Below are 72089 nucleotides of genomic sequence, written 5' to 3'. Positions count from 1 at the left end.
TCTTCAGGAGGTCTTCCCTGTCAAATCTGATTTTTATTCATTTTGAAGGAATCCACAATTTTACTTTTCCTATGGGAATAAATACAAAACCCAATCCCCAGTGTAACACATTTCCTGCCTTGTTGCGAACTGCTCTGCCCCATGCTTGGGGGCCAAAATGTTGGGGACTACTTTATCAATGTTGGAACCCGCACTGCCAAAAGCCTTGGGGGCTAAGTTGTTAGAGCCCACACTGCCCCAAGCTGCTCCAGTTTGCGGGTTGGGGTTCAGCAAGAGAGAGAGTGAGGACAGAGTTGAAGAATGGAGACCAGACAGAGTGTGATTCAATCCCGTTTATTCTTCAGTCTCTCTTCTTCTCTCCAAGTCCCTAGTTCCCAGTCCCTAGTGCCTCCAAGTTCCTAGCACCAAGTCTCAAGTCCTAATCCCTGTTCCAGCTGTAATAAATCTCAAGTCCTAATCCCAGTTCTAAGTTGTTAGTCTCTTTCCCAGTTCCAAGTTCAAGTCTAAGTCTCAAGTACCTCTTCTGTCTGCCTCTCACCTTTTATATGTCTCACTTCTAAGTCACACCTTTAAGTCTTGTCTCTAATTCTCATACCTTTAAGTCTCACACATCCAAGGGCAGATCCTGGGTATCTAAAACAATATGTTATCAGAGTGTGCTCAGCTGCTGTAGGCTGTTGTAAACAAGTCTCTTATCAGGGTATATGGCTCAAGATGGCTGCAAGGATGATAGCCACCTTCTGTCGGCTCCCCACACTGCCTTCTGTTCTGAGGTTAGGAAATCCTTAATATAAACAGGCTGACTTAGTTCAACAGTTTTTTTTCCATAATACAATGCCTCTCAGCAGCAGTTGTCTTTTGTTAGCATTCAAAACTTTAGAGTTAATAAATTACTACATAATCTATCTCTGCGGGTCTTTATTACCCCTTTCTGTTTGTTAAGCACCTCTTTCAAAATATCTCTCCACAACTGCTTGTCCTGTATGACTGTCAGGTATACCTAAATAGGCTTTATATTGTAATATGTTAAAAGTTGCTTCATTTTACTGAAGATATATGCTGGAGCATTGTCAGTCTTAATTTGTATAGGTATTCCCGTAACTGCCATAACTTCTAATAAATGTGTAATTACCAAATCAACATTTTCAGAACTTAAAGCAGTTCCCTATGAAATACTATGGTATGTATCTAAAATATGTATCTACATACTTTAATTTTCCAAACTCTGCAAAATGAAACACATACATTTGCAAAATTTTATTTCTTTAGGTACCTTTAGGGTTACTCCCTACAGGTAATGGTGTTTGATTATATAAAGAATAAGTATGACATTTTCTTATAATTTCCTGGCTTGTTGCCAAGTGAAAGAAAAATCTCCTTTTAAAGCTTTGCTGTTAATATGGTTCTTCTTAGGAAATTCTGAAGTTTCTAGCACATGTATTAATAGTTGATCAATTTCACTATTACCTTGTGATAGAGGGCCTGGTAGACAACATGGGGTCTAATATGCGTTACATACAATGGATAATTTCTATTTCTGATTTGTTATACTTGAATAAACAGAAAAGTTAATTCTTAATAATTTAGAATCAGTTCAGCAGTTTCTATATGCAAAACAATTCCTTCTGCATCTTAAGAGTCAACACTATATTGAAAGAATTTAGAAAATCTAATAATACCATAAGAATTACATAAACTCTGATTTTTTAACCAAATCATAAGGACTTTGAATTATTTTACTTAATTTTTATGACTTATGACCTGCATTTCCTGATTTATTTGCAAAAGAATAAAATATAGAAGCTCCAGAAATTAAAATCTCTTTCACTATATTCACTGTACAAGGGATAATCTATTAGTTCTTTTTATAAATTGTAATCATATTTGTTGTTACTCTCTGCCAAAAATTTATTGCAAGCCCATTGTCAATGTTCATTTTTTTTATCCATAATGAGGCAATTTCAGCATTAGTAAAAGGAACCACAATCTTTGCTGGGTCTATTTCTTGATGAAGGGATGATTAATGAAGCCTCAATTCAGAAGCCTTTTCTATATAGGACTTTAATTTTTTTATTCTGTTTGTGTGCTAAAAATATCCACTTGAAGAAACTATTTTCTCACTACATAAGAACTCCTGCAGGAGAATGACTAGAAGGCAAGATAACTAAATTACAGGCCATTTTTGGAACATTACCATCTATATGGGCATCGTGTAGTTTCTTTTTTAATAGAGCAAATTCCTCTTCAGCCTCAGCTGATAATTTTCTTGGACTATTTAAGTCTTTATCATTTTATAAGGTTTGAAATTGTTGGGAGAGATTAATTGGTTAAGGATCACAATTGGATTAACTACTCAAGAGCTAAGTAATGTATTTCAAACCTTACAAAGTGATAAGGACTTAAATATTCCATCAAAATTATCATCTGAGGCTGAGAGAGAATTGTGTCTGGTAGAAAACAAACTACAGGGTACACATGTGGACCATTTAGATGAAAAGCTGGACTCTATTTTAATGATTTTGGCTTAAGTCATTCTCCCACAAGAATTCTTATGCAGAGAGATTATATCTTAGGCTGGATATTTTAGCACACAAACAGACAGAAAAAATTTAAAACTATGTAGAAAAGTTTCTGAATTGATTCTAAAAGGAAAAAAAAAATGAGACTTTGTCAATTAACAGGAATAGATCCAACAGAAATTGTGGTTCTTTTTTTGAAGTGAAATTTTTGGTTTCTTTAGAGACTGAGTTGTGCCATGTAATTTGGTTTTTTTTTGGGGGGGGGGGAGGAAGCAACTATCTTATGAGATGTTTTTGCTGAAGCAGACACATGAGAGGATGTTTTGCTGAGAACACACACGGTATTTTTCTAGAAGCTGCCTGAAAGGAGGCATGTAATGTTTTGCTAGAGCAGACACTTGAGAAAACATGTGATGTTTGAAAAGAGTATAAATATAACCCAACAGACAGTGGATGATGCTGTGTGGTATTGGTTTGCCTTGCCATTCTTTGCTGATCATTGTTTGTCATGACTTCATACAGAGAAATGCACCAAAGAAATTTTGGTGGTGTTCCAATAGCTGCTTTCTGCTTCTACAGACTCAGGCTAATGGACAGAGCCTAGTGGTTTCTTCTGGATTAAACTGACACTGCTGACTCATGAATGGTGTTTGCAAGTGGATCAAGCTACTGCTGCTAATTTGTGTGAACTGAACTACTGATATACTGACAATACAGATTGGATTCTCCCTAAGGAATTATTTTTAAACACGTCCACATCCTCCTTTGCCCTATTAGTCTTTTCTTTTCATTATTTCTGGTGGGTGGTGGGCTAGAAGAAAGGTTAAAGCATTTAAATACATGTATTAAAGTGGGTTTTAAAAAATATAAAATTACAGGTGGGATCCAACATGGCTTAGGCACTATAGGCAACTCTGCTTCTAACATACTAGAAAAATAGCAGGTTTTGATGGGTTAGCAATGTTGTTTAAGGAGGTTAGCAAAATAGCAGTTGCTGCCACTAGGCAGTCTCCTACCTTGTTCTCAGAGGGTTTTTTTTTTTATTTTGCTTCATAATTTTCATGTATACTATTTTGAAAAAGTTTAGGAGGAAGCTAACAATTCTTTTCTGTTAGAGAAGATTGCAGAGTTGGCTATGCACTTAAGAGTTTGCAGAGAAGCACTTGGAAAACAAAAAGAGCCAATGGAAGGAAAACAACAGGGTTCAGGCCTGATGCTTGAGACCTGAAATTTACTGCATGATAAAAGTGGAAAGCAAACCAAGCTGGAAGGTTTACTGGTGCCGTCCCACTCTACTCCACACATTTTCCTTGCTAGGTATCCAGAGCACCTCAATAAGACAAGAGCTAGGAAGAGCAGGAGGTAGTACAAACTCAATAGGTTCTGCCAAGTGTACCACCAGAGTATTTGCCTGGGGCTACACAGGCACCTTCACCTTTCCAGCATATGTGGCCATACTTATAATTAATTGACCTTGTATCCAATAGAAATGTTAGATCTAAAGCATGTAAAGGAGGCTATTGTGTTGTATGGCTTGCATTCTCCATTTTTTAAAGAAATGCTAAATAACTGGGCTATGCAGCATACAGTTACCCCAAGACTGAAAGAAACTGGTGTCAGCTGTACTAAAAGCTGCACAATTGTTATAATGGTTGTCACGGTGGAGGCATAAAGTCATAAACAAACAAACAATGTAATTTAGCAAGGGAGATAAATGTTACTAAAAACAAGATGCTTGATGAAGAGCATTATGCTGATTTACAAGAACAAATATAATCTGATGATAGCATAATTAAACTATGTCATGTTATGGTTTTAAGAGCTTGGGATATGACTGAGAAGCCTGGAAGAAAAATCCACCTCAAATACTAAGATAATACAGAGTTCTGCAAAAGCCTTTACAAAATTCTTAAAGAGGTTGGGTTCAGCTGTAAATAGAGTCATATGAGACCCTGAAATTTTTGTCAATAACCAAATAGTTATTTGGTTTACTAATATTAATTTATTAATATTAATTTATTAAATATTAATATTTATTAAATATTAATTTATTGATATTGATAAGCCAAATAACTATTTGGTTATTGATAAAAATTTGGGCATTTAAAAATGCAAATACTGAATATAAGAGAACAATCAGACTATTAAAAGTATGGGGAGCCCTGATAGATAAATGGATAAGGAAGACAACTAGCACTGGTGCTCAGGAGCATAAGATCAATATCATAGGGGAAATCGTAGCTAAAGGTTTCAGAAATAAAATTTCCTTGTGCTTTAATTTTGGTAAATTTGGTCATTTCCACATAAATTGCAAGATTAAAAGAGTCAGATCTCAAAATAGCAGGTACATTGGCTCTAGAGAATATGGTATTCATAGAAGAGAACAAGGAGGTTCTTATTGCTATGAGCTACAGAGGCTTCCAGGGTATTGTCCCCTCTGTGAAACGGATAAACATGGGTCTACGGGTTGACAGTCCAAAAGACAACCTCTTGCTATCAAAAAAAAAAAAAAAAAAAAAAAAATGAACCAAGAGACCTACAAGCTTGTGGCCTCACAGGAAACAATACAAGCTGTTTTCCTTTGGTCAGCCAGGTGGTATCAATGGGCAACAAAAAAAAAAAAAAAAAAAAAAAAAAAAAAAAGAATATTTCTTATCTTATATATGCCGCAGGGGAAAAAGCAGCTTTGGAGCTGGCCACATACAGCTCTCTTATATTAACTGAAAAAGTTAAATGTTACAAGTTAACCATTGGTGTTTATGGTCCTTTACCCTCAGGGATAATGGGAATAATCTTAGAAAAATGAATTAATAATTTATTGTACATCCAAGTACAGTAGATGAAGATAGTAAGAAAAAATAAAAATTATGTCATATGTTTTTAAAAGATGCAAATTTATGCAGGAGATAAAATTGCTTAAATGTTGTTTCCTTACATCAAGGGTAAGGCAACTCCAATAAGAAGGACAAGAGAGCTTTGGGGATTACTAAAAACGTGTCCTAGCAAACAATGGTTAATGATCTGAGACCCAGATTAATGGTACAAATAAATGGTTTTAACATAGAAGGTTTGATGGACACAGGAACTGATGTTACCACACTTTCACAAAATTCTTAAAATTCAGATTGACTGTTGTGGTAAATCTCCAACCCTAATAAGCCCATGCAAGGAAAATCCAACTCAGTTATATATTCTTAAACTGCACACCTATATTGGTCAGATATACCTCTACACCCCTTTCTTCCCCAGCTATGAAATCCCTTGTTACTTGCAGTTACTCCAGGCCATGTGCTTCTGCTCCATCTTCCTTCCAATTTCTCTTCCTCTGTCTTCCCCCATTCACCATCTCCTCCAACTCCTTCTCCTCTCCCTTTTCTTCCTGTCTTGCCTGGAAAACCAGGCCTCCTCATTTTCACCCAGTGGTTAGCTGTTTGTCATCTTTATCAGCCAATCAGATAATTAGGCTAACTACAATTGGCCACTACAAAAGATTTATACACAATTTATAGAAATTGGTAAATTATCACAACTAAGAAAAATTTTATGATTGATTACCTGTGTGGGACCAAAAAGGCAAACAGAAACATTGAGACTTTATATAGCTGACATACCCATTAACTTACGGGGAAGGGATCTTTTACAACAACAAGGCACTCAAATTAGTATTCATGCAATTACAGAAACAGCAAATGATAAAATTGGGATAATATGGGGAAGGTATTGATATGGTAACTAAAAACAGTCACAAGCTGTGCCCACTATCCAAAAACAAGATATCACAGGAATTGAGTTTCCAAATTTATAAAATGAGCCATTGCTAACATACCATCAGCCTTGCCCCTAAAATGATTATTAAACAGACCTAGATTGCAAGAGCACTGGCCCATAACAACAACAAAAAAAATTGTAGGTACTTAAACAACTGGTACAAGAACAGCTGGAATCTCAGCATATAAGAGTGTTCAAGCCCACAAAATTCCCCTATTATTGTTGTTAAAAATAAAATTAAAAAATGGAGGATGATAATGGATTTAAGAGTGATTAATAAGATAATTCAACCAACGGGTCCTTTACAGCAGAGAGTTCCTTTACCCTCTTGGTTAGCAAGATCATGGCCTATAATAATAATTGATTTTAAAAATTGCTTTCTTCACAATACCCTTGCATGAACAAAATAGAAAACAGTTTGCTTTCTCAATACCTACTCAAAACAATAGTGGTCCAATTTAAATATATATATATATATATATTAAAATGTACTTCCACAGAAAATGCTAAATAGTTCAACTTTATGTCAACATTTTATGTAACAACTTTAAAAATAATTCATAAGCAATTCCCTCAATCTATCATTTATCATTATATGGATGACATTTTGTTGGCTAATTCTGACAACAATGTTTTTTTTTAAAGTATGTTTAAGCCCTCCTTTATACAAATGATAAATGGGCCAAGAAAGAAATTAGAGAAACAACACTTTTTTACAATAACGATGAATAATATAAAATATCTTGATGTAACTTTAACCAAGCAAGTAAAAGAGTCTATATGACAAGATCCTCAAGTCCCTGAAGAAAGAAATTCTATAAGATATCAGAAGAAGGAAAGATCTCCCATGGTCATAGATAGCTAGGATTAACATAGTGAAAATGGCCACCTTACCAAAAACAATCTATATATTCAATGCAATCCCCATCAAAATTCCAACACAATTTTCTATAGACCTTGAAAGAGAAATACTCAACTTCATATGGAAAAACAAAAACCCAGGATAACCGAAACAATCCTAAACAATAAAATTCCAGACCTCAAGCTGTACTACAGTGCAAGAGTGATTAAAACAAACAAACAAAACAAAAATCTTTTGCATGGTATTGGTACAGAAACAGACATGTTGATCAATGGAGTTGAATTTATGACCCAGAAATAAACCCACATACATATGGACACTTGATTGCTTATAAAGAAGCCAAAGCCATACAATGGAAAAAAGAAAGTATCTTCAATAAATGCTGGTCTAACTGGACATTACATGTAGAAGAATGCAAACAGATTCATATTTTATCACCCTGCATAAAACTCAAGTCCAAGTGGATCAAGGATCTCAACATAAAACTGGATACATTAAATCTCATAGAAGACAAAGTGGGAAATACCCTTGAACACATTGGTACAGAAGACAATTTCCTGAACAGAATACCAATGGCTCAAGCTTTAAGATCAAGAATTGATAAATGGTACCTCATGAAACTGCAAAGCTTCTGTAATGCAAAGGACACTGTCAACAGAACAAAATGGCAGCCTACAGTTTGGAAAGGATTTTCACTAACCCTACATTGGACAAAAGGCTAATATCCAAAATGTACAAAGAACTCAAGAAGTTAGACACTAACAATCCAAATAACCCAATTTTAAAAAATGGGGTACAGAGCTAAAGAGAGAATTCTCAACAAAGGAATCTTGAAAGGCCAAAAAACACTTAAAGAAATGTTCAAACTCATTAGGCATCAGAAAAAATACAAATCAAAACAAATCTGAGATTCCATCTTACAGACATCAGAATGGCTAAAATCAAAAACTCAAGTGATGACACATACTGGTGAGGATGTGGGGCAAGGTGAACACTCCTCCATTGCTGGTGGGAATACAAACTTGTACAACCACTTTGGAAATCAACTTGGCAGTTTCTCAGACAACTGGAAATAGTTCAACTTTAAGACTCAGCTATTCCATTCCTGGGTATATACCCAAAAGATGCTCCAATATCCCACAAAGACACTTGTCTAACTATGTTCATAGCAGTTTTATTCGTGATAGCCAGAAACTAGAAACAACCAAGATGTCCCTCAGCTTTAAAATGCATAAAGAAACTGTGGTACAGCTACACAATGGAATACTATTCAGCTATTAAAAACAAAGACACCATGAATTTTGCAGGCAAATGAATAAAACTTGAAAATATCATCCTGAGTGAGGTAACCCAGTTCCAAAAGGACATGCATTGTATATACTGAGTTATACATGAATATTAGCCATAAAATATAGAATACCCATAATATACTCCACAGACCCAAAGAAGCTAAACAAGAAGGAAAGCACAAGTAAGGATGCTCAAATCTCACTTAGAAGGAGGAATAAATAAAATAGTCATAAGAGGCAGATGGAAGGAGAGGGGATGGGAGGGGAATGACAAGGTTTAGGAACAGGTGTGGGGAGGGACACGAGAGATGGCCATGAGAATCAATGGAGATCTGCAAGTGATGGGTTTGGGGAAGTGGGGACATGCCAGAGACCTGAAATAAGGGAGGAACTCAAGAATCAATGGGGATGACCCTAGCTATGACTCACAATATTGGGGATATGGAACCTGATGAGGCCACCTTCTGTAGCCAGGCAGGAACCCCAGTAGACTGATAGAGACACTAACCCACTCACAAAACTTTCAACCCAAATTTATCTTGTAGATAAGCTACACAGACATGGAGATGGAACAGAGACCAAGGGAATGGCCAACCGATTACCGGCCCAACTTGAGATCTATCCCATGGACAAGTATCAATCTTGACATTATTAATGATACTCTGTTATGCTTGCAGACAGGAGACTAGCATGGCTATCTTCTGAGAGGTTCTGAAAGGGTTAAAATTTTTCAAAATCTCCTAGCAGGCTGGGCAGAACCAAGAATGCAGGTCAGCTTGGTCGTGAGTTCTGTGTTTCAGGAACTTGGCTGACCACAAGGTAGATGGTTGATTACAAATAGGCTCTTTGAAAATAGTCTAGGGGCTGGTGAGGTGGCTCAGCCGTTAAGAGCACTGACTACTCTTCTGGAGGTCCTGAGTTCAAATCCCAGCAACCACATGGTGGCTCACAACTATCTGTAGTAGGATCCAATGCCCTCTTCTGGTGTGTCTAAAGAGAGTGACAGTATACACATATACACTAAATAAATAAATAAATAAATAAATCTTTTTTTAAAAAAGAAAGAAAGAAAATAGTCTATACAAAATGTTCCCCATGACTCTTCCTTGTAACCTGTCACAAACTGAATAATGGGCTGGGACTTTCCACAAGTACTCTCCAATAGCCTTCCTTTACTCCCCCTGGGTTGTGGTTTCCCCCCTGAGTTGTTGTTTTTGCCTTTAAATTTTCTCTGTCTCCAAAGCCCCGGGGTCAGACCCTACTGCCCCTGCATGGGTCGTGGGTCTTGACCTCAACATGTTGATTGAAATATACCTCTTGCTGATTGCATCAAGTTCAGTGTCTTGTGAGTTAATGGGTGGCCATGAATTCCTGAGGCTTGGGTGAGGTCTTCCCTTCGTGGGGGCCTTACAGTTCCATCCACCAGTTGACTCAGACAAATGGAGATACCCACAGCCAAACAGTGGATACAGTTTGGGGATTCTTATGGAAGAATAGGAGAAAGGCTCCCAAAAGGGATAGGAACTCTACAGAAAGAACAACAGAGTCAACTAACCTGGACTCTTAGGGCTCTCAGAGACTAAACCACCAACCAATGAACATACACGTGCTGGAAGTAACCCCCGCTCTCCCACACACACATTTGTAGTAGATATGCACCTTGGTCTTCATTTGGGTTCTGAACAACTGAAGCAGGAGCTATCCCAAAAGCTGTTGCCTGTGTGTAGGATACGTTCTTCTAGCTGGGATGCCTTGTCTGGCCTCAGTGGGAGAGAAGCACCTAGCCTCCCAGAGACTTGAAGTGGGAGGATATCCAAGGGGCCTCAACCAACTCAGAGGAAAAAAGGAGGGGGTATGGAGGAAGGACTGTCGAAGGTGATGATGGATGGGGGGCAGTCAGTGGGATATAAAGTGAATAAGTAAAAGAATAAAATAAAATAATTAAATTATAAAAATAACACTGAAACTTATGAAATAACATTCACAAGTATATCATTCTTAATAATAGTATATGAATAATACATATGAATGGGTCAGCTGTCTATCTATGGCATAGTAACTTTGTGTAACAGGGACAGAAAAAATAAAAGAGCTTGTGGATGGGAAAAAGAACTATGAGATTCTGAATTCTGGACATGACAAAACTGCTGCACATTTCACCTCACAGGATCTGTGATTTCTTGTATAAGATCTGCACAAGATAAAGCCAGTCACAATTCCATCATGGAAGAGAGAGGACCCTGAGGGCCTTCCACTCTGGGAGGAGTGATCAGAAGCTGATGGTATTGAAGGAAAGTCCCTGAACTTTGTCTATTAGTAGGTTGCTCATGCCCCAGCTGATAGTCATGCACATATGGACAGAACTAACTAGACTTGGGCCTATTATTAATTATAAAAAGATTATGGGATTTGTGAATTATAAATGTACAATTATGTATTAATATGAAGGTTGTGCAATCTGTAAATAATAAAATCTTAACTTTTTACTAAAAAAAAAAAACACAAAAAATTCTCCCATGCTGGGGGTTAGATTGTTCCATAGGGGGTGAAAAATACAAAGAGGAGATTCTCTTAATTATTTGGGTTATAAAATCAATCAACAAAAATTAGACCACAAAAAGTACACATCCATAGGGATCAACTGAAAACTCTTAATGATTTTCAAAAATTAGTGGGAGATATTAGCTGGCTGAAGTCTACAATGATATTAAATATGTATGAGTTAGATAATTTGTTTCAAACATTACAAGAAGATTCAAATTTACAGTCCAAAATGTCTAATAGCTAAGACAAACAAAAAAAGAGTTAATAAAACAAAAATTGCAAGAGTCATATGTAGATAAAATTAATCCTAAATTTAATTTATTCAGGTCATTTTACCTTTGACTCATTATACAAAGAAAAGACAGTATTATACAATAAATTTTCTTAGCTCATAAATAAAATAAAAAATTAAAGACATAAAAAAGATTAATTATAAAAGGTAAAATAAAATTAGATCAATTGTCAGAAACAAATCTAGCCAAAATTGAAGTTCCTCTTACATATGATAAGATTATGTCATTATGGGTGATCAACAAAAATTGACAAAGAGCTTGTAGCAAGTACTTGGGTAAAATTACTAATAAATATTCAAAAAGCAAATATATACAGCTTTTTTTTTAAACAAATTAAATTCTTCTACATATTGTAAAAAAAAAAACAATTCCAAAGGCACCAACATTTTATAGTGATACAAACAAAATGGGGATGACAGGTTGTAAGTCAGATAAAATCAGCAAGTTTATCAAAAGTCCATATACATCCATTCAAAAATCAAAATTGTATATAATCCTTATGGTTTTATTAGATTATCCTGAATCTCTTAACAAAATTACTAATTCTTTATATGCAAAAAGAGTTGTTTTGCATATAGAGATGACTAAATTTGTACCTGATAGCTCAAAAATAACTTTGTTATTTATACAATTGCAACAAGCCATCAGAAGTAAAAACCATCTATTATACATTACTCATGTTTGGCCTCATACATGTTTGCCCAGTCCATTAGCTCAAAAAAATGACTAATTACTAATTTAAAAAAATATGTTAAAAGCCTCCAATTTTCATGAAAAACATATTAATTTTAAAAAGTTTTTTTAAAAAGGTTTTAAAAAATTCTATCACTTGACGAGACCAAAAAAAATAGTAAAAATATCCTACATGTTCTTTATACAACCAAATCTATTAACTGCTGATAATAAACCCTGGGGTTTACCCAAAATTATGACTTTGGTAGATGGATGTTTTCCATTTTGCAGAATTTGGAAAACAAAAGTATATAGACCATACCATTGACACATACTTAGGGTTTCAATGGACAACTGCTCTAATGTTGAGGCCCGAGCTGCCTCACTTTGGGCGGCCAAAAATGTTGTGGCCCTCTCCACTCCACGCTTGGCGGCCACTGTTTCCCGACCGGAGTGGCATCGGGTCAGGGTCTAGCGAGGGGGCGGGGGGGGGGGGCGGGAAGAATGGGGAGAGACTCGAAGAATGGAGACAAGACAGAGGTTCTGATCAAGTCTCAAGTCTCATTTATTGAAGGGAAATCTGGGGTATTTATACACTTTTGCCATGTGCCTTGCAGGTGTTGATATGACGTAAGCCTTACAGGCATGGATACCACGTGCACCTTATAGGCATGTATGGCATGGATAGCACGTGGACAGCATGTGAACTGCATGCCTTGCAGGCGTGGCTACCACGTGCACCTTACAGGCATGTATGGCATGGAAAGCATGTGGATAGCACGTGAACTACATGCCTTGCAGCTGGGGGCAGTAAACAGCAAAACAAAATATGTGGGATATCAGAGTGTGCTTCAGCTGTTGTAGGCTGTTGAAAAACAAGTCTCACATCAGGGTATATGGCTCGAGATGGCTGCAAAGCTGATAGCCACTTTCTGCTAAAAGTCGGATCCAAACACTCTAAGTTCTGAAAAAGCTGTGTAATTACATGTTTATTGAAATAATGGCAATTATAGAGATACCTGCATAAATTATACCTGACAATGCTCCCACATATGTTTCCAATAAGATGAAGCAATTTTTTGCATATTACAATATAAACCAGATTACTGGAATATCACATAACACTACAGGACAAGCAGTTATAGAAAGAACCAATCTTACCTTAAAAAAAAAAAAAAAAAAACGCTTATTAAACAAAAAGAAAGAGTAAAAAAAAAAAAAACCCAGGGACAGACAAATAATGCCTTGTTAACTCTAAATTTTCTTAATGTTGATAAAAAAGGAACAACAGCAGCTGAGAGAGACTGGGTTATCAAAAACAAAACAACAACAACATCAAGAACTGAGGAACTACGCCAAACAATATACTATAAAGATGTGCTGACATTAGAATAGAAACCTGCACTAGTTTTAAGATGGGGACATGGTTATGTTTGTGTATCTAGAGGGAATGAAAAAAATATGGTTACCAACAAAACATAAAAATTAGATCTGACAAGGGAAAACCTCAGCTGAGTCATGAACATCTTCATAAAGCAAAGAGCCCAGAGGATTCACTCTCGCAGACTTTCTCAAGTACTAATTTCTCTAAAATATATATGCAAATCAACTTCAAAAGGGCTAGCCCAAATGATCGATCACACAGAGACTGAACAGACAACAAAGGGTCATGACAAACAACACAGAGACTTGACAGACAACACTCAGACTGGATAATGCAGAAACTGGGCAATAAATGCTACAGCTAGCTTTTTAACAACTAACCATTCCCAACCCCTCTAGCTCTAAACAAAAATCCATCACTCCAATTCAGCAAAAAGTAATTATATATAAAAGTACCATTGTCCTGATCCCTTAAGTTTGGGTGGATGGTTTTGGTCATTTAATGTGTTATGTTTATTATCTAGGATGATAGGTTGTTTTGTTTAATTATTGTTATTGATAGAAATTTAAGGTTGTTTTCTTATATACTGACAAAAATTTAAGGTTGCTTTACTTAATTATTGTATATTGATAGAAACTTAAGGTTGTTTTGCTTAATTATTGTATACTGGTAGAAATTTAAGGTTGTTTTGTTAGACTATTGTTTGACTATCATACATAAGCTATTTGTTTAAGGTGTTATGTAAAGTTGTAGTTTTATGGTTCTTATAATAATGTATTTCTACATTATATTATATATAATATGATACATTATATTATGTTGTTTCTATTGTGTATAGATTAATATTATTTTTTAAAAAGAGAATTTTTTTAAATAGAAAGGGGGATATGAAGTGAAATTTTCTGGTTCCACTGGAGATTCAGTTGTGTCATAATTTTTGGGGGATGGGAAACAATCTTAAGAGAGTATGTTTTTGCTGAAGCAGATACATGGGAAGATGTTTTGCTGAGAACACACACATGGTATTTTTCTGGAAGCTACCCGAAAAGGAGGCATGTAATGTTTTGTTAGAGCAGACACTTGAGAAAACATGTGATGTTTGAAAAGAGTATAAATATAACCCAACAGACAGTGAACAATGCTTCACCTTGCCACTCTTTCCTGGGCTTTGTTGGGCTTTGCTGATACTGGTCTTTGCTGTGTGGTATTGGTTTGCCTTGCCACTCTTTGCTGATCATTGTTTGTCATGACTTCGGAGAGAAATGCACCAAAGAACCTTTGGTGGTGGTGTTCCAGCCGATGCTTTCATGGCCTCAGGCCAATTGGCAGAACCTCATGGTTTCTTCTGGATCAAACTCCCATTGCTGATTTGTGAATAGTGTTTATGAGTGGATTGAGCTACTGCTGTTGATTCGTGTGAACTGAACTACTAATATCTTGATAATGAAGATTGGATTTACTCCAAAGAAATATTTGTAAACAGGTCCACATCTTCCTTTGCCCTTAACCTTTCCTTTCCATTACCTCTGGTGGGTGGTAGGCTAGAAGAAAGGTTATAACATTTAAGTACACTTATTAAAGTAGATTTTGAAAAAATGTTAAGCCTACACTTTTTACTAATGCTTTCTCTCATTATGAGCAGAAAATGAACACTGGCAAAAAAAAAGTTTGCAGTCATTTTTTGGGAGAAATTAGCAACAAATATCCCCCAAAGCAAGCAATTTCACTTTGTGAAAAGAACTAATTAAATTCTCCTTTATATTGCAAAAGGGACAGCAATTTCTGGCAACCCTACATTCTATACTGATGCAAAGAAATCAGAAAAAAAATAAGTAGAGTAGTTCAGAAGCCTTATGGTTCAATTCAAAAGTCAAAGTTATATTGATGTACATTTGAAACTTTTAGGTTCATGGTCCTGGTATTTGGGGGAGTCCCAAAACTAGGGAAAAGGGGAGAAATCCCAGGCAAATGAGGAGAGATCCCATTCTCAGGAATAGACATGTAAGAAAACTTAGGCTGTTGGTTGACCATATTGACCCATGACCTATACTGCCTCTGAGGTCAATGAAGATACCTGTGGTCCATGCTTTGGCCACGAGCCATATTAATATCTATGGTCTAAGCTGCTGTTGGAGAGCATGTTGAGGTCTGTTGTCCATGCTGCCAACAAAAGCCATGTGGATGTCTGTGGTTCAAGGTTTCACCAGAAACCATATAGAAGTCCATATCCCACAGAAGAACATATTGATGCCCATCACCTGTGTTATCACAGAAAGCCACTGTAGCACCATGAAAGGACAGCATGGTTTCCAGTCGGTGCTGCAAGGGATGGCATGTATTTTGCCACACTCCCAGAGACCAGGCTCCTGACATGAGGCCACAGATTGCCATCAATCCGCACCTTTCAGGCACATAAGACAATGCCCAGGTAGGCCCTCCACAGGTAGAGGGCGTAACCACAGGCCACAGAACCTCAAGACAGATCTCCCTATTAATGAGATATCTAAAGGCCAGAGGGCGTGGCCAATTAAACATTCCTTCCCAGACCCTCCTCCTTGCAAAAGGTATTTAACCTCAGGCCTGCCCTGAAAATAATGGGGTATAGTTTCTTCCATTTTCTGCCATGACAATAAACATTTTAAGACCATGGACTATCTTTCTCTTCTTTGGGAACCGCCATGGGGAACCATGGAGGTTTTCATACAGAGCAGCTATCTAATCTCCAGCTGACAACCTCTCTACATTCTCAGCCACAGTGGCCCAGCAACCCAAGTAAGCAAGCTGAGCAAGCTGTGACCCAGGCAAGCAAGAGTCTCATCCTCACAGAGAGAAGCTCTGGCTTCTCCCCCTCCCCACAGGACCTCAGACTGTGTTCCCTCACCCCAAACAGAGTTGAGTCCTGGGGCTTCTCATAGCCCGATGTATGCTCTGCGCCAGCATGGAGTGAACACAGTCGAATTCCTGTGCCTTTGTCCCTTTGAGCAGTGACCCTAGCCCACTGGAGGGGCAGACATGGGACCCACAATTCAACCCAACAATAGACCCATGCACACTACAACCCAACAGGCCATGTGGATGTTGGTGGTCTGTGCTCCTGTTTGAAACCATGGTAATGTTCATGAACTGGACTGCTACCAAGGATGTGCTGGTATCTATGGCCTATGGCCCAGAGGCCACATTGATATCTAGGGCCTGTACTAACACCAAGGTTCATGAAAGTGTCCATGGCCCATACTGGAACAGAGGTCCATGTTGATGTCTGTGGTCTGTACTGCCACCAAAGGCCATGTTGATGTCCATGGTCCAAGCTGTTGACAGAAACCACGCAAGGGTTGGGAACAGACCTGAGAGGACTAGGAAGTGTGTGCAATCAGGGTGCATTATGTGAAATTCCCAAATAATCAATAAAAATATTGTGTCGGAGAAAAAGAGAAAATCAACTTTATTGGGGCAAAATCTTCTGAGAAGTGTTTCCTCTCAGTCAGCACACAGAAGCCATGGTCTAGAAGGAGCTGAGGCCTCATCTCATGCTGGAAATTGAACGTGGTAGTTTAACAACCACCCAGGTAATACTGGTTTTAAAGGTTTGAATAGGGTCATGGAATATAGCTGAGGTGTGGCTTTGTTTAGCAGGGCTGGAGTCCCTCAAGGGAGGCAGGGAGAGGCCATTAGTGAAGGTACAGACTCAGTTGCAGTAAAAGGCCCAGGACTGAAGAGGTCATGGAGAGGAATCAAGGCTTGGCACTATGTGGCAGGGTCCGGGAACTTGAAGATAGCCCAGAAGAAGCTGACATAAGTGCAGTAGGAGACCCTAGCATTTTAGAGATAGTAGTACCAAGAGAACGGCCAAGGACAGTAACTGTGGAGTAGGCCTCAGTTTATGAGATAAACTGCATGTGCTTGCAGCTGGAAGTTCCCAAGAAGTAAAGCTAGCTGTCTAAACCCTTTGGAGCCTGGAAGATCATGAAAGGGTCCCAGATGTCAAGCATCAAACTTTGTACACTGTTGAATTTGGATACTGATTGTATTTGATTGTGACTATGCATGTCCTAGTTCTTCCCTCTTCGGGTTAAAAAGTATATAAGTTCTTTGTCTTTAGTTTTGTTCTTGTTTTGCCTTACAGGAGCCCACAGTTAGAGAGACTTTGGGTATTTCAGAGAAATTTTGGAATTTAAAGAGCCTCTGTAGTTTGAAAGAGACTAGGTATTATAAAAAGAATGGACATTTAAAGTGTTGAAATTGTTAAAGACTTTTAAAAGTTGGAATGTTTTACACTGTCATCTTAATATTAGCATGACACCATGGACAAACAAGAAGGGTTGTAACTTAGGAAGTGCTGTGTTGGTGTGTCAAATTGACAAGGGGTAGATTGTTATAATTTTCGTATCAACTAGAAACAAACTAGGGCTATCTAAGAAGAAATCATAATCCAGAAAATACCTCTGTATGACTGGCTTGTAGGCAAGTCTAGAGGTAATTTTGTTGAGTGACAATTGATATGGGAGTACTGCCCATTGTAAGTGGTGCTACCCCTGAATGATCCTGGGTTGTATAAGAAAGGAAGTTGAGTAAGAAATGGGGAGCAAGCCAGGAAGCCATGTTCCTCCATGTCCTCTGTATCAGTCCCTGCCCTGAGTTCCTCCTCTGACTGAGAGTGTAAGCAAAATAAACCCTTTATTTTCCAAATTGCTTTCAGTCAGTGTTTTATCATAGCAACAGAAAAGTAACTAAGCCACTAAATTTGAAGTCAGTTCGTAATTATCCATTAAGTAATATTCTAAGATTACTAAAACTAATGTGTTGAAATTAATTAAAATTGGCTGAGGGAAGCTGGGCAGTGGTGGCGCATGCCTTTAATCCCAGCACTTGGGAGGCAGAGGCAGGCGGATTTCTGAGTTCGAGGCCAGCCTGGTCTACAGAGTGAGTTCCAGGACAGCCAGGGCTATACAGAGAAACCCTGTCTTGGGGGAAAAAAAAAAAAAATTTGGCTGAGGGAAAAGTGGGGTGTTTTTATCATTTGGAATAGTTATAGTGGAAACATTTCAGTTAAAACTTCAGGTATTTAGAATTCAGCATTAAAATCACACAAGGTAGAGAATTGAGACTGCCTAAACAGAAATAAAAGAAGAAAATGAGTCATTGGTTTTAAAAACAAAACTCTTACCTTTCCTACCATTTTGCTTAAGGATCAGACTACAACAGATCTAACAAACAAACTAGAACCAACTTCCAGACTATGCTGATATATAACACAGCCATTTGATAACCTCAACAAAATGTCACATCCTCTTACTATCATGCACTGCTTATGAACAGGTTTCAGAGGATGATTTGTAAAGTATTAGGAATAAAATACAAGACCATTACTAGATTATGATCACTTATTTATAGGCTTAACACAAAGTCACTATGTTATTGGGAAAATCTGGATCTAAGCCTACGATTTTCATCAGAAACCAAACTGAGGTAGCAGAAATGTTCTAGTGTTTGGAAAAAGAGTATGAGTGGATAACAGGGAAACAGAATGCATGGATAAGGAAACAGAATGCATGGCATGTTATAGAAACAGTAGTCACATTTTTTAATAGATTGGTAGTGGGGGGGGTGTATGTTCAACACTACTATTTTCATTTGCAAGTAGACTGAAAAACATACAGACTTATATTTGACTTATATTTAATCAAAAATTTCTACCATCACATTATTCACATCCAGGTTTCCACAGGTCCGAAATCTTCCTATAGATCGAGGTGAGAACATTTCATTGAAAAACAAAAAGAAAACAAAAACTAAGCGTAGTCAGGTTGTCTTAGGCTTAAGAGTTTCTGGGTTTCGTCCTTGGAGGAGTTGAGGATCTTCCCAAGGCCTCGGACCTCGAATATTCTTCCAGTTTTCAAAAGTGGAGTCCTTTATTTTCTACAGAGCCACAAAGTTGAACATATTAGTTCAAAAGCCCAGAGGCTTTGACTGATATTATCACTAAGCGGTGAGCAAGTCAAGGAAAACCAACAGGCTCAAGGACAAGTTCAGCAAATAGACCAACTCCAAGCCAATATCTGGGACTTCCTGGGTTTAGAACTTTATTTGCTTGCTACAGAGAGACGTTACATCTACCTTTTCCCATAATAAGCTCATAGCCACAGAAGGCGTTTACACTCTGTCTCTAAGAGCACAAAGAACAGAAAGAGAAGGGAAAACAGGAGTAAATGTGAAGCTGTTCTAGTGCAGCAACACCTGAAAGGCTGCTGTGGGTCACAGTACAAAAGAACTAAGGTGCAGACCCTGGCATCTTCACAAGAAAAAAAAGGACCAAAGCACCTTGTTCTGCATCTGGGAAATGACACTAGGCTTCAGAATGAAGTCATTCTCTTCAGGTAACCTGAGGAAAAGTATCCATACTACGCAGAACCATTCAACTACACTGATGCACCATAGCTTCCCTTAGTCTTCAATGTCTCAAGCACACAAAGGAGGCTAGAGAAAAGGGGTGGACAGAAGAGCTTCTTTATCCTCTCTAATAGTCACTGTTATATACCTGCTTCTGTTCTGAAATAACTGAGGGAAGAGAAAAATGCTATGAGATCAATGAGTAATTTATATCCAAAAATGGAGAAAGTGGCATATGTTTTCCTTGATGTTTAGATACAAAGTATTAACTCTTTTACTGAAGAACCATACAATCTTTACCGAGTAGCACAGGCCACCTTGGCATTGTCTCTCTTATAAGTGATTGCTAAAAGGCAAGACAAAATATTCTATATTCAGTTAACTTTTATGATTCCCAGATAAGGCCTCCACAGCACAGACTGCCCAGACAGTGCTCACTTCCTCAAGCAGACAGATCGAGGCTTCAACAAAGGACAGGGAAGCAGGGAGTGACAGTGTTTTTCTTGAAAAGTTAGGGGTGTATGTTAAATATATATGGATGTACAAAGAACTATGAATTTAGCATAAATATTTTCAAGTATGGCTATGAAATTATCTAAAGCAGCAGTTCTCAACATTTTAAATGCCACAATCCTTTATTATAATCTCTCATGTTGTGGTAATCCTTCAATCACAAAATTATTTTTGTTGCTACTTCCTAACTGTAATTTTGTTACTATTATGAATAGTAATGTAAATATCTGATATTTCCAGTGGTCTTAAAGAGGTCACAACCCATAGGTTATGAACTACTTATCTAAAAGCACTAAAAGGCCTTTTAGTTTGATTTTTTGTTTATTTTTTGAGACAGAGTTTATATAGCCCAAACTAGCCTTGAACTCACTATGTAGTATAAGTTGGCTTTGAACTAAAAGCAATTCTAGTGCCTTGTTGTCTTAGTTAGGGTTCTACTGCTGTGAACAGACACCATGACCAAGGCAACTCTTATAAGGACAACATTTAATTGGGGCTGGCTTACAAGTTCAAAGGCTCAGTCCATTATCACCAAGGCAGCAGCATGGCAGCGTCCTGGCAGGCATGGTGCAGAAAGAGCTGAGAGGTCTACATCTTCCTCTGAAGGCTGCTAGGAGAAGACTGTCTTCCATGCAGCTATGACAACGAGGGTCTTAAAGCCCACAACCAAAGTGATACACCTACTCCAACAAGGCCACACCTACTCCAACAACTATTAGGAGGCTACATGTCCTAATAGTGCCACTCCCTGGGCCAAGCATATACAAATCATCATGCTTGGCCTCCCTAAATCCTGCATAGCAAACATTTTGCCACCATTCCTGGCAAAAGTAATCACCATTATCCAGATATGTTAAGGTATACATGCTTATTAGAATTTAAAATAATTCTTAAGATATGAGACAAAGTTGACATGACAGAGTCATGGGAACATATTGTGTTTAGGAGCCATTTACAGGAAAGACTACTTGTAGAAAATCTACAAAATGTGTGTTTGGCTACATGTCAGGCTGTACACATGTGCTAGGCAAGACTCAAGCCTCACTGTCTAACAACCAGTGTCATAGGACTTACTGAGGAGCACAGGACATAGTGAGGAAATGCATTAAGAACTGGTCTCCAACCCTGCCAAGTACATACCTCCGGTCAGGATTCTCTTGCTACCCTGACATCCAGCTAAGACACTCAAGAAAAAACTTTTTACTCACAGTCCCAAATTTAAAACCAAACCCTGGCAACACCCGTGTGTGTGTGTGTGTGTGTGTGTGTGTGTGTGTGTGTGTGAGAGAGAGAGAGAGAGAGAGACAGAGAGAGAGACAGAGACAGAGACAGAGACAGAGACAGAGACTGTGTGTGTGTGTTGGGGGAGGGTATTTAAAAAATGAGGCCTACTGAGTTACTGGGCACAGGAAGCAACAGAGCTTGTCCCCAGAAACTCCTCCCCAAACAAAACAAACAACAAAAAGCTTACAGACATGAAGTGCTGTACTGATGAAACTTACCTGAAAAACTCCCCAACCCTTCTGGTTCCAAATTTAAGATAATTTATCAAATACTACAAATTCAGATTAAATTTATTTTTTTCTTCACTGTTAATTTATCTTGAGCAACAGAACCAGTCATGCTAATAAGGATGTTACAAAACATAGAATATTAACATACTATACCTCATATTCTGATTCTAAAGTTATTTTATTTACTTTCAATTTTTTCTCCAATTCAGGATCAATCTGTAAAAAAGAAAAAAAAAAAAGAACATATATCATTTAATTCTTTTATATTCATTTTTCACTTTAATTTTTTTTTTTATTTTTTACTTTTAAAAGTCATAAGAGAGCAAAGAGTGAAGGTAAGGCCATCCAGAGACTGCCCCACCTAGGGATCCATCCCACCTGCAGAAACCAAACCCTGACACTATTGTGGATGCCAAGAAGTGCATGCTGACAGAAGCCTGGTATGGCTGTCCTCTGAGAGGCTCTGCCAACACCTGACCAATATAGATGCAGATACTCACAACAACCATCAGACTGATCCTGAGGAAGAGTTATGGGAAGGACTGAAGGAGCTGAAGGGGTTTGAAACCCCATAGGAAGAAAACAATAGCAACTAATCCCCTCCCCCGCCCGCCTCCAATCCCCAGAGCTCCCAGGGACTAAACCATCAACCAAAGTGTATACATGAGTGGCTCCATGGCTCCAGCTGCTTATGCAGCAAAGGACTGCCTTATGTGAAATGGGAGGGGAGGCTCTTGGGCCTGTGGAGGCTTGATGCCCCAGTGTAGGGGAATGCTAGAGTGGTGAGGCAGGAGTAGGTAGGTAGGTAGGTGGGGGAGCACTCTCTAGAAGATGGAGGATTTGCAGAATAGACAACAGGACGGGGGGAAACATTTGAAATGTAAATAAACAAAATAACCAATAAAAAAGGAGAGAGATTATATAATCTCAAAAAAAAAAAAGTCATAAGAGAGCTGAACCTGATGGCACATACCTTTAATCCCAGCACTAAGGAGGCAGAGATAGTAGATCTCCGTGGATCTGAGGCCAGCCTGCTCTGTGAGTCCTAGACCAGGCAAGGACACAATGAGACCCTGGCCAAACAAATAAACAAAGAAGCTGGGCGGTGGTGGCGCACGACTTTAATTCCAGCACTTGGGAGACAGAGGCAGGTGGATTTCTGAGTTCGAGGCCAGCCTGGTCTACAGAGTGAGTTCCAGGACAGCCAGGACTACACAGAGAAACCCTGTCTCGAAAAACAAGCAAACAAACAAACAAAAACAAAAAAATAAACAAAGAAAGTCATAGAAAAAATAGATAAGAAAGTTCAACCAATTTAAAGCTATGTCAAAATCTCTAATATCAACTGTGATAATTAATGCATAGTGATAACTAAAACATAACTCCAGCCACTGACATACATTGAGGAATTGTCTACTAGGCATTTGACATGTACATATACTGTTTAATGCTCATTAAACCTATAAGATAAACATAAATTTCATCCTCATTACTATATGTATAGAAAGTAGAACACAGGAAGTTGAATAACTTGTAAAAGACACATGTGTTGGTATTAAGCATTGGCCCTCTGCTTCCAGAGGCAACATTATTCACCCACCACCAGTATAGATTTTGTAGTACAGAAATATTTAAAATGTTACTATATAATACACTTGAAAATAAAAGAACCTTTTTCACAGACCAAATGAAGAGTTAGAAATTTAGGGTTCCACAGTAGCACATTGAAATTTATGTCTATTGCCTGTATATAACAAAAAAAAGAGTATAACTAGTGAAATAAACAAGGCACAGTACATAGACTCGTTGAGTATGAGTGACTTAACAGAGGCTATGAACAAAGTAATGAGCCAGGGGCTTAATCCCAGAATTCCACTAGAATGATGTATGATAGAGACAAATGTGACAAATCAGAAAAGGATAAATTATGACAAGTAGATCTAAAAATCCCAAAACATGTGAACCTGAGCTTCCAGAATTATATTAGTGCTGTTGGTCAGGTGCCATTTCTGCCTTGTCAGCAAACACTATCCTTTTGTATAACACTTCCATAAACTATCCTCTCATGCTTCTATTTTCTATTCAAAGTGAAATTCAAAACAAAATTGATTAATTAATTAAACAAAATAACTCAATTCAGTCTTCAGTTTAGGGTTTGTTCCTAAGAGCTGAAAATTGGAGCTGAAAGTCATTTTCCCTCTACTTCACTTGCCAAGTCTGGAATAAGTACAGAATCATAACCAAGGGTTATCATTACAGCCAGCTATCTCATGCTTGCTCTCATATATGAAATTTATAGAATAAATAAATAAGGAGAGAAAGTAAAAGGAGGATTATTAGAAATGTGCATTGAGAACAAAGAGAGGAAGAAGTGGGAGATAAGAAAGGGTATTAGGAATGTGGTGGTTTGAATATGCTTGGCCCATAAGAAGTGGCACTAATTAGGAGGTGTGGCCTTATTGGAGTAGGTGTGGCCTTATTGGAGGAAGTGTGTCACTGTCAGGGTGGATTTTAAAGTCCTATGCTCAGGCTCCACCCAATGTTAAAGGGTGCCTCCTGGCTGCCTCTATATCAAGATATAGAACTCTCAAATCCTCCAGCACCATTTCTGACTACACAATGCCATGCTTCCAGCCATAATCATAATGGACTGAACCTCTGAAACTATAAGCCAGCCCCAATTAAATGTTGTCCTTTATAAGAGTTACCTTGGTCATGATGTCTCTTCACAAAAATAAAACCCAAACTAAGACAAGGGGAGAGAATATTACCAAAGCATATTACATACATCTATGGAAATGTCATAATGAGGCCTATTACTCTGTACAGTTTATATGTTAATTTAAAAAGAAGAGGAGTCAAGGTTGGATACCAGGAAGATGTAGCTACTGGGGGTTAGAGAAATCACCACCCAGGGCTACAAAGACAAAAGCAGAAAGCAAATGACATGTGACAAGGTTTATGTCTCCCAAAGAAATTACTAAATTAGTAATTACTAAATTCCTAAATTCTAAACTCCATAAAACAAGAATATAGAGCTAAGCTGAAAATCTCTGAAAAGTAGAGCTGAACTTCCTGGTGTAGTAATTAAAAATCATGTAGAGTCAGGTCTTAAGAGTAAGGAAGAAGCAGAGATGCACTAAAATTAACTGTAACTCCAACCAAGCCAGGACCCCACTCATGCCCAAGTGTTAAGGGCACCAGATACAACTATGCCTGCCTAGAAAAAGAAAATGATAAACTGTTTCTGAAGGAAAGCAATATCATCTAGAACCTTTACAGCCACCTATAAACAATAATAAATATTTAACTGAAAATAATTATTAGGCATATTAAAGATATAATCATGTAGTAAAAAAAATGAAGAAAAATGGATAATTATATCCTTATGGGAGATAAAACTTTTAAGTAATTATAATTCACAAAGTATTTAAGTCACCAAATTAAAAAATTGATAAAATATGACATTATAAAAAATTTCTCTAGAGTATTAAAATACATAATAGAAGAATTAAATGAACAGTTTGGAAGTAAAAATGATGTACTAAATCACAAAGTTAAAAGAACAGAGTTAGTAAGAAATTGATCATAACAAAAGACAGATTTAGTAATTTGAAGATAAAACACTAGAGAGAATCCAGGGATGAATATATACACAAAAAGAATTAAGTGTAGATTAATAGTACATCCTGCGGTGCATACAGGCCATGAGCTTACACACAGTTTAATAGTACACCTGATAGCTATTATAGCTCATGAACTCAGGCATAGTTCAATAGTACACTTTATGAATCTTAAAGTCCCATGGAGGAAGCAGAAAGAAAACTGAGGTAAAAACAGTTTTAGAAAACATCAATCTTTTGTTTTATGTATCCCATGGTTTTACTTAAAATCCTCAAAGAATCCAAATGATAGTTTGAAATTCCAGGGTTTTTTTTCCCCACATTAGAGTACCTAAGAGTTAAGGAAAACATTTCTTGCTTCCATGATTCAGTATCAATCCCTCTTCTCCTCCCCTCATTGTGTTGAAGGTCAAACCCAGAGCTTGCTGGACGTTAGGCAAGTGCTCTACCACTCAGTTTGATCTCCAGGCCAAGCAATCACTGTGTATAAAATAATAGAAAGATAGACCCTTGATAAGAATGAACAAGACCAACTGTGTTCCTGCTAGGCAAAACCATGTCTAGTAACAGAACTTCCCCTGTTGGCCACCACTAGGCTATATTTAGTTCCACCTCATAAATTGGAAAAATGGAATTTTAATAAGTTTTATAGACCAGTCAAATAAATAATATGATAAGTACGTATGGTGTACGCACAAGCTACCTCACCATTTACTATTTGAGGTTAAGTACTGGTGTTTAAGATGAACTAATTTAGGACTGATTTGTAATTACCTGCCTGTTTCTTCCTGGATATGCGGGATTCAATCTTCTTATGTGTTTTCATCCCGATATTCAACTGCAATTTCTTTTGGATATTGTGTAGTATGCTGTTTTGGTTATTTAGCTCACTAATTCATCTGTCATTAAAGTAATATGATGACTCAGCCTTCTTCTCCAGTGATGTCTGGACAATATCAACCTTACTATTATGGTTATTCTTATTCTCATTATCTGATCTTGAAAATAGGGTCACCAATATTTAAATTAAATATTAAGCTAGTATTCTCTTGTTACAAAACATGATAGGCAAGTCAAAGACTGTCCTACTCACAGGTACTTAAACTGCATACTTAGTCATAGTACTTGGTGGGGTACAAGAATGGAGGGTCCATTACCACAGTGAACAATGCTTGTACTGACCTATAATGGTACATTATATATTACTTAGAAAAGCCTTCAAATATCAGGTATGTGCTCCCTCTCGCAAAATTACAACATATTTCTCAATTAATGAACTAGACTTCCTATGTAACATACAGCATAAATTTGTGAATGTATAATTACAGAGGGTAAAAATTCTAGCTCTGTCCTAGAATACCCACATGACTGTATGCAGGACAGTATAGCTTTCTGGACCTTTGTTTCCACACCTGTAAAGTGCAGGTCCTAGTATACTCCTACAAAAAAAAAATATATATGCTATAAAAATATAGGTGTCTTCATTTATAATAAAATATTTTATTTTAGTATCAGTTACTAATGAGAAATGGCAATATACTTATAACATCACTGGCATACAATGGAATAGCTAATTTATAATTAGAGAAGGAAAACTACTGATCCATGTTTAGTTTCTTAAGAATCCAAAAACAACTACATCTGAGAATATTTGGGAAGACAAAGAACAATATTACAAGTAAATACAGAGAATTTTTCCCAAATGCTTGATAAGATTCACTTGCATAGATTCACATTAGTGATAAATTAAACAAGAAAAGGTACAAAGACCTGCTATTGGGTTTTCAAGACAAAACAGATTAAAATTGCTAAGTGAACTGAGCATGGAATTCTCCTACACAAGTCAAACACCAATTATAGTTCTTACCTTAACTGTCACAGCATCATATCGGATTTGCGAAAATTCCCGAAGACCAAAAGAACCTCCAACAACCAGCAACTGAAACAAAGGAAAGGAGCAGCTACATGAACTAGAAGGGCAGCTCTGACCAGCCCTGTTGTTAAACAGTGCCTCAGACAGACTATAAACAACATACAGATTATTTTTTCTAGAAAATTATTACTCATTTCTTAAAAGCAGATGTGGTGGGTGTTACCGTCAAAGGCATTCCAGTGACACCTGAAACCTGAACAAATATTAAACCCTAAATACACTATGGTTTTTTTTCCATACATAAAGACATATAACAAAGTTTAATTCTCAAAATAGGTACAATAAGATTAGTAACAATAACTAGTAATAAAGTACAACAATGGTAATATATTGCCATTTAAAGCTTATGAATTACTTACATCTGAAATTTTCCATGGAATTTTTCTCTTTACTTTTTTGCTGCTGTTGTTGTTAACAATAGACAAGATGCAGCAAGTGATATGTCAGTAAGGGAGGCCACTATACTATCCTGGAAAAATTATAAGATCATAACTGATGTTATAAATCAATACTATATATATTTGACTTTTCTTGTTTTTTTTTTTTTTTTTTTTTTTTTTTTTTTTTTTTTTTTTTTTTTTTTGAGATAGAATGTGAGGATTTAAGTAAGAATGGCCCCCACAAGCTCATATATTTGAATGCTTAGTCATCAGGGATTGGCACTATTTGAAAGGGTTAGGAGGTGTGGCTTTGATACAGAACTTATATCACTGGGGTGGCCTTTGAGGTGTCAGAGCCTAGATAGCTCTCTCTTCCTGCTGCCTGCAGGGTTAGATGTAGAATTGTCCAATTATTTCCCCAGCAGCATATCTGCCTGCATACCACTGTGCTCCTTCGACATGAAGACAATGAACTAACCTCTGAAACTGTGAACCAGCCCCAATTAAATGTTGTTAAGAGTTAAATGTTAAGAGTTGCCATGGCCATGGTGTCTCTTCACAGCAATAGAAACCAACTAAGGCACAGGGTCTCAATAACCAAGATGGCCTTGAACTTGGTATGTGCCTGAGGATCACCTTGAACTTCTGATTCCCCTGCTTCCAAACTCAAGAGGAAATAAAACCACACCCAACTAAATGATAGTCTACTGTTAAGTATCTTGGAGTGGACTTGTCATTGTACTTAAATCCCTTTAGAGATTTATGTAACCTTAGAAGGTAAACAAACAGAAATGCCAGTGGTCAACTAACTGATCAGACCAAGTCAAAAAACCTCAAATGTCTAACTCTATCCAATTAAGTTATTTTTGTAGGATTTTTTGTCTATAACTTTTTATATATTTTATATAATAAAATATAAGTATTATATATTTTCTGCCAATGAGAAGGACAGAACTCTTTGAACCTCTGTGGATTCAGAGTGCTGTTCGATTCATGAGCCTTCTCTGATCACACAGAATCGGTAAAATTTGTTTTGCTTGAAATGTTTATTTTTTTAAGATTTATCTTAGTATTTGTGCATGCATGCATCCATCCATGCATGCATATGTGTATGTGTGCATATATGTGTCTATTTATGTGCCAGTATATGTGGGTGACTGTGGAGGTCAGAAGAGAGCATCAGACACCTGAGAGCTGGAGTTATAGGCAGTCTTGAGCAGCCGGATACAGCTGCTGGGAAACTATGATCCTCTGAAAGAGCAGCAAGTACTCTTAATCAGGGAGCCACCTCTCTCATCCCTTGAGTTTTTAATACTAAAACTATATAGGGTACACCCAGTAATAAAACTCTGGCCTTGTCCATGTAGAATTTCTTTCAACTTTATGACTTTGCAAAACTAGACATTTGTAAACACTGACTTTTACTTTCTTAACAAATTATAAAGAGTCTTGGGGCATATGCCCCATCCTTCTGTATGCAGAAACCCTTTCAGGGAGCTTCCAAACTGCTACTGCTATTTTACCAACAAGTAAGCTGGCTACAATTCTCACATCAGAGATGAATAAGCTAAGCCATTAGAGGCAAAAAGCTTGATCTCCATATCACTGCTTAAATAATTAAATAGAAAAAGTATAAAAACATAAACTAGAAATTTAAAATCTGAGGTTCCTAAAAGCAACAAAACTTCACTGTTTAACTTTAGAACTTCTGACAAAAAGAAAATGAAAAACAAAACCAAATGAACTGAGAAGGCAACAAATGGGGAGAGTATCTGTAATGTGTCGGTGATGTGCACTCACACACACACACACACACACACAGGTTACAAATGGGGAGAGCATCCGGGATGTGTCCGTGATGTGCACTTACACACACACACACACACACACACACACACACAGGTTGAAGGGTGAAAAGCAAAACAAACAAACAAACAAAAAAAAATCACCAAAGAACAGCATTAGATTTAGAGTCTCTGTGTTCATTAGATCAGTGGCTCAGGGAGAGGAACTGCTCTGCCTTACCTCGGTGTTTTTCTTCTAAGAACATTCCTCCTGGTTCCTCTCTTGCAATCTAGAGATTCACCTCTCAGGTTTTAGGGCCCTTCATTAACCCCCATGATTTCTAGGTAAACACCAGCCACAATAAAAGTTTATATGTATCAATTATATATATATGTGTGTGTGTGTGTGTGTGTGTGTGTGTGTGTGTATATATATATATATATATATATATATATATATATATACTTAGCTGCTTTTAAAAAAATGCTATTTGGAATATATAGAACCAAATCAAAATGGCTGCTTTTACACACATATATATAATATATAATTATGTTATATATACACATATATATTTAAATATATTTAACATGGAACAATAATAATTTTTTTAAAAGTTATGAAATTGAAAGGGAGAAAGGAATCACAGGAAGAGGTGGAAGGGGAGAGGTAGAGATAAAAAGGATGGAAACACAGTGCTTATCTATATTCTCAATATATATATTAATTTTAAATAAAAAGAATGCTATTTTGCATAAAGACAAAGTGTGTGTGTGCATGAAGCAAACAGGAATGAATGACTAGCTATACATCTATAGGTTAAAAAGTCATAATGAATAACCTCATCTAAAGAACCTGCTTTTGTTACATGACTGGAGGCTTCCTTACGGTGCCAGAGCACACTGCACTATGCATTTTAAAACAGAAAAGGAGACCCCCAGAACTCAAAGGAAGGTTTCTCAAATTGGGCATAGAAAGTGCTCCTTGCTTAACTTGTGGAAGGGCATCTGGAAAACAAATTAGGCATAAGAGTTTGTCTACACAGAGATCCAGACTATGCCTTCATATAACTGATATGACCATTGAAAAACTGACCAAGAAAGAAATTTTCATCTGGGAAAGAGCCCCTTTCATGCTGAATAGCTCCAAAAATAGGGCAGAGTACTAAGTCTACATAGAAAGCCTCGTCTTGAGATTTTTTTTTTCTTTCTGTAACATCTTGAGTTTATGATTTTGAAAGAAAACCAAATTGGCTCCCACAGTGATAGAGATGGCAAGTCAGTAGCTAAAATCCGTGGTTTTGAACTGCAGAGGAACTTGGAGAAAACAAATTTTACACATGCCTTGTGTACATGAATTGCTGTCATTTACGAATGCTTACCCCAAAACTCTTAAAGCAGATTGCAGAGTTCCCTAATTATCGAAACAAAATCCATATACATCAAAGACGACTGGAAACAAACAAACAAACAAACAAAAAAAAAAAAACCCACCCCAACACCCCAACATATTACCTTTCTAAAATCAACCTTTTAGCAATGCTTAAATACAAAAGCCGGGAACTTCACGTGTGCCAAGACCTACATCAAGTAAAATGTCTTGTATTTTTAAAAGCTTTTGTATATTTTAATATAACATCGGAGTATGTAAAGCAAATTAACTAATCAATGATCGAACAACAAATGAATATGATTATTGTGGCTCCACATTTGATTAGTCTTCTTGCCAAACCTCAACGTCTAACCCAGGAAAGCTATAGTAAAACGGGGATAGTAACAACACGCGCGTTCCAGAAGGGAAGGGAAAAGCGGGAACCCAAGGTACACTTTTGAGCGTAAACTAAGAAAAACAAACCCCTCAAAGCTCACGTCTCTCCCAGTCCCTTCCTACCACAGACGCGCCCCCCACCACCGACCCACTCCCACACACACACACGCACTCGCCCAGTCAGCAGTATCCGGAAAACGGTGCCACTCAGCCAACGAAAGACCGCCCCTTCCGGGGGCCCAGACACGCTCAGCTCCGGACGCAGCCACTCACCAACATGGGAACTCCATAGCGAAGGGTCTTGTTCTTTCGCAGAGCTCGCAACACAGCGGGCGCAACCATGGCAGAAGCTGCGGCCGGTTTGGCCTTCTCCAGAGCGACCGCGCCTCTCAGCACTGGCTTTGGGTGCCAGGTCCTCACCTGATAGGCCTCCGCGAGTCAAACGTAATCAGTTATTCTTAACACACTCCCACTTCCTCCCTCCCCCGGAAGTCGAGGCCACTGAGCTTTGGTTCCGGGACACAGGGTACACCGAATGCAATTTGGGTTTCGATTTGAAAAATCTGCAATTCGCATATTCTGGATCTTTTTTTTTTTTTTTTTTTTGGTTTTTCGATACAGGGTTTCTCTGTGTAGCCCTGGCTGTGTCCTGGAACTCACTCTGTAGACCAGGCTGGCCTCGAACTCAGAAATCCGCCTGTCTCTGCCTCCCAAGTGCTGGGATTAAAGGCGTGCGCCACCACCGCCCTAGCGCATATTCTGGATCTTGACTGGCGATTTATGGCTCAGTAAACTCAGCTAAAGGTCAGGGCTGGTTCTAAAGCTCATGCACAAGTAGCACCTGGTTAATGGAGACTTTTAAGTCTTAGCTCATCAGTTGTAACTGAACTTTTTAAAATTTTTTTGTTGGATATTTTATTTATTTACATTTCAGAGTTATCCCCCTTCCCGGCTTCCCCTCCACAAACTCCCTATTCCACCCCCTCTCCTCTGCTTCCATGAGGGTGCTCCTCCACCCACCCACACACACACCAACCAACTCCTGCCTCACCACCCTGGTATTCCCCTATGCTGGGCCATCAAGACTTCACAAGGCCAAGGGCCTCCACTCCTATTGATGCCAGATAAGGCCATCCTCTGCTACATAAGCAGCTGGAGCCATGGGTCCCTCCATGTGTACTCTGGTTAGTGGTTTAGTCCCTGGGAGCTCTGGGGGCCTGGCTGGTTGATGCTGTTGTTTTTCCTATGGGGTTGCAAACCGGTTCTGCTCCTTCAGTCCTTCCCATAACTCCTCCATTGGGGACCCCATGTTCAGTCCAATGGTTGGCTGCAAGCATCCACCTCTGTATTGGTAAGGCTCTGGCAGAGCCTCTCAGCTATATCAGGCTCCTGTCAGCAAGCGCTTCTTGGCATCAGCAATAGTGATGGCTGCATAGGTATTGATCAGCAATACATTTAGTGGCTGCATGTGGGATGGATACCTAGGTGGGGCAGTCTCTACTCCACTCTTTGTCCCTGTATATCCTTTAGACAGGAGCAATTGTGGGTTAAAACGTTTGAGATGAGTGGGTGTCCCCATCTGGATATGGTCTCTACAGGTTCTCTACAGGGAGACCCTTTGTTGAGTATTTCAGCTAATGCCATCCCCATTGGGTCCTGGGAGCCTCTTGCTTTCCTGGCATCTAGGACTTTCTCTTGGCTACCCCCAGTTCCCCATCCCCCACTGCTACACACCTGTGTTCAATTTCCTGACCCTGACTCCACACATCTCCCCTGTCTCCTTTCACACCTGATCTTGCCCTCCTTTTTTCCTCTCCTTCCCAGGTCCTCCCTTCCTCTACCTCCCATGATTATTTTGTCCCCCATTCTAAGTAGGACTGAAGTATCCACACTTTGGTTTTCCTTCTTAAGCTTTATATGGTCTATAAGTTACTTGTATTGTGGAAATTCTGAGGGTTTTTTTTTTCCCTAATATCCACTTATCAGTGAATACATACCATGTGTGTTCTTTTGTGACTGGGTTGCCTCACTCAGGATATTGTCAAGCTTCATCCATTTGCCTGTGAATTTCATGAAATCCTATTCTTAATGAATGTCTGTTTTTCATTGGCTATGAAACTACAACTTATTTGTGTGCCTCTGGATGACTCAAGGAACACGGAAACAAAAAAGAAGAAACAGGCCATCTAATAGGGACACAAACTAGAAAGTATGATAGCTTGGGTGAACAAAACACTCACCTTGTCATTTTCCAGGAGGAGCCAGAGAACCTTTGCATTTGCCTCTGCCTCTCTGATGCCACTGAAATGCTTCTGGAGTAGCCTCACAAGTTGTCTCCACAGGAGAAGCTACACATCCCCTTAAGCTTAGGCAAACATCTCTGTCAGGGGGAAAGAGGGCATGATCTTAAATTAATCTTACACAGCACTGGAAGACAGGTTTATACATAATGAAAATAACCTCTTGGCTTTCTTTGCCTTCACTGTCTCTACAATTTTCACGGCAAGGTTTAAAACTATTTGTTAAAAGACTTCAGTCTAACCGAGCAGTGGTGGCGCATGCCTTTAATCCCAGCACTTGGGAGACAGAGGCAGGAGGATTTCTGAGTTCGAGGCCAGCCTGGTCTACAGAGTGAGTTCCAGGACAGCTAGGACTACACAGAGAAATTCTGTCTTGAAGAAGGAGGAGGTAGAAGAGGGGGAGGAGGAGGAAGAAGAGGGGGAGGAGGAGGAAGAAGAGGGGGAGGAGGGGGAAGAAGAGGGGGAGGAGGGGGAGGAGGGGGAGGAGGAAGTATGCCATGAATTTACACACCTCCAACTTGCAGCTCCTGGGACATAGTACTTGTGAAGACCCCCATCCTCGGGAGACCCTTCCTCAAGTCTCAGGAAATCATGACCACCCAAAAATCACAAGAAACCATACCTGGATGCAATCAGCAGAGGTTTATTGGGGAGAGTTGGCTAGTCAATGGTCAAAACTGCTTGTCCACACAGGAACAGAATTTTGACAAAAGGCCAGCAAGCTGATGGGGTTTTTTATAGCATGGGGTGGGGAAAGGAATTTTTGCGCCGTTACACATGATTGGTTGTTTTAAAATTTTTGAACATCAGCAGGCTGTAACACGGGGAAAACCTCAAAGGGGGGGGGGGTGGATAACCAAGAACAGTGGAACATTTCAGAGGAATCTACCCTAAATGATTTAGAGCCACGTGAAAATTACTCTGTATACTCATTCTTCTCAAAAATGTAGTTTTACTATGTCACTGTGCCCTACCCTGTCATTACCAACTATTTCAGGTTAAATATTTCTCACTTTCTCCAGTCACAGCCCCACCTAGATGACTTGTATCCTTTTTGTGGTCAGGAATGTGTCTTCCTGCTTTGGGCTTTTCCCACCCACAGGTGGGTCTACTCCCTGAGGCTTAAGGAATGTAATCCAGCAAGTGTCCTCTGATTCAGGGATAAAGTCCTCCACCCGGAATGTGTCCCAGGGCGGTGAAGGCCTGAAATCTTATTTTCAGTTCCGTGTTCTGGAACCTGCACCTTTTTCTGCTCAGGTCTAAGGGCAAAGAAAAAGTCTACATATTTTTCACAAAATGGTCTTTATAATTTTTCACTCTACACTTGAAGTCCACTGTACTCTACAGGCATACATTAGTCAGTATTGAGAGTGCCAGTAGCCTTTGACTTATAACTTGCCACACTGTGTATTGTGTTAGTGTATAAAAGCATTACTACTGTTACTAGCACACAAATAATAAAACAGGAGGATAACAACAGTATTTCAGAGTTTGAATTTTCATATTGAGGGAAAGACATAATTTGCATTAAACCAAAGGAAACTGTGATATGTCCAGGACAACCTTTCTTAAAGTAAGACTTTTGGCAGTCCCTTCCCTTTCCCCTGTTTCTTCACTTGACTGTAGAAAAGAGACCTGCAAATGTGGGAAATGAAGTAGTAGAAGGGTGAGCGTTTTTAAAATGACAGATTAACACAATTAAAAGTACTAGAAGAAAAATTTGTAGATATACTGAAAATACTCTGGATCAGAACTTAGGACTGAAGGGATAGGTTTATAATAACAGGGGTGCTATAAATTATGAATGGTGTCTCCTCCAAAGCTGGTATTTGTCTTTTTGGGTTGACTGTGTTGATCCTCCTGCTTCTGGAGCATAAGGATTACAGGTGTATTTCATTATACCTTGCTTTGCATTGACATGTTTTGAAAAAATCTCTGTACAAGATGAAACCATAAAGGAATACAAGATTTATTAAAATAGTGTGAAGTGTATAGCACTTACACAGCATTGACTTTCATCTTATTTCCCATGACATTTCAAAACTCACCCAATGTCCCTATTACCTAAGTGTGTTATTTCTCACTTCAACAGGTGTTAGAAATCAAGGGGCCTGGCTCCAAAACTCTGGGCATTTTCTGACCTCCTCACTACATAGAAGATCATCTGAGTCATACTCCACCAAAGCTCTGCACCCAGGTAGTAGTTTATAATGGGATTAGTCATGCACATATATTCTAGATAATGCTATAATCAGTAATATGTTATCCTTTCCATATATATACACACATATATACATACACATATATGTGCATACACATATATGTATATGTATACACATATATATACACACATATATATATATACACATATATACACATAGATATGTGTATGTATATATACATATATATATATGTATATATACATATATACACACACATATATATATCCACATTCATGAAGGATAACAGGCTTATCCAAGGTCTACTCTGTCAAGTAATATAGGTATTCCTTCCTGTAGAATTGACTATTATCTAATTGATAATGGCTTCTATGGACCTTTCATAGATCCTCTCCAACTCTCAAAGTTTTTTGTTTTGGTCTTGTAAACCTTAAGTTATAGAGTCTTTAGTCCTTGTGGTAAACATTATGTTAGAGCCTTAAGTCCTTGAATGAGAAACAACCCCATAGGTTCAAATGTTTGAATACATGGTTCCCAGCTGGTAGAACTGTTTGGGGAGGAATAGAAGGTGTGGCCTTGTCAGAGAAGGTGTGTCACTAGAAATAAGTTTTGAGGTTTCAAAACCGCTTGCCATTCTCAGTCTCTCTCTTCCTTCTCCCCACTCTCTCCTTTCCTCCCTCTTTCCCTCTCCCCCTCCTACTCTCCTCCCCAGATATATCTTCTGCTATGGAACAAAAGTAAGCTCTCTACTACTGCTCCAGTGTTATACATGCTTGTCTGCTGCCATTAAACTTTGTTTTATAAATTATCTGGATCATGGTGTTTTGTCACAGCAACATAAAAGTAACTAAGACAATTCTTTTCCATTTTAATACTTTTGTCCCAGTGGGGTGTGTGTGTGTGTGTGTCCTTCAGCATTCAAGTTGTCAGACTTGGTGGCAAGAACCATTACCACAAGCCATCTTGCTGTTCTGTACTAGTGACTGTCAAACATCAGTGTCTGAGAATCCTGTAGAGAATACTAAAAATCTATTCTAGGCCCTATCACCAGTTTCTGATTGTGCAGGTGAAGGATGGGACCTAAAATATATTCCCTAACAAGCTTCCAGGTCATACTGAAACTGAGGTGCTAGGGACAACACTGGAGAGCTCCTGATCTATCTTCTTTCCCTAAAAACATTTTTTTCTTCAAACTTGATGAGTGTGGGGATTTCTGGTACGTTGCTAAACCCTAGAAATCATAGCCTCCTCCTATAATCCCTAAGACAACATGTCCAAAAAAATATCTTCTTTTGGTTCCTCTCATCATTTGATGTAACTTCTGAGTATAACTGGAGCAGTTGAGTGTAGGTTTATTCCAGCTCAGTCTTATTTAGCTAAAACCAGTTACAAATGGGTTGTTAGCACAAAACTAGAAAACTCTTCCTCCTTTATGCACATTCTCTGATAAAAGTATCACAAGTACTCTCTAGAGTGTTTCCAGTATCATCTTATTTTCTATGGGGTGTGAGCTATAGGATAAATGAGGCCATGTCACTGGCCATCTAGTGGTCACTCCCTCCCACAGTCCTTCCCCCATCTCTCCCCTTCTCTGAGAGGGTGGGCCCCCCTCTGGATATCCACCCACCCTGGCACATCATGTCTCTGGGAGTCTAGCCACTTCCTCTCCTACTGAAGCCAGACAAGGCAGCCCAGCTAGAAGAACATATCCCACATACAGGCAAAAGCTTTTGAGATAGCCCCTGCTCCAGTTGTTTGGAAAAGATCAAGCTGTACATCTGTTTCATATGTACAAGGAAGCCTAGTTCAAGCCAGTATGTGGGGGGGAAGGGGTTGTTTCTGGTTTTTTTTGTTTGTTTGTTTTGTGGAGAGCTTTGGGGGCTGCTTGGCAGGAATCTGACATTGGCCAAGGACAAGGAAATGAGATTTAGGCAGGAATCTGACATTGGGCCATGACAAGAAAGTAAGTTCAGGTAGAAATCTAATTTTAGGCTAAAACAGAGAAGTAATTTCAGTCAGGAAACTAAGTCTTAGGATAGAACAAAGAAGTAGGTCTCAGGCATATGACTGTGGACTAGGACAGGGAAGTAGGCTCGGATATTTTGTCATCCCTTAGAAGCAGTGATCATCAGAGTGATCACGGGAGTGATCATGGGACTTTGTTTACTGCCTTGTTTGTTCCTTGACTATTTGCATCTATTGTACTGCTGATTCCTCAACCTAGAACTGACCTAAATACTTGCATATAATTAAAATGGTTTAAAAGAAAATTGGGAAAAAATAAACCTGCCTCAGCCTCAGCCTCAGAACTGGCTGGGGTCATGCTACAACATTGTCTGTCATCTTTTTTCTTTTAAATCCTCATTCCTGTGCTGGAGAACCTGTTGACTGACTGAGCTGGCTTGGTCATTGTTTTTTTTGTTGTCCCTTTTGGGGGTCTTTCAGAGGTTGTTGTGTGTGTCCCCTCTCAATGTTATGTGCTTGTGTAGAGACCATAGTCAACATTGAGTGTCTTCCTTTCTCTCTGCCTTATGTTTTATAGTAATCTCTCTTTGAACCTGCAGCTTTCCATTTTGGCTAGACTGGCTGGCCAGAAGCCAAACAATCCTAAGGATCCTGTCTCTTCATCTCACTGCTTGCTGCCATTATAAAGGAGTACCATCCTGGTCAGCTTTTATGTGGTTAATGGATTACCAAGCTTAAGCCTTCATGCTTGCAAAGCAAGCACATTCCCTACTGAGCCTTCTCTGAATACAGTAGATAATACATATTTTAGAGTCAGTCTTTAAATATGTCATAGCTTACATTGGTAAGAAATCTTTATAATAATTACAAGGTTGAAATTATAATCTCTTACATTGATATGGAATTTATATTAATATATTACTCTCATGTAGGCATTGTACCTATATATCTTATTTAGAAATACAAGGCTTAGACCCAGTCCTTTTAAAAAAAAAAAAATTAGTGGAAAGGAATTAACAGACAACTGTTCAGATTGCCTTACATAGTTGATTTTCAAAAACGTTAGAAATCCATAGAATTGACATTACAAACATTCTTACATAAACATTTATTTTATTGGAGACCTATCTGATCCTGACAGCTTCCCAGTCTTGGATTCTAAGAAGAAATTGAGCATCTTTGGAGTTACACCAGTTATGGTATGACTGCCACTAGGCAAGAATTGCCTCTTTTCATCTACAGACAAAATAGTGTGCAAAAAAAGAAACACACTTGCAGAATGGTCGACTGATTATATCTGCCAAGACAGAGTAATCAGCCCTTAGTAATTCTGCATTACTAGGTCTGTCAGATGATCCTGGGCCAGAAGGCTGAAGACCAGATGCTCCAACATTTTGAAATAAGGAACTGTCTAGATGTTCAGTGGTCTATTTAAATTGGTTGAGTTTTAGAAGCCACGCTTTGTGCTTCCCATATCTTTATTTAACTGAGTCATTCTGGATTTCTGATGGGGTTGAAGATTTATAATCTCACAGCCAACCCAGGCTATTTACTTTGAGAGGATGGTTTTCAGATGCTATTCATTTTGATGACAGGACATAAGCCAGGTTCAGAACTAAGTTTATTAATTGAGAGAGATGGCAAAGGTTCTATTTAGTTAACAAAAATGATAGACTGGGTGTTAGGTTTATCTTGTACTTTAACAATCACAACATGGTAATATAGTTAGTGTTCAATTAATATGTGAAAAGAAAAAAATTTTTTTATTATTGGACAAAAAGGGGGAAATGTGGTGGATAGCCCTAGCCTCTTGTTGTCATGGTAACTCCACTCCTGGGAGGGGCTGCGAAGGAGGAGTGAATCTTGTAAACCTTCTGTCCAATCAAATTTGTTAAATAAAGGCTACAGCCAGTGATTGGGCAGTAGAAGAGGAGTGGGAGGAGCCAGAGGCAGGAAAAGGAGGAGACGAGGAGAGAAGGCGGCGGGCACTGAGTTGGCAGTTGGGTTGGCAGTTGGTCGAGGGAGAGGGCAGTTGGTCGAGAGAGAGAGAGAAGACGAAGAAGACCTTGACCTAGGAAACCGCAAGTTGTTAAGAGCTCTCATAGCCGGGGAAATAGTGTAGTTTAATGGTAAATCTGCCCAATCTAGGCATGCAGCATTCATTTGATACTTATTGACTTGTGTCGTTATTCTCTGGACTCCCTATGGGCAAAAGATTTACCGCAACACAGGTTTGGGGTTTTTGTTTTGCTTTGGTAACCAGTAATGGAACATACAGTATTTTAGACACCTATGGACTGCATGTAAGTCAGGGGTTCTTGAAAATTTTAATACCTGAAAATTCCCATGGACTAATATTTGTACTAAATATTTTCTATGTTTAGATATATGAAGGTTTAATAAATCTTTTAGCATCTCTGTAATGAATTTAAATCTCAAAACAGACTCTACCGTTCAGAAGAAGGGCCCAAGATAAGAGAGTTAAAAGGTTATCAGGAAGCTGGGCCCTTAGAGCAATAAACCCGAGTAAACAGGAGCTATGGTAAGATAGACTTAGCTAACACTCACTGTCATAAGATAATGTGCAAATATGTGTTGCCAAGAAACCAGGTGTGGGAGCTGCCATTTGAGGTCAGCCTTTGTGGTTAGCATTGTCTAAAAGGTGATTATAAAACTGCCTTCGTGAGCCCTGTGAAAACTGTATAAAAACTGCTCTTAGCTTTAGTTCAGGGTTTCTCTAGCCTGTGAGCGAGGGGGGGAGGGGAGGAAACCCCAGTGCACTCAATCAGTAAACCTCTTGCTTTTGCCTCGAACTCCCTGTCCTTGAGTGTTTCTGTGGGAGCGTGTCTTCCGGTTTGGATCTTAGGGTCCAACACTGTCAAATTTTGTATTAAGTGCATCAGGTAAATAGTCACATGCTTTGAATTTTCTGTATAGATATCAACACAAGAGTTAATGGCAGTTCAGAATCTCATTCCCACTGGGCAGAATTCTTTAAAATATTGTCTTTTTTAAAAAAAAAATCATAACTGCACTATAGGTGAGGGCTGGTCTCAATAAAATTCTGCAGTTAAAGGGAACAGCAAAGAAGGCTTAGCCTAGGATAGCAGCCAACCCTGAAACTACTGTGAGAGGTAGAGAGCTTAAGAACTCAAACCCTGTACTTCTTCAGTGATGTTAAAAAGATACATTAAAGATCACCCACTCTCAAATGCTATTTCAGCTTAGTGACTAAATTTTATCTTTGTATTTCTATACTAGTGTTGATAGTTATCTGCTAAATGAAGAAAAAAATCATTATCTGTACAAAGATACATTCCACTGAAAGTGAGTAGAATAAAATCCTTATTGACTATACACACACACACAGAGGAAAGGAGGGAGGGGAAGGGAGAGATGGGGAGAGAAGGGCAAGAAGAGGAAAAAGAGGGAGAGAGAGGGAGGGAGGAGAAGAGAGAGAGAGAGAGAGAGAGAGAGAGAGAGAGAGAGAGAGAGAGAGAGAGATATTCAGCGCTGGCTTCCTACTCACAGAGACCAGCTGCCTCTGCCTTCTCCTCCTCTGCCTCCTAATAATGGGATCAAAGACATGTACCACCATACTTGACCTCTAAATATATTTTAATTGCTTATTTTCACAATAAAACCCAAAATGCTACAAATAGCTTGTATCTAACTTAAAACTAATGGAATTTTAAAAATAACACCTGATTAGGTTTCTCAAATTGTTCAATGGACTCTCCCATTCTAATCTGGATGCCTAGGTGTCTCTCAGTCCTTCTGGTCTTTATTGAAAGCCCAAAGAGAAAAGATGAAAGTAAACTGATTTAAATTTGAGACCAAAATAAAGGGGGAGGGGCATCTAAGTTGACGTTAGCTCACCTTTCTGACCCTTATTTTTTTCTCAATTCTAATACAAATTTTAACCAAGAGTTTAGATTCACTATCCTATGATTTGGTTATTAATGGCTGCATAAGATGAAGCACTTACTGGCCACATACATTTATGGAGGTTGCTCAGTCTGTCCTTAGCACCTAGGAGTAAAACAATGTTCCACTTCTTACTCTGCCTCTGTATCTGGGGCAGAAGCTCAGAGAGCAGGGCTCTGGACTTAGTCAAGTTCTTGATTCTGGCTAGAGCTGCATCTGTAGGTGATTTGAAAATTGAAATACCATGGAACATTTCCAACAGAGTTTGTACATTTTAGCCACCTGATGAAACTTTTTTTGTTGACTGAATTCTAGTCCCATGTTCTTATTTAATGTGGGTTGACCAGCCAGCTGTCCAGGTGATTCTAAGCAGAGAGATAGATAGCTCCTGATAGTGGTGAATCTCAAGGTTCAGCATTAACCAGTTACCTAGAAGGAGAGAGTTGCTGGCTGCCACACACTCATCTCACTTCTTAAATATGGGATGAAACCCAAGCATTTGCAGGCAATACAACGCTTCCGTCCAGAGACCTTGCATGAGAACTGCTAGCAATGAGGAATATTACTGATACTGTCAATCCATAGTCCAGAGTTTAAATCGTGATTCTCTTTTACCAACTATATAATCCTAGGAAAATACTTTATACTCTCATCTTCAGTCTCTTTATAGCAATGCTTAAATCTCAGGGTAATTCATAGTGTTACTAATCAATTTTAACACAGTCCCTGACATAGGCTGTAATTACAAATACTATTTCTATTTGTTGCCTGTGGCTAGAGAGCCCACTCACACAGAAAACTGTAGGAAAAGGAAACAAAAACGAGTGAAGCAAACAGTATCTATAAGAATTACATATATTCACAATGACAAATACAAGAAATACTTTCTGGGGACTTAAAAATACTTACAATCAATTTTCAAAACATTAAACATTATAATTTATGTGGTAGGAACATCATATATAATCTTTAAGGTGGTAGGAATATTTGAGTCACTCTATAAAGAACATAAAATTTGAATAATCTATATAGATTCTCAACATCTCAAATATTATAGTTTTAGTTTTCATACAACTAACCAAGAGTAAAATATTAAAGTACTTGCCTACAACTTGAATGTTTTGGTCAAATGTTGTTTCTTTCCTAAGGAGATCCAAGTGTTACCAGAATCCTTATCAACCAAAGTAAAACTTCTACCAATGATATTTTTGATCTATATCAACAATACAACACATCAACAAACAACAGTGTTTTATCCTCCTTGCCATTTGTTTTACTTTGTATGTCTGAAGGTCTTTCAAAATAAATTTCCAAGCCCTGAGGTGAATACTAGAGGTAAGCAGGCCTATGGCAGAGCCATCACCCAGGCCATCAAATATAAGGAGGGTACCAGACACTGGGCCCCCAGAGTGCTGCTGTCAAGACAAGAACTGGAATACGTCTTGCTTTCTGTGGAACTTACAATGACTCCTGATACTAAGTCAGTTTCAAAAAGTACTGAATGGCTTTGTTATGTGAAGATTGTTTAAAGCAAATGTCTCCCTGTATTAACAGTTTGTTTACCCAGAGGCAAAATCTCATTAGACTATTCAAGACTTTCCTCTCCATTCTCCCCAGATGCCACCACCCTATGGCTTTCCTTTCCTGAATTCCTTACAATACTTGCTGGTTATCTGCTTATCTTCTATGTTGCTGCACTGTGCTGTTTTGCATGGCAGTATTTTTCTTACTGGTTCGTTTATTACTCAACCTAAGACTAACTTTTCAGCTATTTATGCATGCTCTTACTAGATGACTGGTACCTAAAGATGCCCTCCTAAGTGAAATCTTCAGTGCCCAGATCTCAGGAGCTATTTTCTTTTGCTGTCTGTAATATAAACAACTTACACTTACATGGCTAATTCCATCTTAAGGGTTTTCTTCCTAACTGTAATCACAATGTCCTTTTGGATGAGGTGTGTGCATTTCCCTAAAGGTGTCTTGACAAAACTAATGTGCAATCAACATCTATTAAGTGGCTGCTAGACTGTCAGGAAAACTGCTCATAATCTTATGTCAAAATAATGTCTAATAATTTATTGAAAAGATGGAAATTATTTTGTTAAAGTGAAAAAATTAGGCTTGGTTCAACTATCCTCAGTACTTTGAAACCACTTTAGATGCTGCCTGAACAGGACAGCTCCCACCTCGACAACACCCCTGCTATTTTCTGGCATCTATCATCTACAACGTGGACTCAGGCTTTCCTCAGAGATGCTCACCACGTTTCCTTGTACCCTCTACAACAAACAAAACTTATTCCTTCCCTTTTTCTGAAAAATAGTCCATTGACCTTATTAAAACCAAAACCAGTGTTTATAGCTTTGGGGGGAAAATACACAAAAAGAAAAACTCAAATCAATTCAGGCCTTCTCATCTTAACTCAATCAGAGTCCTGCCAGAAAGGCAGTTCCTTCCCTTAGGCTTTGCCTGATACTACAAACTGAAAACTGTTGAGTGGCTTTCGGGATTCAAGTGCCACCTTGAGGCATGATCTTTTTTCAGTTGTCTGGATGGTTTATTTGGCCCTCCTGCGTCCCATCCCCATGCCAACAGATCCTTGAACAGTACTGTGAAATAGACTGGCAGGAATCATCTTTATACCTCAGTCTTTTGAACAAATTGACTTGAGTAGAGCTACCTTACCACAGTTTCCCACACCACTGTAGCTACTGTGTAACACAAGCCGTTCTACAATTTTTAACTAATTACTTCAGTCATTATTTTCTTAATGCCACTGACTGAGCATTGTCTTTTAAAGCTAACTTTCCCACCCCCATTATACATGCTCTGCTAATAGTTCTTGAAGTGTTTCAGTTACAATCATCCCTTAGCACTGTGTATGTTTTTAACTTGTGGACAAAGACAGACAAGCGGAAAAAGTAAGTTCTCTTTACAATCCAGAACTCATTCTTCAGTATGAGTCTTGATTATATATAAAGGAATATGATCCCCTAGTCCCAAAAAAATTGTCCATTAGAAACCCAGGAACCAGTAGTTTTCTCACCTTTTTAGTTCTACATAAGTCATCAATTTTATGCTACTGTGTGTGTGTGTGTGTGTGTGTGTGTTACAGTATATATGTATTTTCTTTTTTAACTAAAAAAAAAAAAAAGAAAGAAAAAATTCCATTCACCTATGTCCAATATAGGTATCTAGGTATATAGTTACAAATTAAAGGCCACAAATACTTCCCAAGAAAAAGCATTCAAAAAAAAAAAAAGAAAGAAAGAAAGAAAGAAAGAAAGAAAGAAAGAAAGAAAGAAAGAAAGAAAAAAAGAAAGAAAGAAAAGAAGAGAAAAGAAAAAGAAAACCAGCTCCTCCTTTCACATAGCTAGCCTTCAAAGCACACCAGCTAAGAAAAAGGTGTCATCCATGGAGACAGGAAGACTGAGCTTTTCCTCTTTGGATGATAGCTGAATTTTTATTGGCAGTTCTAGTAAAATATATAACTTTTCGTTTATTCTAAGCAAGCCCCCCCCCCCACTCCCAGCTTTTCTTCAAATAATTCCTTTACTCTTTCATTAGAATTGAAGTCTTGGAGATTTTGAATAGCGGGGTTTTGGGTGATAAGCAGTCACTTTAAATCATGTGTTGTATACGTGGAGAAGAAAGAATATAGAAGGGTGTCAGAGACCGTGAATGAGAGATAGTTCATTGGACACACTGGAAGACAGCAAGCATTTCAAAGCTGCTTTCGGTATCTCACGAAGGCCCAAACTGCTACCATGGTGAGGGCAAACACTGGTAGCAGCACCATAGCTACAGGAACTCCACTTGGCTCTCCTTCGCCTCGATGTACTATAGGTCCATTCTGCACTGGTAACTGAAAGGAAAGAAGAAATATTAACTCTCTGACTATGGTTTATGCCACAACTAAAAGATCCAAGTTGACAACTACCTGAAGATGTAGCCTATACCGCCCAAAGTTATAAAACCCACACACTTCCTAACAAAAGGAACAAACTATTGTCCTAGCTGATGTATGACTCTTGCAGATGTTCTAATGGGGAAGCATTTACTTTTGTTTACTGGCTTAATGGGACCTCACAGAGTAGAGTAGATAATTTCTGTTTCTGTAATGTCTCTACCTTGTTATATATGCTTCCTAACAGGAAAATGATGGGGTGAGATGAAAATTATGATCCTTCAAGATGTTTGGCTATTGCAGAGCAGGAAAAGGGAGAGGAAGGAAACTTCTTTCTAGAAACATTTACTTAGAAAGAATATTAGTCATTTTAATACAATAAGAGCAGATCCAAACTGTCAACAGTTACAATGGCATTACTTGGAAAGCTTCTAAGTGAGCCTCTTGCTCCTAAGATGGGGCCCTGTCCTCCATGCCCAAGTTTGCAATGCTAGGTGCAGATAAAGGTGAAATCCTTGTGGAAAAGAGGGTGGCCCCTCTTAAATCAATTTTTGGTGGTTAACTTGAAATAACTACACTACCATTTTCTTCCAGTTAGATTTAACCTTATTACATCCAGCCCATGAAACCCTAACCTCCTTTCACTGAGAAGCAACTGCACAAACTATCTTCTATAACTGCTGTTCTACCACTTATCGCTTGATGACAAGTACTGAAGGACATGGTTTTTCAGGATTAGATGAAGTTTTTGATCAATACTGCTTGTTGAATTCTAAGTTATTTGTGGCTGTTTCTAAAGTGAATACGTATCTTCAAAAGGAATCCTTATCATATCTGAAATATATGCCCACATAAATTCTCCATGCTTTAGAACCAGAGAAGAACCACTGCAAAAGCAGATGCTGACCAATACTGTACTTCTTTTATCTACCTGCCTTTGAGGAGTTCAACACACCAACATTCTGGTTGCAACTCTGGTTGCTTTCTTGGATATCATTTTATGTTTTGAGGGGAGGAGTTTCATATATATAGTTTGAGTTTTCTTTTAGAGTCTCACCACATAGTTCAACTCACTTCTGCTTTCTCCAGTTGTTTTACTAGTTCCTTTCAATCTTCTTCAGCCTCTGTATCCTCACTTGACCTCTTACCAAGTCATTCTACTTTCTTTCCATTTTCACTTAATCAAACTTTAATCCACTGAAGGTGGGACCTGGGTTACACACTTCTTTTACTGATAGGCAGAAATGCCAAGGGACTCCTGCCTATGCTAGACAAAAGCAGTCATAACAAAAGATAAAGTCAAACAGACTTTGAAGTTTATTCACAAGTACAGTGTAAAAGCCCACTGTCCCATATCCAGGTGCAAGTAATACCTACTCTGTGCTGTACTCTCAGGGACACAGCACATCCTGCATTACGAAAGAGGTCTACAGCATCTTGGTGCAACAGGTTCTTCAGGTCTTGACCATTTACCTGTCAACAGCAAGAGAGAGAAGTTAGAAAGGCAAGAGACTAAATCTCTTAAGTGAACAATTTACTTTCACACAGTGAACCAATCCTTTAAAAATAAATCAGACTCTTTCAGGTTGAATTCCAAGGTCTAAGAATAAGGGCTAAGTTACCCAGCATGCAGAAGGAAGTTTCTTCATTTTCAAAGTTAAGTTTTCCAACAACCGAGAATCCAAGAACCATCTGAAGTTAGCTCAGGTTTTAATAGATTTGGTTTTCCTCTTTCTTAATTTCTGTGCTTATCCTGTTTGAGTGTACTGGCTCCGGTGACTGTACCTGCAGATCACCTGTGAGTATCTGTCTATCTCTATACAGTAACATCAGGTGACCCTCTATGATATCATCTTCTAGGTTATCCCCTTATTCTTTATATTCCTAGTCCTCAGCACTTCCAGCTTCAGCCCTGGAAACATAATTCTCTAGCCCATTCTCGTAGGTTTATTTTATTGTAAACAATTTCTATTGGTTCCATTAACTTCCTGTCCTCAAATTTACTAAAAACCTATTTTTGTGAAGATAGAAACCTTTACAAATCACTTGAATGTAGGGCATTCCTACTACATAGAGGTGACAAATGTGACACCCTAGTACTCTTTCTGTTGTTAGGTGTCACAAGTATTATTTACATCACACTCAGTAACTCAACACATCCCACCTTGTGCAAGACATATAGATTTATACATGTCACTGTTACTATTATAGCATTAGTAGATGAAATATTTATTATATTTAATAGGTTTGTGCTTTATATACAGTATGAAATTTAATTCTGCAATTATCCGACGAAGTAGGCTGCATTTTATACTAACTTTGTTAATGAAGTAACTGACACACAGCCTCCTGAGGACAGAAACTAGGACTAGAGCCGTTAGATAATGGAAGGAAGCTCACTGCACTCTTACATTTCACTGCTCTTTGAATGTTTCCATTTTCCCACCTGACTTGCCAACTGCCCCTTTGCTTAACTGAAACTGAAGCTATTGACATTCTCACCACAGTCTTAGGTTAAGTTTTAGACAGACTGGGTGGCTCAAGAGGATACTGACACGGATCAAGTCTGCACAGAGTTCTCATTTGTTGGGACCCCAGGAGAAGTCCAGTGGGAGAAGCAGCTTACGACATGGACCTGATCAGACCTAAGTCATTGATAGAAAAGTTTGCACAGAGCTTAAGAAGCGCAGCAGCGATGGAGATTCCCACTCAGTGAGACCGAGCAGTCACCAGTGGAGAGGCAGGCTTGGCAGCCACAGTGAGAATACACAAAGAGTCTAACAGCCTATAGACACCCCTTGGCATCTGTCATCTTCAACCACCATCCTCATCCAGACCCAACATCTGTCCTCCTCCTCTAACACATTCTTACTGTTCCTTCTCTTCAGGGCTCCTGCTAGTATCTTTGATAAGTGGAACTACCAATACTCTTACTTTACAGACTGGATATTTTCAACAATTATAATTTCTCTAATTACCAACTGAATTGAATTCAGACATTAACATTTAGACATACTAGACATATAGCCAACTCTAAAAAACCTACCCACAATTTCTGCCCTTCACACTTTTAGTCCTTCATTAGATTTTCTCTTTATTATCAGTGCTTCTAACATCTTCATATTTTACTTGCATTTTACTCATCTAGGATTTTGGCTGTTATTTATTTATTTATTTATTTATTTATTTATTTATTTGATTTTTTTGAGATAGGGTTTCTCTGTGTAGCCCTGGCTGTCCTGGAACTCACTCTGTAGACAAGGCTGGCCTCGAACTTTCAAGTCTTTCTTTACTCAAGAGTATAGGTGCTAGTGCTCTGAAATACTGGCACCTTATACTTTGATTTTAACAACCCATTCACAATTTTTCTTTGTGTCCTACTGTAAAGTTGGTTTGCAGTTTTACAATGTCCTTTTTTTGTTTTGTTTTGTTTTGTTTTGTTTTGTTTTTCGAGACAGGGTTTCTCTGTGTAGTCCTGGCTATCCTGGAACTCACTCTGTAGACCAGGCTGGCCTCAAACTCAGAAATCCGCCTGCCTCTGCCTCTGCCTCCCAAGTGTGGGGATTAAAGGCGTGCGCCACCACTGCCCGGCCAATGTCCTTCTTCTAAGAGTAATAGAAAATACTTCTAAATGCCTCGTTAGCATTTTCATATCAAAGGCGTTACCACATCTCCCTATCGTATAGACTAATATAGAGGGACTAGAAAAGCTTAGTGGGTAGAAACACAGCAGACAGTGAGAGGAACTAAACCAGCACCATCCATGGTAGTATATTTATATACTGGATACATTCTTAAAATTGCTGAATTAACTTGTATAGTTTCATAGTTACTTGTCTTTATGTGTATCTCTTTTTTGAAGTAAGATCTTGCTAACTAATTCACAACTGACTTGAACTCAAATGTTCCCTCTTCTGTATAGGTGTGTGCCACCATACCTGGTGGTGTGTCTTCCTAAGGAGCTCTCAAATACTCAGATGTCAAATGAAAAAAAGGGAGACATTCTTTTCTTTCATCTGTATCTCTACCTTCACATACTCTTACCAAATAGGTTGGATGGCAGAGAAGTATCCAATAAGCGGATATCTAAAAGGACCAGGAGACTTCACACATATGACATTTATTACTAGTTAACTAAACTCTATGATTTTTATCACTACTCAATTGAACTCTGAGAAGCAACTCAAAAGAGAAAATACAAAACAAAACTAAATCTTTAAAAGAGATACTCCTACTTTGTGGAAGTTCTAAATCAAGTATCTGACATAATCCTGAACTCTTAATCAAATCTTGTCTTGGTCTATACTTCATTCACTTCTGTCTTTTACCAGTTTGGCCCTCTTGCCCTATTCAGTTCATAAGACAAAGTAGGAAATAACTGTTTCTTCTTAGACCATGGGCCACAATCCACAGCACATGTGGAAACAGGAAGCACTTCTGCAGTGAAAAGTCCCATCCTTCTTCAAATTTCTTTTAATTTGAACACAGCCCTTAGAAGCAGGTCTGATTCACAGGAAATCCTAGATAACAATTCACAATCTCAGTACTTTCCCATTCTTTATGTGTGTTATTTTCATACAAATAAGCTGAACTAAAGCAGCACAAAAATTTAATTTTTAAGATTTTATAGCATGGTCTAACTATTCCCAATGCCCAAAATTGATGGTATAATTAATGACACTGTAGCCATTGAGGTAGGACAGAAATAAAAAAATACAGCCACACGTAACAGTTTTAAAAGTCTTATTATGCCTCGATTTTTATTTACTTTAGGAATATTCAATTGCTTCTAAGACTAAGGGTCTGGGGCTGAGAGATGGCTCAGCTGTTAAAAGCATGTACTTCCTGAGGACCTAAGTTCAGTTTCCAGCAATCACACAGACAGCTCGCAATCTCGAGAAGATCCTATGCCTCTGGCTTCCATGGCACCAGCACTCAAGTGTACATTTCACACTACACACACACACACACACACACACACTTAAAATAATAAAAAATGTAAAGGGACTATGAGCCCATATGACTGTATTTGTTAGTCAACCTTTCTATTTTAAATGAATTTTCTGATTTGTTCACTTGTTAAGCCTAAGTTGAGCACTATACTGAGATATGGAAAGCTAAAAAAATATTAATTCCTTCTTTGAGTGTATAAAAATAATAAGATTCATGATTACTATAACATTAACAGGATGAAATGGGAGCACAATTTACAAATATGCAAAGTGTACTTTATTTTATGTTAAATTTGCCTTGTCTGTCAAGCAAGAATACTACTCTTCTCCCAGCCCAGTGGTAAAGCTGAAGACTGATCAATGTTCTTCCTATTCAATGATACACTCTACATACTTTCATTTCCAAAAAGGCGGGCAAATGAAGGAGTCAAATGCGGTCTAGGGAGAAAAGTAGAGCAAAGGGAGCCGAAGCCATTTCTCACCGAGAGGATCTTATCACCCTCCTGAAGCCGCCCATCCTGGGCCGCAGCCCCATCCTCTTTGATGCGGCTGACGTAGATGCCACTGTCGTTGGAGACATACTGTTGATCTGTCCCACCGACGATGTTGAAGCCCAGCCCTGAGAAAATCATGGAGGAGTGAAGGAGAGAGGGATGAAGAAGAAAGAAAGATTAGAGAAGAAAGGAGAGGAAAATGGTCTAGTGGAGAGGAGAGACTGGTTAATTCAGACTGTGAGGTAAGCCAAAACACAGTCATGGGCAAAGTCAGTAGGTCATTATGAACAAAGACCAAAAGTACTTAGATTGCTGGTTTGAACCAGGCAGTACTAAAGTACTGTGATCACAACTATGATCAAAATGACTGGTTGAATATATATAAAATAACACAGCAAATAGTATTGATAAGTCTTGATATAAGTGCTTCTGCTTGCACTTGATTTTGATCCTGTTGATGGCATTCAGAGGACCCAAATCCTGGTATTCTTGTATTAATGTAACAGGGCTAGCTGTGCCCATAAAAAGCAGCTTTGCTTTGAAATATCAAATAACATGTTATCAATTCCTAACTGAAGCCTCTCCACGTGGTTCCTCTGTCAACATTGGGATCATTTGTATATGGCAGTGTTTTGGAAGAAGCAGTCTTGGTAGTTTATCTCTTTCTATTTTATTCTGGGGAAAGGAGGGTAGTGATATGGTTGTTAGAGAAAACCTCAGAACTAGAAAAGCAACTGCTACTTTACAGGAGCACCAAGTCACCAAACTCACTCTTTTCTTTCTATGTCAAGTACAACTGACCACATACCTACGCATAGTGATGGCCAAGCTTGCTCACTGTAGAAAACTAATTGCTTACTGATAAGCAGCTAAGTACTCCCCTCCTCCTCGTCCCTGGGAGCCACCACTCTATTGTTAGTTTCTATGAGTTTCATTAGTTGTCATGAGTAAAAAAATTTCAGTTACAAGAGAAAGTTTCTAGAAATCTGCTGTACAAGACTGTCTACCCAAAATAATATGGTATACTTTCAAATTTGTTAATATATATACTTAAGTACACTTATTGTAATAAAATATAGCAAGCAAACAAGGTAGCTAGCTAACTAAATTTTTATTTTCATGATCCAACCACTAAGTTGTGGCAAGTACTTTGTCTACAAAAATCATTTGATTTTCTTAAAGAAATGTTTTTAAACTTATGTAAAGAAGAAAAAGGAAAAAGGTGAGAAAGGGAAAGAGAAAAGAAGAAAAAGGAGGAGGAAGAGGAGAAGGAAGAAAAGGGGAGGAAGAGGAGGAGAAAGAGGAAGAGGAGGAGAAAGAGGAAGAGGAGGAAGAAAAGGGGAGGAAGAGGAGGAGAAAGAGGAAGAAGAAGAGGAGGAAGAAAAGGGGGAGGAGGAGGAGGAAGAAGGAGAGGAGGAAGAAGAGGAGGAGGAAGAGGATGAAGAGGAAGAGGAAAAAGAGGAAGAGGAGGAGAAAGAGGAAGAAGAGGTAATCTCTTCTTTATGTAATTAGAGACGAAAGACAGTTGGAAACAATTTTAAAAACAATGTGTGTGCAACAGGAAGAAGAAGCCAGTCATGGCTCCCTTACTGATCTCAGTAGAAACATCACTAACATGTGGGCTTTCTCTAAAGTTCTCTGAAGGGTAGAATGAAGCTAAGACTCAAAAGTACTAACACAGCCTCCCAAATCAATCTACAATGTAATGAGAAACATAACCAAAGAGGAGATATTAGAAAGTTTGTAATTTAAATAGCATACCTTGTACATGAGTTACAAGGTAGCTTTGTGTGCGTTTGTTTGTTTGTGGATTTATGATTCACAACAGAAAAAAATTACTTCTAGAAGGCTATTTTCATAACCCTGAAGGTTAGGGTAAGAAAACTCTAAATTAGTTATTCATTTTTTATAACTCCCTAGATTTAAATTATACATGATTATAGTTTAAGTGTGGAGAGGGCAGGTAAAGTAACAGAAACCAGATCATGGGAGGCTTTGAAATTTTAGTCTTAAAAATAGTGGCAGGTTTGAACAAGGAGGCTGAGGCCAATCAGTTTCTCTCAATGCTGAAACAAACCAGAGAAAACTCTTGCATTGTAAATTCTAGTTTTAATGTGGTAATAAAATTTAAGACATGGCAAAATTAAAACGAGTTGTTTAGTCTTTATCTTACATGAACACACATGTAAAATATAAAACATATATATATGTATTTATACATATATACACATATATATGTATACATTCATATAAACATATATATATGAATGATATAGTTTAAAGGGAAATGACTCCCTCTTCTGGCCTCCAGGGGCATCAGGCATCCATATGGTGCACATACAAACATGTAAGCAAACACTTGTATACATAAAAATAAATAAGACTCTTAAAAAAGAAGAATGACATCAGTATGGGGGGGGAGAGAGAAATAAAGTATGTCCAATTAGTCTTGTAAGCTAAGTGAGGCATACCTTCTTCGGGATGCCTCCTGACTTTAGGTCTGAATTCAGTTTACCATTAAGAGCAATGGCAACAGTTTATATTTATTGACTGCCTAATATGGTTTACACTTCACATGCATACTGTCTCATTTAATCTTCTTACCAAACATAAAATATTACTCAGTATTTAATGAGTGAATACTTTTATTTTATTAAACCATAATCAAATAATTTCCTCCTCCTTTTCCTCCCTTACATCCATCCCATGTGCCTACCTTACTCCCTCTGAAATCCATGTGACCTCCTCTTCCTCCTCTTGGGGTACATGACCACTGTTACTACATGTACATATAAATTAACAAATACAACTTGCTGAGTCCATCCAGTGTTGTCTGCATGGATCATGCTTCTAGGGCTCACCACCTGGTACTGGATAACCAATCAAGAAGCTCATCCCTGGGAAAGACTAATTTTCCCTCTCTCAGGAGCTATCAAATTGCCTGTAGCTCTTCAGGTAGGGGTGGAGCTCCATGAGATTTCCCCAATCCACACTGGCATTGTCACTGATTAAAATGCAGAGAAAAATAGAAGCTATGCCTAGCCCCTATTGATACATCTGCAACCTGACCCTTACAACTAAGGCTCAGTGAACATTTCAAAAGAAGGGGCATAAAAACTGTAAGAGGCAGAGAACCAGTAAGTCTACTGTGAGGTTGTATCTTCTGCTTATGACAGAGAAGCCACACCCATGGAACCTCTCAGGATCTTCTGAATACCACTCCCCTTCTCTGTTTCCAGTGTTTGAGGTCTCTTGGGGTACATGGCAGCATCTATTGCCCCACTAACATCTATTCCAGACAGGACAGTTGTAAGCTCAGATACCACTCAAGCACCTTAAAGAGCTAAGGAGCACCTGGAGCAGAATTAACACTATAAAAGTATAAAACAAATAAAAGTATATAATCTTCACAAGTGTGTAAGTTCTAATACTTTTATTTTTGTAACCAAAGAAACAGGCATACAAAGGGAAGTGACTTGCACAGTCTTATTATTATATAGAAGTTAGAATCTGCATTCACTCATTCTGACTCCCCCCGCCCCCCAAAGGAGCAAGATAACTTTGTCTGGGGCAAAAATGATAGTAAACAGATTAATACAGAGATGTTACTATTAAGATTGACAGTGGGACACATAAATGAGAGTACTGAAGGGCCCATTCTGATTCTTAAACACTATATTCTTCTACTTAGTGAATTTATATTGAAACTCAATTCTCTGTGACTAATTCAGAAACTAGTCCCCACAGCTGTTGCTCAATAATTATATATGAATTGAACAAAATAAATTTGTATTTCATATGAACAACTCAAGAGGTTAAATTAATTAAGGCATTTTAAATCCAAACTACTACATTCTTTGGAGAAATTCTTTGTTTCCAATATAAAATGTCTCTTCTTTGTTACTTATTATGACAGTAATAAATCCACTGACAAACAAAACCTTTAACCTTGGAGAACAGAAAGATGATGCAACAATTAAAAAGCATTACACACAACTGGTCCTTCCATATCCTAGTATCTCATCTGCTGGGCTAACAGAATGTACACCCTAGCAAAGATGTTTCAAAGTACTATCTTCCCAAATATGTAGTACAAACTTTTTTCATACCTCTGAAAACTTCTCTTCCAAATATCCAAGTAAACATAATATTCTCTTAACTTTGTAATAAGCAACTGCCCAGATACTGAATATATATGTGCCTTTCAGCTATTAGATCATACTTCCCTAGCTCTCTTATTTTCCACAATGAAATGATTTCATCTCTTTAGTTTTGTCTCATACTACAATTTGGATCATTTTCACTATGATTGTCTTTTTTTACTTTTTAAATATTTTTAAAATTTAAGTATAATCACACCCCCTTTTCCCTTCCTCCCTCTAACTCCTCCCATGTCTATCACTCATCAGTACCTCTCAAATTTATGGCCTTTTGTTCTTTAAGTGTGTAACCGCCTTCTTTTCTACTTTTTCTACTGTTTCTCATTAACAAATAATAAACTTTTTATGTAGTAAGCATGAAGCCATAGTTTATGATACAAGGGAAGAATGACATTATCTAACTTATTTCCAAAACACTTGCTGCTACAGGCATTTTATACTTTAGTGTGTAGAGAAAATCTCTTGTGTCCTCTATGGATGCAGCACCTGACAATAAAATACTGATTGGCAGGCATATAAGCTTAGGCAGGAAATAGAAGGTGAGACAGAGTAGGGAGATGAAATTCTGGAACAGAGCCAGGAGCAGAGGATTTAGCCCTGGTACAGGGAGGAGGACAGAGCAGGGGATCTGAGCAGAGGTAAACAAGCACATGGCAGAACTTACAATCGAATAATGGGACAATTAACTTGCAAGCTAGGGAACAGCCAAAGCTGTGGCTAAGGTGGTTGTAAGTATATTTTCTCAGAGTTGTTATATCTAAGTATAAGTAAATTGTTATATCTAAGTTGTTATATCTTAGTCTCAGAATTGTTATTCTGGCAGGGAGGGAAAACTAGAATTTTACATTATTGTTTTTTCTTTTCTATTGTTGTTTATACTTGTAATATAGCTGAATACTGAATACCGAATCTGAATCTATAGGAAACAGAACATCCTTTATGAAGGTTCTACGCAGCTCTTGGGTTACTTTCCTTATTAGGAGACTTTTAGCACATGCCCATCATTACTCTCTGTCATGATCTAAGTATGTTTTTCTCCCAAGGACTCAAATGCTACGTAGTTCCCAGACTGTGTCATTAATGGGAAGTGGTAGAGAGGTGGAACCTAATGATAAAGTCATATCACTAAAGGGAAATACCCTTTCAAGGAGAAATGTGGACTCCTTTTTCTGCCTCTTAGCTTCAATGAAATGAACAACTTACTTACATACTTATATACCATAAGATTGAAAGCAACAGAGCCAACAGTCCAAGACTAGATGAAACCTCTAAAACCATGAGCCAAAATGAACCTTCCTTCCATAGAAATTATATCAGAAATTTCTGTCACAGTTATAGAAAGCTAACACAGTCTCCTTTAGTGCTGCAAAACTATTAGAACCAGAGATGACTTCTTGTTCTTTATTACAGTATCTGTAATTCCTAATTATAATGTAGATATATAATCAATATGGTTTCCCTTTATTTTTTTAATCCTGTAAAAGCAACAATCCTGATTCTATCATCTAAGCATATTTTGAGTATCTTCCCTTTGATGTTGCATTTAATCAGTTATAATCACTGGCCATTGTTCTGCTTAGTCAAATGTTTCTGTAGTTTAGCATCAATTCAGAGGCAGGTGCATTTCTGAGTTCAAGGCCAGCCTGGTCTACAGAGTGAGTTCCAGGACAGCCAGGGCTACACAGAGAAACCCGGTCTTAAAAAAACAAAAAACAAACAAACAAACAAACAAAAAAAACAAAAAAACAAAAACAAACAAAAAAAGCATCAATTGACTTGCTTTTCAGTTTATCCCAAATAATGCCTATATACTTTAACATTTTTCTTAAGAATTATTTCTTAAAATTGATCCTTAACCTCAAAAGACATAATCATTTCTTTTTCTCTTTTGCAGGGCTCTCTAATTATTCCTTCCTCTTTTTTAAAAAACACCTTAACTGTTTCCTAGTCTTATAACAACAACTTAAGTTCAACCTTTCAAGTTTTCTTAGATTAGATCTAGTGAAGACTGTGGTCTATGACTTTGAAAGCTGAAATAGCACACATTACTAGTTAAAAGCATCCCATTATAGTATTCTATATCTATCAGTTTGGTAATTTCACTACTGACCACTTTGTATAATGAACTAAATAAAGCACTAGGAAAAAAAGAAATTAAATACGTGTTCATTTTCTAACAATTGTGCTGTTTAGACAAGGTCCCACTCCACTACCCTGTCTAGGCTGAAATTCACTATGAAGACCAAGCTGGATTTAAACTCACAGAAATATGCCTGCCTGCTCCCAAGTGCTGGGACTAAAGGAATACACTACCATACCCAGTGTAATATATGTTCTTTAAAAGAACGAGAGAGAAAGAGAGAGAGAGAGAGAGAGAGAGAGAGAGAGAGAGAGAGAAAGAGAGAGAGAGGCAGAAAGCTAGCTTCAGAGTGAAGTATAAAGACAAGACATACACGTAAAACAGCAAATAATAATGATGAAACCTACAGTATTTAGATTTTAATGTCACAAAGTCCAAATTCCAAACCTGCTCCAGAAAGCTATGTGGCAATAGAATCCAAGGTTTCCTCATTTGTAAAATGGAAACCTGTGGGTCTATGTGTCGCTTCACTGCTGGGGTGTCATAAAGCCAACTAGGTGCCACTTGGGGAGGCAAAACTCCAGGTGAGAAACAGTAGGGACTGGGACACAGGCCGTGGTTTTCAAACTCCTGTGCACCCAGACACTGGAAACGAGCCTGAGATGAAGGGGTAAGGGGGTGGGAATCCGGCTTAGCTCAGGGTGAGTGCCAGGAGTGGGGAGGGGCCTTCTGCAGAGACTTAGTGAGGTTCTGTATGATGAAGGTTCCCCTGATAAAGGAGACAGTCCTTGTCTATCCAAACTGTTTATTCCTTGTGGATAACAATGCATACAACTTACTCAGGGTGAACTAGAGATTAAATACCTTTTGCAGGAAGGAATGCCTGGGAAGAGAAACTTACGGCTAAACCCTCGGGTCTATCTAGATATCTCATTAGCATGGAGAACTCTGGGTTTTTATGCTACTCGACCAGTTGTCATGGCCCTCTTAGTAGGGTGTCATGGTCACGTGTTCCAGGGCAGAAACCTGCTCAGGAGCAAATTTAAACACCTACAATTTTCAATTACGAGAATTTCCCAGGTCCCTCGACCTGCTTGAACTTAAGCAGTTTTTCTGTCTTGCGGCACGGTCTGCTGGCCCACAATGACTATTCTACCTGTTCCTTATTGGACAGAGGAAAGGCAATCTTATGCAATATTGATAATAAGGTGGCTTCTAGACTGGGTAAAGAAGGCTTCAGAGGAGAAGGTTCTTAGGCTGAATCTTAAGCAATGAATAGGAAGAAAAGGTATTAAGATGGAATCTTAAAGAAAGATTGGTTTCACATTTATACTGAATAGTTTCCAAAATTCAATCTCTGCTTACCTTGGCAATTTCTGTCTTGAAATCTCCTAAACAAGACTTCTCCTATACCCAGACTGGTTTATTCACTGATCTAGAAATACATTTTTCCTGATTTTCTTATTATTATTAGAATAAGGCTATTTTTACCCCTGGTCCTGCACTAAAACCTGACCTCTCTAACCTATCAGAATGCCCCTTACCTCCATCCTTTCACCTTTTCCAGGATGGAGTCTGGGATGGTTTATCTCTATTGCTGATTTATTTTTAATAACCTAAGAAGCAAACTTCTGGCCATACTTATGAAAGTGTTCTTGGAAACCTTAACAAAAGGCAAGACTTATCCTGAATGGAGGAAGTCTATGGTCTGGGACCTAGACTGAATAAAAAGGAAAAAAAAAATGAGTGGAACATCAGCACCCATCTCTCTGCCTCCTAACTGTGGAAGGCAATGTGACCAGCCCCTCATGTTCCTGCTGTTGGGCTTTCCTGCCATGATGGATATTGCCCTCAAACTATAAACCCTTCCCTAAATTGTTTTTGTCAGTTATTTGGCCGCAGTAATGAGAAAAACAACTAATACTGGGTCAGACTAGTATGCTCTTCCATAAAGCCCTGATCCTTTTCCTTCCTGCTACATATATACACTCAGTCCTTAACCACATGAACCTATGTAATGTGAATACATGTCTCTATTGTACTGTAAATTCCATAAAGGGATGGATTTCCTGTAGCCAGAGAAAACAGAGCAAAGATAGAGCACTATAGTCTCCAGTCTATTTAATAGGTGCAGGAAGGAATAAGTCAGAAAACTGTTAGCAACAATTGCAGTCAGTGGTTAAATGGGAAGCACATGACTGAGGAATCATACATGCTCAGATGGAGTGTGCTGTTTCAGGTTCTCACCTTGATATGCCCACCTAAAAACTTTCTACAATGGAGTTTTTACATCTTTTTACATGCATTAAATACCTCTAGGGAATAAGGTATGCTATAACAACAAAAACAAAAAAGAAAGCTAAGGAAAAGGTTAACAACCAAACTCTTAAGCACTGTGGTGGGAGGAAACATCCAGTACAGTAGAATCAACAGGCCTAGAGTAGAATCTTCTGAATCTTACAGGCCTTAGATCTTGGGCAAGTCTTTAACCTCCCTCAGACAACTTCTCAGTCTAATAGTGTGAATTAAACACCTACTACTTAGAGGTTCTATAAGAACTAAATGAGCCTATGTAACTATAAACAGAGATTTGTTTAGCCTGAACAAAATACAAAATATGAGTATAAATATATATTAACTAGGACACTTCCAGAAAGATATTTCCTTAATTACTCTTTATGACAGCATTGTGCTATCCCTTCCTTTAAAGGGCCTCTAAAGACAGTAAAGATATGGGGTATTTCTTCCCTCTCTGAAGATGGCAGATTGGGAATAACTTGCTGACCCACTGAGCCCGTATGTCTGGATACTGGTCACTGAGTTGCAGTAGAACAAGTGAGTCTTCTTCACAACTTTAAGATCTCTAAATCTGATAGAAAAAGTCAGAGCCTTCAAGTACAATCAAACTGAACTTGTTCTAAAGGATAAAAGATGAACTGTTTGACATTTGAAAGCATTTGAGATTATGACTACTGCCTTTGACAAACTTAGATTACCAGATGATCAACAACTGTCAAAAACCTGGGACCAGAGAGATAGCTCAGCAGTTAAGGGCATTTGCTGCCCTGGTACAGGACCAGGTTCCTTTCCTAGTACTGACCTATATGGCTCATAACCACCTATAATTCCAGCTCCAGGGTCTTTAGCAGTCTTCTGGCTTCTGTAAATACTAGGCCCACGTGTTACACATACAAATGCAGGCAAAACACTCATACAGATAATTTTTTTAATGACAGAAATTATTTCAAATAACATGAGGAATGAGCCCAAGAACAAAAGCAGAACAGTCTTGTGAAATCAAAGACTGCAAAGATTTTCCTTACTATGGCAAGGAAGCAACTACATACGATTTCCTTTTAACCCCTTAGACATTCATTTCATTGTTGTGATTTTCCTATGATTGTGGGTTTGTTGGCTTTCAGTAGGTTCATTTGCCTTACAAAACTGTTAATATCCAAGATTCTTGACTGATACTATACTGACACAAATAGTAATCATACACACATTCACCCAGTTAAACCAGATAGTGCTGCCTGCAAACAGACTTGTATACTCTGGCTTCTTATATTTCTCCTGTAGAAAGAAAGACTCCTATGACACTATCAAAATTACCTAGAAGTTCTTAGTGGTAATTACTGACTTCTTTCCTGTGTATTTTCATGATGTCACCATGAAGACTCTGAGACCAACGGTGCCACAGACCAGGAACCAGCTCTAGGAAGTGATAAGCAGGAACTTGGAACCTTTCCTTGTTTACTGAACCAACAAACTTCCTATTATTATTATTATTATTATTATTATTATTATTATTATTATTACCAAATTTAATCCTCAATTTGTAATTATTTTTTCCTAGCAAGTTCAATGATTTACATCACTGTAATGGTTAATCTTAGTTTTCAATTTGACTGGATCTGGAATTAACTAAGAGATTAGCCATGAACAATATATATAAAGGATTTTCTTGATGAGGTTATTTGGAGTGGAAAGACTCACCCTAAATTGTAGGCGGCATCTTCCAGTGTCAACCAGATAGGCAGTCAAAGGGAAAAAGCTTGCTTTTTAAAGCCTTATTTCCATCACACTTCCCTTATGAGTTTAACCACCCTGTTAGTGAGTGCATGAGTCTATTTACCTACCCTACCTACCCTACTGCTGCTGCTGCTGCTGCTGCTGCTACATTTCTGCCCTGTTATCAGAACCCTTTGTTGTTGGGATTCCAATATGGACTAAAGACCAATGGCTCTCCAGGAATCCTCCAGATCTTCAGCACCAGGTTGGGTCTGCTGAAGTATCTTGTCTCACGGACTGAGCAGCTACCAGGTTCTCAGCCTCTTCACTGTGAAAATAGCTACTGCTAGACTACTCAGACCTTATCAGGTAAGGCAATCTAACAAATTCCCTTTTAGTAGATATATTCATTCTACTGACTTTATTCCTCTAGAGAATCCTGACTGATAACAATGACTAATACTTGAAATACTTATAAAAATTCCAGAAACCACTCAACAGAACTTTATTTTTAAACAAATAACTATACAAAACAAAAATAAACCCTTTTGTGTAAAAATATGTTAACTAGATATAATTATTCCTCTTATTTAGTCTCTTGAAGCTTTTCCTAGCTCTAATGTTTGAAGGGAAATACTAAGACTAGAAACTTTAGATTTGTAAGATCAATGCTTAGAAATGAGACAATGCCTATTCAAATGCCCAAAAGTTCAAACAAATATATTACATTAAATTTCATGCTTAAAGCAAGAATATTATTAGAAGTCTGCTCTTGTCAGAAGACCTGGTAATACTGTGATACCACAGCTAAGAGACTCTATATCAAAATATACTGGGTTCTCACTATATGGCAAGAAGAAAACCTCAAACATCATAAAAAGTAGTATCATGGAAGGTTATTTAGGTTAAAGAACTAGATGCCTTTACATATTTGCAAAGAGAATCAGAAACATGTATCTCATTGATCCTAAGGGGAAAAATTACCAAAAGGTTAAAAAACACATAAAAAACAAAAACCAAACAGACTTTAATTTACAGATCTGCTTTAATTTACAGACTGCTGGGTGAGATAGCTCAGCAGATACAAATATTTACCATCAAGTCTGACAACCTGAGTTCAATCCCTGGGACCCACAAGATAGAAGGAGAAAACTGACTCCTGAAAGTTGTCCTCTGACCTCTACAGGCCCTTCCCCCCCTCCAAAAAAAAAAAACAAATAAACATAGACAAAGAAATGCAATAAAAATCTGTTTTGTTTCTACTATGTTAACCTCAAAGGTCAATAAATATTGAGAAAAGAATTGTATAAAATAAGAAAATTAGATTGAAGAAACTTGGGCGCATTGCAAAGCCTTGAGCAAAAGTTTCTGAGCTTCTCTTACATTTCTATTGCTGTGAAAAAAACACCATGATACAAGCGTGAAAGGATGAATAGGAGTTTTTTAATCTTAAAATTTTAACAGCCCACTGTGAAGAGAAGTCAGGACAGGCCTGGAGACAGGAACTGAAACAACACTACTTACTGGCTTGCTCAGCCTGCTTTTGTACAATCCAGGACCACCTACCTGCCCCACAGCAGCACTGCCCACGGTGAGCTGCACGCTCCCATCTCAGTCATCAATTTAAGAAATGCCCAACAGGTGTGCCTACAGGCAATCTGATGGAGGCATTTTCTCAACTAAGGTTCTTCTTCCCAGGCAACTCTAGTTTCTTCCAAGTTGTCCATCCCCCGCCCCCCAAAAAACCTACCCAGAACAAACCTTCTGTATAAACCACAAAGATTAGCAGTGAGTTATTCCCATAAATATGATCAACTTCCAATTTTTCTCATAACAGAAAGACAAAAAGTATGACTAGTTCTGAAAGTTGTGCTTTATACAGAATAATCAGCAGTGATTAAGCTATTGCAAACTTATAGATAAGAAAAGTTAACAGTCTATTCAAAGTAGTGGCCATCAGAATAGAAATTCACAGTAACCAATGATTTATTCAACCCTTGGAATACAGTATTTAACAGAACTTTGTCAGGCTAGCCATTCATTCACTAATGACAAATATAGTAACAAATACACACTGCTTAACATAAGTCAAGACATTGTCCTAAGTATTTTCCAGAGAGTGACTGGCTTCATCCTAACACTATATGTGAAACACTTCATTTTATAACCGTCTTCATGTTACAGAAAAGAAACTGCAAGCATTCATCAGTTAAGTTATTCTGCCAATACATTAAAACAAGACAAACAACAACAAACTGTTAAGATGTTAGATTTAAAAACAAACAAAACAAACAAACAAACAAAAACCAAACCTTGGCCACAAGTGGTGAACCCTAAACCTAAAATGTTACAGCCATAAAGAAAACTGCAAAGCCAAAGGAAGGCAGCGGCACGATGTAAGTAATAATGCCAAGAGCCAGTCCAGCCATGAACAAACATCCGTGAGGAAGACCACACAATAAAGCTAAGTGGGAATTTTCCTGTCAGAATCACATGAAGTGTTTGTTTAAGGACCTGTTTACAATATGTTGCTAAAAAGTAAAAACAAAAAAGGCCCAAGTAATTCTGGGGTGGCACCAAGTCTGAAAACTTCTGTAAAAGGTCTCCTCCCGCGTTAGCATTCCAGTTGATACTGTAAATTAAATCCCCAGAAATGCAGGCAGGATCCCTAGCACCAGAGAAACTGTTACGCATCCAGAAAACCCCCGCCATTCGCTGCTTCTGTTTTTTTACCTGAACCGGCCTCAAAGAAACAAGGATGGAGCAAGCAACTGAATAACGGATACAGCGGCTCCCACACCCTGGCTAAACAGCGGGCTTTTTCCTAGTCTTTCTTATTGCTATCAACAGAAAGATATCCTTCCAGGCCATAAATGCCTGCGGTAATCCGACTGGATTATAGAGCAGAGTACTTGGGTCCGTTATGTAGCTAACAAAAGATGCCAATAGGCTCTTTGCTCCGTGCCCGACAGAGTTCTGGGAAGCGGCTCGGTCGGGGCCTGCCTGCTCTCCAGTCAGGTAAGCCCGGCTCCGCCAAAGCAAGGAGCGCAGCAATTACTCCCTCCACGTCCCGCGCCTACCCGAGGGTCCTCTCGTCAGGTTGATCTCTTCCTCCGAGACTAAATAATCCACCCGTCCGTTCATATCTCACTGCTCTCCGGGCGGAGACCTGGGGTCAGCGGGTGCCCAGCGCAGGTGAAGGTGAATCAAGCTCCGCGCCGCCTCCCCGGCATAGCTTTTACAGTTTCCTCGACTGCCAGACCGGAAAAGGAAACCGTGGGCACTGGGAACGTGGAGGATGCTGGGAGTGGTGGTTCTCTGAGGCCACCAGCGTTTTCCGGTACCTTGCACTCTTCTCAAGGCAGATCCTGAGGTGCCATGAGTAAAGAGAAGTATGATGCTCTCGGTTACATTTGGAAGAGCATGTAGGAAGGAGGTCACGGAGAGAAGGTAATAATGCTATAAGACATAATTAGATTGATACTGTTGACATTTTAAATAAAAATCTCAAAATATCTACAAGTGTGTGTTTGTGAAGTGTGTGAGAGAGGGAGAGAGAGAGAGAGAATCTTTTATCTTATGAGCCTCAGACCACTCTGGGAAAGGCATTGTGGACAAACTACTGATGAGATTGCATACTTGAATGAGAAATTCTAACCTTTTGTGTAATATACACGCAATCCAATGTAATGCCCCATGTAAGAAAACTTGGTACCATGTTTCGAGTTCCTTCGTTAGCAGTTCACTGTGTTAGTTAATAAAATGTATCCAAATGAAAAAATGAGCGCCCCCCCCCCATATTTACATCCCAGAGCTTTGTTTCCCAGGACCTAATGGACAAGATTTCCTGATTAATAGCTGACACGACTCTTACTTAACTTTTAAAAAGATGTATATATCCCTGGTTTGTATCTACTAACAGGCCTATCTAACTTAAGAAATGTGTACACATAAAAGATACAGAGAAAATCTAATCATAGGCTTGTTCAAGAAAAATCCTCCAAGCAAAAGGAGCTGAAATGTCCTTATTTTGACAAAAGGATTGGGGGACTTAAGATGTGACTTTCCAGCCATCTTGACTTTTAAGATAGGAAATTCTAAACAGAGGTGAAGGAACTTTCAGGGATCAAAAATACAAAGGCCTTAAGGACCAGGAAGGTGACCATAAATGTGTATGGTGACTCGAGGGACTCCTGTGGTGTTAAGAGAATGGAAGAGTGAATAACCAGCCTAACAGTATCCCAAGCCAGCAACTCCTGTTTATGAAAACAAATCAGAGGTGGATTCTATAGGAATGAGACATGACAGGAAGGCAGGGAACCTATGAAACATGGGAAGAGAAGGATCCTTTCATCTTAGGGTGTGATTTTTACCTCTTGCCAACTGAGCAAGGATTCTAGCACAATAAACATTTGCTATAAAGGCTACTGACATAGAGTTAATATTTCTTCCCTGCACAGTTATTGTATGTACAATCGCCAATGCCCTAAGCTTAAAACCTCAATGTGTATGGCTCTGGGTGGGCAGGAGCTTCATTTTTGTCTCTAGAAATTGCCTAAGAATCTTAAACCAAATGTAACATATCTTACCTTTCTTTATTTGTGGAGCTACACCTCTATTCTATCAACCATACCTGTCAGGTGCCCCTCCACAACTATCTACTAGTAAGACAGTGACTTCAAACTCCATGTGAACCTCATAGGTAACTACTGTAAAAGCAATGAACACATGCCATGTTCTCTGCTGTCCCTTACTAGCTTCTGAGTGTCTTGTTTTCTAATCCTCATCTGTGGTGATTTGAATATGCTTGGCCTAGGGAGTGGCATTAGGAGTTAACTATTAGGAGGTTGTGGCCTCGTTGGAGAAAAGTGTGTCACTGTGGGGGTGGACTTTGAGAGACTGGAATTGCACTGAAATTGGACATTACTTTTGGTAGGATTGTCATTTTCACAAATATTAATTCTACCAACTCATGAGCATGGATAGTTTTTCTATTTTCTAGTATCTTCCTGAATCCCTTCATTCAGAAATTTTTCTTTTAGAGGTCTTCTACCTCGTTGGTTAGATTTAGTGGTAGATTTTTTTTTCTTAACTTTTATTTATTCGCTTTACATTTTGATCATTGCCCCCACTCCTGGTCACCCTTTCCATAATCTTTTCCCCATGCCCTCTCCCCTTCTCCTCTTGAGAGGATGGAGGCCTCCCTGATCATCCCCGCCCCCGACCCTGGCACATCAAGTCTCTGAAAAGCTAGGTGCATCCTCTCCCACTGAGGCCAGACAAGACAGCCCAGCTAGAAGAATATCCTTCAGGCTGGCAACAGCTTTTGGGATAGCCCCCACTCCAGTTGAAGACCAAGCTGTATGTCTGCTCCACATGTGTGAAAGGACCTAGATCCAGCCCATGTATGCTCTTTGGTTGGTGGTTCAGTCTCTGAGAGCTTGGGTTAGTTGACTCTGTTGGTCTTCCTATGGAGTTCCATCCCCTTTGGAGCCCACAGTCCTTCCATGAACTCTTCCATAAGAGTCCCTAAGCTCTATCCACTGTTTGGCTGAGGGTATCTGCATCCATCTGAGTCAGCTACTAGGTAGAGCCTCTTAGAGGACAGCCATGCTAAACTCCTGTTTGCAAGCATGACGGAGTATATCATTAATAGTATCAGGGATTGCTGCTTGCTCATGGGATGGGTCTCTAGTTGGGCCAGTTATTGCTTGGTCATTCCCTCAGTCTCTGCTTTATCCCCAGTCCCTGCATTTCTTATAGGCAGGATAAATTTGGGGTTAAAGGTTTGGGGGCTGTGTTGGTGTCCCTATCGCTCCACTGGAGTTCTTGCCTGGCTACAGGAGATGGCCTCTTCAGGTTCCATATATCAAATGCTGTGAGGCACAGCTAAGGTCACCCCATTGATTCTTGGACACAACCCTGTCCCAGGCCTCTGGCATGTCCACAAGATACCCTCACCTCCCCATTATCAGTTCCATATTTCCATTGATTCTCATGACCATCTGGCCATCTCTCCTACCCCTTCCCACACCCAATCCTTAACCCCCACCCCCTCACCCACACAGTTCCCTTCCTTTACCTGCCTCCTATGACTATTTTATTTCCCCTTCTAAGTGAGAATCAAGCATTCTCACTCACCCACTACAATGCACGGTTGGTTCAATATACAAAAATCCATCAACGTTATCTACCATGTAAACAAACTGAAAGAAAAGAAATCACATGATATCTCTGTGGTGGTTTGAATATGCTTGGCCCAGGGAGAGGATCTGTTAGGAGCTGTGGCCTTGTTAGAGGAAGTGTGTCACTGTTGTGGTGAGCAATGAGACCACATTGGAGCCAGTCTTCTCCTAGCAGCCTTCAGATGAAGATGTAGAACTCTCAGCTCCTGCTGCACTATGCCTGTCTGGATACTGCCATGCTCATGTGCACACCTTGATAATAGACTGAACCTCTGAACCTGTAAGCCAGCCCCAATTAAATGCCATCCTTATGGAGTTGCCTTGGTCATGGTGTCTGTTCGCAGCAGTAAAACCCTAACTAAGACAATCTTATTAGATGCTGAAAAAGCCTTTGACAAAATCCAACACCCCTTCATGTCCAAAGTCTTAGAGAGATCAGAGATACAATGCACATAACCTAAACATTGTCAAAGCAGTATACAGCAAGACAATAGCCAACATCAAACTAAATGAAGAGAAATTTAAAACAATTTCACTAAAATCAGGCAAGGCTGCCCTCTTTCTCTCCCTATGTACTCAATATAGAACTTGAAGGTCTAACCAGAACAATAAGACAATTAAAGGAGATCAAGGGGGTACAAATTGGAAATGAAGAAGTCAAAGTATTGTTATATGCAGATAATATGATAGTATACATAAGTGACTCCAATTCTACCAGAGAACTCCTACAGCTGATAAACACCTCTAACAAGGCCACACCTCCTAATAGATCCTCTCCCTGGGCCAAGCATATTCAAACCACCACAGAGATGATCATGTGATTTCTTTTCTTCAGCAAAGTGGCTAGATACAAAAATTAACACAAAGAAATCAGTAGCCCTCCTTTATACTAATGATAAACAGGCAGAGAAAGAAATTATGGAAACGACACCCTTTACAAATAGCCATGCATGAATAATATAAAATGTCTTGGTATAACTCAAACAAGTAAAAGACCTCAAATCCCTACATGACAAGAACTTCAAGTCGCTGAAGAAAGAAACTGAGGAAGATATCAGAAGATGGAAAGATCTCCCATGTTGGTGGATCAGTAGGATTAACATAGTGAAAATGGCCATCTTACCAAAAGCAATCTACAGCTTCAATGCAATTCCTGTCAAAATTCAAACACAAACTGTTTCTTTTAAAGACTTACTTCCAAAACTTTTCCATAACAGCTAGTTCACTTAGCGAGTCTTTCAGACATCATAGTCAAGATGTCAGCTAAACAATGAACTTCTCAACACATAGTGACAGGAAGGCAAATGATGCCAGCTAGCTCTCCTCTGACAAAACCAATTTTACTGGTTTCCTTTGGGTCCCCAAAAGGGAATTCCTCACCCCAGTTCAGCTAGAAACAGACAGAAGAATATCATCATCCCAGTCCCTTATGTTGGCATGGGTGGTTCTGGTTATTTTATAAATTATAGATATGTTGTCATTTTAAGGAATACTTTACAAATATTGTAGCTTTGGACAGGGAGGAAACCAGAGCTTAGACTCCTGCAGGGATTTCTACCTGTCCTTTCCTCTTCTCTATCCTTCCTTCTTAAGTAAAGGAAAGGAGGGTGGAAGAGAAAAGAAGGGACATAGTAATATCATAGAAATTAGAGGAATAGACAAATCTAGATAGGTTATCAAATTTACTCTTAAAACATTACATAGCCATATAAAAGCATAAAGAAAGAGGGGGTATAGGATAGGTGGTTTTAGGGAGGGGAAATGGGGAAAAGGGATGACATCTGTACTGTAAATAAATAAAATATCCAATAAAAAATTTTTTAAAATTACATAGCCATATCTTACATTAGTAGAAATCTTTATAATTGATGCAAACTTGAAGTTATAATTTATTACACTGGTATAGAGTTTATCTTGATACTGATTTAAAGTTTTCATTGGTATGAATTTCTTATATTGATACAAAATAGGATTAATATTTTTACTCTTGAATAGGCATTGTGCCTATACAATACTTTTAAAAATACAAAGCTTAGACCCAGTCCTTCTAGAATTGCTATTACAAACTATTCTTAGATGATTAATACAAGTTAAAGGCCAAATAGCAAACTCATGTTTCTGAGTTAATTATAAAAGGGTGTTTTCAAGAATTTCAATTAGAAATGGCTGAGAGTAGTCAAGGCTTAACAGCTCAAAAATGCTTTGAGTAGATAGTCTTCAAAGGTGTCAGAAGTCCACAAAAATACAATATTTATGGTCATTTCTTTATTAAAGATCATTTGACTAGAGGCATGTCTGCTCCTGACAACATTCCTTTTTTGGATTCAAAGAAGAAATTGAACATCAATAGAGTTGCTCCAGTTGTGGCGAGACAGTCACTAGGCAAAAATGGCCTCAGTTCAACTGCAGACAAAAATACTGTCCAAGAAAAGGACACTCTATGTGGAATAGTTGACTGACAGCTCTGCCAAGACAGGATAAACAGTCCTTCAAAATTCTGTGTTACAAAGGTTTGTCAGATGATCCTGGGCCAGAAGGCTGAAAACTGATGCTCCAAGGTTTTGAGGAATGAGGGATTGCCTAGGTAGTCAGGTGTCTCTATAAATTGGTTACGTTTTGGAAGCTGTTTTGTGTTCCCTATATTTTCAGGTAATATTTAAGTTGTTCCTGGGTTTCTGACAGCCTTGAAGACTTGTTGTAGTCTCATAGCGAACCCAAGCTCTTTAGCAATGAGAAAGATGGTGTAGATTTGAAAGGATGGTTTTCAGATAGTATACAAGCTAAAACCAGAACATAATTCAGATGTAAAATTGTAAACATTTTAACTTAGAATATATGGTAGAGTGCCTTATCTAAATTGACAAAATTGATGGACTGGGTGTTAAGTGTATCATATACTTTATAAATTACATAATGGTTATAGTTGTGCTCAATTTATGTCTACTGCTTTTTTGCATTTTATAGTATTTATTAATTGCTTGGTTGCCTCCATGTGCCAATATGATTTTTTTCTTTTTATTATTATTTTTATTTTCTCCCAATCTGCTTTTATACCATTTTAATTACATGCAAGTACTAAAGTCAGTTATAGGTTGAGGAACTAGCAATACAATAGATGCAAATAGTCAAGAAACAAGCAAGACAATAAACACAAATAGTCAAAGAACAAGCAAGCAAGGCAATAAACAAAATCCCATGATCACTGTTTCTAAGGGCTTATCAGGATGACCAAAGTATCTGAGCCTACTTCTGTTGGGAGCCAACTTTTAGCAGAAAGCAGCTATCAGCTTTGCAGCCATCTTGAGCCATATACCCTGATATGAGACTTATTTTACATCAGCCTACAACAGCTGAGCACACTCTGATAATCTTGGTTTAGATACCTTGGGTGTGTGAGATTAAACGTGTGTGACTTAGAGATCAGATTTAGAGACAAGACCTAAGGGCATGATTAAAGGTGTGAATTAGAGGCATGGCTTAGAAGTGAGACATATAAAGGCGAGAGGCAGACAGAAGAGAGATGAGAGAATCAGACACTTTAGAGAGAACAATTTGGAGTAACAGAGATTCAGACTCTAGGAGTAGGAATAGACATTAGACACTCGGAAGAGAACAGAAGGAGTACAACTAGGAACTAGGAACTAGGAACTAGGAACTCAAGACTTGGGACTTGGACTAGGAAGAGAGACTGAAGAATAAACGGGATTGAATCACACTCTGTCTGGTCTCCATTCTTCGAGTCCGTCCTCCCTCTATCTCTTGCTGAACCCTGACCCGCAGACCTGAGTGGCAGCTTGGGCCTGGAAACAATGGCCGCCAAGTGTGGAGTGAAGAGGGCTGCAACATTTTTGGCCGCCAAATGCAGGGCAGCCTGGGCCTCAACATTTTGCTCGGGCCCGCAACATACTTCCTGTCCTAGCCCAAAGTCATTTTCATGTCTAAAGCCTACTTCTTTGTTCTAGCCTAAGATTTAGATTCCTGCCTGAAATAACTTCTTTGTTCTAGCCTAATGTTAGATTCGTGCAGTACCCAAATGGATTTAAATATGTTGAATTTTGTTTTTTTTTATTATTCAATTCTAGAAAAAAATTATTTCCTCTTCTACTGCTGCAACAACACATTCCTTACTCAGTGGTGTGTTGTTTCATATCTATAAGCGTGTATATTTCCTACAGTTTCGCTTACCATTGATTTCAAGATTTATTCATATAGAGTACAGGATATTGTTCAAGTTTCTCTATATTTATTAAGATTTGCTTCTCCTGTGATGCATTTTACAGACAGCTCCATGCAAGAATGTGTATACTTCTATATTTGTATAAAATGTTTTTTAGGTATCTGTTAGAGTCATTCGATCTATGATGTTATTTAATTCTAGTGTTTCTTTATTCATCTTTTGACAGTTTATCTATTTAATTGACAGTGGGGTCTTAAAACTCACCCATTATTATTGTGTTGGAGTTAAACTAAAATTTTAAATTGAGTTGTGTTTTCTTTATAAAACTAGATAAATCCATATTTGGTCCATATATATTTAGAATTATAATTTTTCCTTGATGGATTAATCCTTTGACTAACCTGAAACAACTTCCTTTATCTCTTCTGATAAGACTGATTTGAGCTAGGTCTAGTGGAGCACACCTTTAATCCCATCACTTGGGAGGCAGAGGCAGGCTGATCTCTGTGAAGGCCAGC

The 72089-nt window shown here is 38.5% G+C and overlaps 2 protein-coding genes, 1 long non-coding RNA gene and 1 pseudogene across 4 annotated transcripts; 2 read left to right on the top strand and 2 right to left on the bottom strand.

The window, feature by feature from the left end:
* Nucleotides 1–18886: 18886 nt before the first annotated feature.
* Nucleotides 18887–42307, bottom strand: Cox16 (cytochrome c oxidase assembly factor COX16). 2 transcript variants are annotated; one of them, XM_076921806.1, is made up of 8 exons: nucleotides 41667–42307; nucleotides 33474–33613; nucleotides 33231–33293; nucleotides 31507–31662; nucleotides 27236–27307; nucleotides 22719–22790; nucleotides 21899–21961; nucleotides 18887–19247 (listed from the first exon to the last, which is right to left on the bottom strand). In XM_076921806.1, exons 3-8 carry the CDS (start codon nucleotides 33231–33233, stop codon nucleotides 19131–19133), a joined length of 483 nt encoding a protein of 160 aa, XP_076777921.1. In that variant the 5' UTR covers nucleotides 33234–33293; nucleotides 33474–33613; nucleotides 41667–42307; the 3' UTR covers nucleotides 18887–19130. The 2 variants fall into 2 exon arrangements, with proteins under 2 accessions (XP_076777921.1, XP_076777922.1); XM_076921807.1 differs by lacking the exon at nucleotides 22719–22790.
* Nucleotides 42308–42444: 137 nt separating this feature from the next.
* On the bottom strand, nucleotides 42445–64476 carry Synj2bp (synaptojanin 2 binding protein). The gene is made up of 4 exons (XM_076921809.1): nucleotides 64290–64476; nucleotides 50947–51083; nucleotides 46890–46985; nucleotides 42445–45470 (listed from the first exon to the last, which is right to left on the bottom strand). The coding sequence occupies exons 1-4, from the start codon at nucleotides 64351–64353 to the stop codon at nucleotides 45330–45332; spliced, it is 438 nt and encodes a 145-aa protein (XP_076777924.1). The 5' UTR covers nucleotides 64354–64476; the 3' UTR covers nucleotides 42445–45329.
* LOC143437179 (small nucleolar RNA SNORA40) lies at nucleotides 44476–44593 on the top strand (annotated as a pseudogene).
* On the top strand, nucleotides 57712–62394 carry LOC143437025 (uncharacterized). The gene is made up of 3 exons (XR_013106735.1): nucleotides 57712–57782; nucleotides 61450–61578; nucleotides 62266–62394. It is a non-coding gene; the product is annotated as an uncharacterized LOC143437025 (long non-coding RNA).
* Nucleotides 64477–72089: the final 7613 nt, after the last annotated feature.

The sequence above is a fragment of the Arvicanthis niloticus genome, chromosome 23, assembly GCF_011762505.2.
Source record: "Arvicanthis niloticus isolate mArvNil1 chromosome 23, mArvNil1.pat.X, whole genome shotgun sequence".
Classification (NCBI taxonomy): domain Eukaryota; kingdom Metazoa; phylum Chordata; class Mammalia; order Rodentia; family Muridae; genus Arvicanthis; species Arvicanthis niloticus.
Note: the sequence above shows the minus strand (reverse complement) of the source record. Positions and strands in the feature narration are given on the sequence as shown.

What these genes read in the sequence shown, in the direction of transcription:
- Synj2bp (XM_076921809.1), bottom strand. Translation starts at nt 64,353, where the DNA reads ATGAACGGACGGGTGGATTATTTAGTCTCGGAGGAAGAGATCAACCTG. An exon ending in CCTGACGAGAGGACCCTCGG is followed by an intron (nt 51,084 to 64,289) that starts GTAGGCGCGGGA and finishes TGATTTTCTCAG; the next exon opens with GGCTGGGCTTCAACATCGTC. An exon ending in CCCTGAGAGTACAGCACAGA is followed by an intron (nt 45,471 to 46,889) that starts GTAGGTATTACT and finishes CTTTCCTTTCAG; the next exon opens with TTACCAGTGCAGAATGGACC.
- Cox16 (XM_076921806.1), bottom strand. An exon ending in ATGATGCTGTGACAGTTAAG is followed by an intron (nt 22,791 to 27,235) that starts GTAAGAACTATA and finishes TGCCTGGTCTAG; the next exon opens with GACTCACAGAGCAGGCTGGC. An exon ending in CTTTAGAATCAGAATATGAG is followed by an intron (nt 19,248 to 21,898) that starts GTATAGTATGTT and finishes GTGGCTCTGTAG; the next exon opens with AAAATAAAGGACTCCACTTT.